This window comes from Gossypium hirsutum, chromosome A13 (genome assembly GCF_007990345.1).
Source record: "Gossypium hirsutum isolate 1008001.06 chromosome A13, Gossypium_hirsutum_v2.1, whole genome shotgun sequence".
NCBI lineage: Eukaryota > Viridiplantae > Streptophyta > Magnoliopsida > Malvales > Malvaceae > Gossypium > Gossypium hirsutum.
The window spans coordinates 84,712,853-84,784,941 of record NC_053436.1 but is presented as its reverse complement, the minus strand read 5'-3'; the positions used below and the strand labels follow the sequence as shown (position 1 = coordinate 84,784,941).

The following is a 72,089-nucleotide window of genomic DNA, read 5'->3' as shown; positions in this document are numbered from 1 at the left end:
TATTTTAAATCTTAAACTTACAATTTCATGTATTTTATGTATACTCTCACATGTAGATTATTCATGGCCGAATGAACATATACGTATTTTAACAAACTATCATTCAATTTCCAAGCCAAAATATCTTTATCATAACTAATACATATACGCTTATATGCATAAATTCATAAGTCAAAGGATAACAATCACATACATAATTATATCATATGGCCGAATACACAGACACATATATATAAGCAAAATATCTTTAATTTTAAAGCTAAATATCATTATGAGAACACATATACATATACTCATGAATCAAAATATGATATCATATACATATTCATAGCAAGGTTGAATATTCTTCACAAGGCACACATGTTCATATTAGTAACTTAGGTAATTTACATCGCATACATAATGGTCCACTTACCTTATTTTTCAAATAGGTAATCAACTAACTCATATCTGGTCGTTAAGCTCGTTTTACCCTTCGTTCACATCTTATCATTGCATGTTAAACCATTCAAAATTGGATAGGAAACTCGAATAATCACAAATATCGTACAATGCTAATGTCCCAGACGTGGTCTTACATGTAATCACATATCAATGCCACTGTCCCAGACAAGGTCTTACTCGCACACATATATCGGAGTCACATATCAATGCCAACGTATAAAATGTGGCCTTACTCGCACACATATATCGATGCCATGGTCTTACTCGCACATCACATATCGGAATCCTATGTCATGACATATGTATCCTAGCTATCCCTAAGGTTCATACAGGGCTTTCAGACGTCGTAACTCGGTCGAAACAAATTCATAAATATTTCTGCCAAACTTATTCACATTCGGCTAATACATAGATATATTTACATATTCCAATTCAACATATATAATTCATATTTAATTAAAATTAAGTACGTCTATTTGCTTATAAACTTACCACGGACGATGAAAAATGGAACAGGACGACTGGTCGACAACTTTAGTTTTCCCCCGATCCAAATCCAATTTCTTTGATTCTTAATCTAAACATATTTAAATTGAACTCATTCAAAATATTTCCATTCAATTTATTCCAAAAACGTATAAATGGGATAATTACCATTTTACCCCTAACATTTTACACTTTTTACAATTTAGCCCCTATTACACAAAACACAAAATATGCAAAATTTCAATATACCCATGTTTGGTCGAATGTTCCTAATATTCATACAAGTTCATATATTTCATTTATTTCACATTTTAGTCCCTCAAATTATTATTTTTCTAATTTAGTCCTAATTACTCAAAATCATAAAAAATTCCAATACAAAACATGTTAACCGCAAACATATCTTTTATATTTCATCATCAAATAACAAAAATCACAAGCTCTCATCAATGGCATAACTCAATGTAACACCCTATACCGGTAACCCACGTCGGGGTGGAGTACAAGGCATTACCTAACTTGATCTCATGCACACAACCAATCTTAAATTACCGATACTCGATCCAAATTAAAACATTTTTAATTTCTACTTTAATATTCTTATTATGGGCCTACGAGTCCCAAATCGATCGTTGATAACTATTCAAAACCATTCCAGGTCCTTAAACAAACCTTAAGAAATTGTCTTTAAAATAGGGCACACACCTGTGTGGAAGGGTAACACACCCGTGTGACCATTTCGACATGGTCGTGCTGATGGCCTGTGTGGCTCACACGACCTAAGCACTCTGGGACACGCCCATGCCCCACACCCATGTAGAATTAATTTCTAATTCACACTTACAGGGGTTTTTACACGGCCAGACACACGCCCATGTCAATGGCAGTGTCCCTCACACGACCACGACATGCCCATATCCTAGCCCGTGTACAAAAACATGGAGACTCTATTTATGACATTAGCAAGCTCAAGAAGTCACACGGCCAAGGCACACGCCCATGTGCTGGGCCCTGTCGTTCACACGGCTGAAACACACGGTCGTGTCTCTACCCATGTATTTATTACTATGCATACTGAATTGAATTTTTTACGTGTAAGGGACACATGGCCATACTACACGGCCATAGGGCAGACCATGTGTCACACACAGCCTAGACACACGCTCGTGTGTCTACCCGTGTGGATAATATAAAGCTATTTACCAAGCCTCATTGCCATATTTACATACCTAGATTCATACACGTCAACCAATACCAACACAAGCACAATTCATATAACCAATTCAACCATAATAGACATTCATTTAACCATGGTAATGCATAGTTTATAAATTCAAAATGAATATTAACTATCATTCAAAACATAATACAAATTGAAGGGTTTTCAACCCAAGCAAACACATTTGGCCAATTCTCAGAGACACAAAATAATAAAGTCTAGCTCTTATACATGCCATATTCAAAAATATAAATCCAACTATGCCGAATACTTCGGTTGATAGTGTGATCGATATCTCTGACTTCTGTGATCCTTGAGCTAGTTACGCAACACTATAAAGAAATGGAAAGAAAATGGAGTAAGCATAAAAACTTAGTAAGTTACATATATATACAACAACAATATATCAATAATCAACATGCTCATAATACCAAGGTAGGTAAAGACATAACTTACTCATTACCATCCATACAAGTCACATATTATACAATGAGCTCATATCTCATACATACCAATTAGGTACCTGTGCCACTCACAACATGGTTATACTTTCCTCATTAGTTTAGGAACATAACTTTCACCGTTGAACCAATCGAAATACTACCGGATATTCATCAAACCTCAAACATGGGTAAGGTGCCGATGCAATGTCCCAAACACGGTCTTACACTGGCCACATCTCAAGTCGATGTCATGTCCCAGACATGGTCTTACATTGACTATTATCTAGTAACCGATGCATATCCCAGACATGTCTTACACTGGCTTACGTATCAAGTCGATGCCATGTCCCAAACATGGTCTTACACTGACTATCATCTCGAGGCCGACGCATGTCCCAGACATATCTTACACTAGCACTTGTCTTAATGCCGACGCCATGTCCTAAACATGGTCACTTACACTGGCTCTCATAATGTGGCCGATGCATGTCCCAGACATGTCTTACACTATCCCACACACAAATGATCCCAAATGCCATGGCATTAATATCTGATGTACTTCTTAATGTTCTAACAGAAATTCTACTATCTCGAATGTCATTAAACATTCTCAATTCCACAGTCAAGCAATTCATACTATAACGATTCAAGCACATATGATAGCAATGTAGTTGTACTGTTTACATAAAACTTACCTCGGATTACCAAATGTGGCGACTAGTTAATTTAGTCGATTTGCTTGGCTTTCCCCCTGTCTAGGCTCGAATTCAGTATTTTTTGATCTATAATAGCAAAACGCACTCATTTAATCACTAAATAAATTTAAGCAATTAAAAATTGACATCTTTGGTGAAACAACCATTTTGCCCCTAGACTTTGGCAAAATGACCATATTACCCCTATGCTCGAAAATCGATCTTTATCAAATTTCTTCGCATCTTAAGCCTAGCTAAACTCTTTTCACTCTTATAGCAACCCCAAATTCTCTCTATTTCACACATTTATCATTCATTTTACAACTTGTGCAAAATAGTCCCTTTAGGTGTTTTCATGGTAACACATTTCACAAAAGTTGTCTATTACACAACTAAAACTCATATTCTTCCATAAAATTTTAGAAAACACCCTAAATGCTCTCATGGTAAAACCCTAAACCTTCAACATATTGCAAGATATACCCCTCATTTGAAAGTTGAAGCTTCAAGGGTCTCAAAAATACAAAAATCATCAACAAAGGATATGGAAATCACTTACTTGTGAGAGGAATAAGTTGTTAAAAATTTCAAGCTTCAAAACCCTTCTCCTGGCTGATATTTTCGATCAATAGGGAAGAATGGATGAAAAAAATGAAAACTAGGCATTTAGGGTATTATTTTATCTCATAAAATGTCATCACCTACCTAACACTTTGACCAATTGCCCTTCTTTGTCTCATGGCCGGCCAAGCTCTTTTAAAAGGGCCTAATTGCCCTTTTAAGACCCCCAATTTTTATTCTCTAGCTATTTGACACATCAAGCAATCAATTTAGGACATTTGCATTTTATACGATTTAGTCCTTTTTCACAATTGGGTTTACAAACGTTAAAATTAGCTCACCAAATTTTTCGTGCACTATTATGAACATGTTATGACTCCATTTTAATAATAAAATAATCTTTCTAACTTTGAATTTGTGGTCCTGAGACTACTATTTTGACTAGGTCCTCAATCAGGCTGTTACATTTCTCCCCCTTAGGGATTTTCGTCCTCGAAAATCTTACCAGTGAATAAGTTCGAGTACTGATCTCTCATAGTCTCCTCAGGTTCCCATGTCGCTTCCTCGACTCCATGTCCATCACAGAAAACTTTTACAAGTTCAATACTCTTATTTCTCAATTGTTTGACTTCTCGGGCTAAAATCTTGACCACCTCTTCACCATATGTCATGTCCGAATGAATCTCAACCTCTAACGGCGTAATCACATGCGAAGGGTCTGATCTATAATGACGTAGCATGGACACATGAAACACGTCGTGAATCTTTTCCAACTCTGGTGGTAAAGCCAATCGATAGGCAACCATCCTACTCTCTCGATAACCTTACAAGGCCCTATGAAGCGAGGACTCAACTTGCCTCTTCTACCAAATCTGAAGACTTTCCTCCACAGGGACACTTTTAAAAATACCTTATCACCGACTTGAAATTCAATTTCCTTTCGTTTCAAGTCCGCATAGGATTTCTGTCTATCCAAGGTGACTTTTAAACAGTCATGAATTACTTTAACTTTCTTTTCAGTCTCTTTGACTAAATCGACCCTGTGAATCTGCCTCTCTCTTAGCTCATTCCAATATAAGGGCGTTCGACACTATCACCCATACAAAGCCTCACAAGGTGCCATTTTCAAACTTGTCAAATAACTATTATTATAGGCAAATTCAACCAATAGTAGATACTTTTCCCGACTACCTTCGAACTCAAGGACGTAACACTATAACATGTCCTCTAATATCTGAATTACTCTCTCTGATTGACCGTCGGTTTTCGAATGAAAAGCTATGGTAAAACTCAAATTTGTTCCCAATGCCTCTTGTAACTTTTTCTAAAACCTCGAGGTAAATCTCGAGTCTATGTCTAAAATAACCGATATGGGCACCAGTGTAGTCTCACAATCTCAGAAACATCGAAGTCGGCTAATCTCTTAAGGGAGTAATCGGTATGCACAGGTATGAAGCGTGCTGACTTTGTTAGCCTATCCACAATAACACAAATAGCATCCTTTTTCTTCAGGGTCACTGGCAAACCCGTTACAAAATCCATAGTGATCCAATCCCACTTCTACTCAGGACCATGATAGGCTGAAATAGACCCAAAGGTACTTGGTGTTCAGCCTTCACTTGCTAACACACTAGGCACTTAGACACAAGCTCTGAAATGTTTGTTTTCATACCCGACCACCAATACATTTTCTTAAGGTCGGTTTACATTTTCACACTATTCAGGTGGATGGACAAACAACCACTATCTGCACTCTCAGAATCTTCTGAATAAGTTCATTGTCCTTGGGTACACAAACTCTATCTTTGAACATTATACAACCATCGGTACTAATATGAAAATCTGATTCAACTCCCGATTCACACTGAGTCTTCTTGGCTTGTAGTTTCTCATCACCTTTCTAAGCTTCACGGATCTCTTGAAGAAACGTCGATCTAGCTCCCAACTCTTCTAGAACCGAACCATCATTAGACAAAGCCATACAGACATTCATTGCTCTAAGTGAAAATAATGATCTTCTACTTAATGCATCGGCAACCACGTTCGCTTTTCCTAGATGGTAGTCGATAATCAACTCGTAATCCTTTATTAGCTCTAACCATCGTTGTTGTCTTAGATTCAACTCTTTTTGAGTCATCAAGTACTTAAGGCTCTTGTGATCAGTGAACATTCGACACTTCTTGCCACATAGATAGTGTCTCCAAATTTTCAAAGCGAATACGATGGCAGCCAACTCTAAATCATGCGTCGGGTAATTTTTCTCATGCGGCTTCAGTTGCCTTGAAACGTAAGCTATAACCTTACCTTCTTGCATCAGCACACACCCCAAACCATTCAAGGAGGTGTTGGTATATACCACAAACTCCTTGCCCGACTCTGGTTGTACTAACACTAGGGCTTCGGTCAACAAAGCCTTTAATTTCTCAAAACTCTGTTGGCACTTTTCTATCCATTCAAACATGACATTCTTTTACAGCAGCCTTGTTATCGGCATAGCTATCATAGAGAATCCATTTAAAACTGTCTATAGTATCCAACCAAACCCAAAAAGCTTCGAACTTCTGTCACATTCCTCGATGGTTTCCACTCCACAATAGCCGATATCTTGCTTGGGTCAACTCAGATCCCATCTCCTGACACAATGTGTCCTAGGAATCCGACCTCCTTAAGCCAAAATTCACTCTTACTGAACTTGGCATATAATTGCTTGTTTCTCAAAGATTGCAACACAACTCTCAGAAGCTCCGTGTGCTCGCTCTCCTCACGCGAATAAACCAATATGTCATCGATAAAGACTACGAAAAACTTATCTAGATATGGTCAGAAAATGCGGTTCATCAAATCCATAAACACCGTCGGGCCATTAGTCAAACCAAAGAGCATGACGAGGAACTCATAATGCCCATATCTTGTCTGAAACGCAATCTTCAGCACATCTAGCTCCTTTACTCTTAACTGGTAATATCCGAATCTCAAGTCAATCTAGGAAAATACAGTGACTCCCTTTAACTTATCAAACAGGTCACCAATCCTTGGCAAAGGATACTTGTTCTTCACTGTTACCTTATTGAGTTGTCTATAGTCGATACATAACCTCATCGACCCATTTTTCTTTTTCACGAAAAGTATCGAAGCACCCCACGAGGAAAAACTCAGTCTCGCAAAGCCCTTGTCTGTTAGCTCTTGCAACTATGCCTTTAACTCTTTTAACTCTACTGGAGCCATCCTATACAGAGCAATCGAGATGAGTGTCATACCAGGGACCAACTCAATTTCAAACTCTATTTCCCTCAGCAGAGGCAATCCGGGTAATTTTTCTGGAAACACGTTTGTAAACCCACAAACCACTGGTACCAATTCAATCTTCAACTTAGACACTTGAGTATTCAACACAAATGCCAGATAAGCCTCGTATCATTTCCTCAAATATTTCTCGGTAGTCAATGACGATATTACTATAGGCAGATTATCCGACTCATCTGGTCCGACTCAAAGAACATTCCTGTCTTCACATTTCAACTCAATTATCTTTTTCTCGCAGTCCACTATAACACTATCAACAATCAACCAATTCATCCCAAGGATTACATCAAACTTATTAAATGACAATAACATCAAGTTAGCCAAAAAACAATGACCACTAATTGTCAAAGGGCAATTTCTACATCTTTGGTCCACTAGTACATGTCTGCCTAAAGGATTTGACACTTTTATTACAAACTCAGTGGACTCTACTAGCATACTCATATGAGGTATCAATTCCATACAATATAAGAGTGGGTAGATCCTGGGTTAATTAAAGCAATAACAGATATTTCATAGATAAAAAAGGTACCCGTGATCACGTTGGGAGACTCTGTCTCTTCCCGAACTCGTATAGCATAAGTCCTTGCAGGTGCTATACCTTCGGACCTTATCGCAGCATCTCTTGGCATGCCTCTACTGCTAGCCCCACTTTTGAGGTTCTTCTAAGGCCTACCCCTCAAAGGAGTACTACTCACTTTCACATCTTGTTTTCTCCCTCTCTCATCCAATTCAGGACAATCACGGATGAAGTGTTCTAGTGATCCACACTTGAAATAGCCCCTTTCATTCCCTCGGCACTCACCAAAATGACACCTACCACATGGCGAGCATTCTAGCTTATTTGGCTGAGTGCTACCGATACTTACGACCGAAGTGGTCTAGGCTTTAGAAGTTTTGTTCTGCCGGTTCTTGTCCCTATTCGAATGCTCCATCGAAGCATTCGATCGGGTAGTGAACTCCCTCGATCTTTTGGATGAAGATTGATGTGATTTCCTCATCTATCTCTTCTTTGAATCTCGTGACTCAAAAGCCACTTTCCTCCTCTCTTTAATTAGCTCCTTGGCCTTACAGGCTCTTTCAACAAGTGCCACAAATTCCTATACCTCTAAGATGCCAACAAACACTCAGATATCTTCATTGAGGTTGTCCTCAAACCTCTTACACATGGTGGCTTCTATAGATACGTACTCCCGCACATACTTGCTAAGCCTCACAAACTCATGTTCATATCCGTCACTGACATTCAGCTTTACTTTAACTCTAAGAATTCATTTCTCTTTTGGTCTATAAATATTTGGCTAATATACTTTTTTCCTGAATTCCTCTTGGAAAAATTCCCACATGATTCTCTCTCTCGGCACGACGGACACGAGAGTGTTCCACCACTAATAAGCCGAATCCCGTAGAAGCGACACTGCACATTTCACACACTCTTCAGGTGTGCATGCTAGCTCATCAAATACCCTAATGGTATTTTCTAGCAAAACTCTGCTCTCTCTGGGTCATCATCTATGCTAGCCCAGAATTCCTCGATCCCTTATTTTCGGATCTTCTCTACTGGAGGCTTCTCTCTTTTAAATATGTCCGCACTTTGGGGAGCTACCGGGGCATACTGGGGAATCAGAGGAAGTGGGGGAGGTGGAGTGTTTGGATTTGTACGAACAAACCCCATGTACCAAGCATCCATCATACAGAGATAGGCTTCTCTAGCCCCTCCACCTAGGCCCATAGTTACGAGCTCACTCTCTATTGGCGCGATCCCTTTAGTAGGAGCCGGTGCATTACTTTTCACGTCATTCGTCGTGGCAATATCAGGATCCATTAACTATATAAAAACATAATTTATAATCATCAAAAATCATCACACTATCAATATACAGTTATGGCATGCATAGTTATACTCGTACTCTCACTAGGTTAGTCCTAGAATCGACTAAATCATAGCTCTGATACCACTAAATGTAACACCTTATACCCGTAACCCACGTCGGAGCGAAGTACAAGGCATTACCTAACTTGATCACATGCACACAACCAATCTCAAATTACCGAGACTCAATCCAAATTAAAACTTTTTCAATTTTTACTTGAATCTTCATATTATGAGCCTACGAGTCCCAAATCGATCGTTGATAACTATTCGAAACCATTCCGGGTCCTTAAACCAACCTTAAGAAATTTCATTTAAAATAGGGCACATGCCCGTGTGGAAGGGTAACATGCCTGTGTGACCATTTCGACATGGTCGTGCTGATGGCCCGTGTAGCTCACACGGCCTAAGCACTCTGGGAAATGCCCGTGTCCCACATCTGTATAGAAAAAAATTTCTAATTCACACCTACAAGGGTTTTCACATGGCCAGACACACACCCGTGTTAGTGGCCTGTGTCCGTCACACGGCCACAACACACCTGTGTCCTGCCAGTATACAGAAACATGGACATTCTGTTTCTGATGTCAGCATGCTCAAGATGTCACATGGCCAAGGTACATGCCCGTGTGCGGGGTCGTGTCCTTCACATGGCTGAGACACACGGTTGTGTCTCTGCCCGTGTATTTATTACCATGCATACTGACTTGAAACTTTTACGTGCAGGGGACACACGATCGGACTACATGTCCATAGGGTAGACCATGTGTCACACACGACTTAGACACACACCTTTGTGTCTACCCGTGCAGACAATATAAGGTTATTCACCAAGCCACATTGCCACATTTACATACCTAGATTCATACACATGTCAACCAATACCAACACAAGCATAATTCATATAACCAATTCAGCCACAATAGACATTTATTTAATCATGGTAATGCATCTTTTATAAATTCAAAATGAATATTAACTATCATTCAAAACTTAATACAAATTGATGGGTTTCCAACCCAAGCCAACACAATTGGCCAATTCTCAAAGACACAAAATAATAAAGCCTAAGTCTTATACATTTCATATTTAAAAATATAAATCCAACTATACCGATACTTCGGTTGATAGTGTGATCGATATCTCTAACTTCTGTAATTCTTGAGCTAGTTAGGCGGCACTATAAGGAAATGGAAAGAAAAGGGAGTAAGTATAAAAGCTTACTAAGTTGCACATAAGTAAATATACAACAACAATATATCAATAATCAGCATGCTCATAATACCAAGGTAGGCAACGACATAACTTACTCATTACCATCTATACAAGTCACATATTATACAATGAGCTCATATCTCATACATACCAATTAGGTACCTGTGCCACTCACAACATGGTTATACTTTCCTCATTAATTTAGGAACATAACTTTCACCGTTGAACGATTCAAAATACTATAGGATATTCATCAAACCTTAAACATAGGTAAGGTGCCGAAGCCATGTCCCAGACACGGTCTTACACTGGCTTACATCTCAAGTCGATGCCATGTCCCAGACATGGTCTTACACTGAATATCATCTCGTAGTCGATGCATGTCCCACTCATGTCTTATACTGGCTTACGTCTCAAGTCGATGCCATGTCCCAGACATGGTCTTACACTGACTATCATCTCGAGGCCGATATATGTCCTAGGCATGTCTTGCACTAGCACTCATCTCAATGCCAATGCCATGTCCTAGACATGGTCTTACACTAGCTCTCATAATGTGGCCGATGCATGTCTCAGGCATATCTTACACTAGCCCACACACAAATGATCCCAAATGTCATGGCATGAATATCCGATGTACTTCCTAAGGTTCTAACGGAGATTCTACTATCTTGAATGTTATTAAACATTCTCAATTTCACAATCAAGCAATTCATGCTATAATGATTCAAGCACATATGATAGCAATGTAGTTGTACTATTTACATACAACTTACCTCGGATTACCAAATGTGGCGACTAGTCAATTTAGTCGATTTGCTTGGCTTTCCCCCTATCTAGGCTCAAATTTGGTCTTTCTTGATCTATAATAGCAAAAAGCATTCATTTAATCACTAAATAAATTTAAGCAATTAATAATTTACATCTTTGGTAAAATGACCATTTTACCTCAAGACTTTGGCAAAATAACCATTTTATCCCTAGACTTTGGCAAAATGACTATTTTACCCCTATGATCGAAAATCCATCTTTATCGAATTTATTCACATCTTATGCCTGGCTAAACTCTTTTTACTCTTATAGCAACCCCAAATTCTCTCTATTTCACACATTTATCATTCATTTTACAGCTTGTGCAAAATAGTCCCTTTAGGTGTTTTCATGGTAACACATTTCACAAAAGTTGTCTATTACACACTAAAACTCATATTCTTCCATAAAATTTTAGAAAATGCCCTAAATGCTCTCATGGTAAAACCCTATACCTTCAACCATTTTGCAAGATATACCCCTCATTTGAAAGCTCATGCTTCAAGGGTCTCAAAAATACAAAAATAATCAACAAAGGACATGGAAATCACTTACTTGTAAGAGGAATCAGTTGTTAAAAATTTCAAGCATAAAAATCCTTCTCTTGGCTGATATTTTCAATTAATGCAGAAGAATGGATGAAAAAAATTGAAAGCTAGGCATTTAGGGTATTATTTTATCACATAACATGCCATCACCTACCTAACACTTTGACCAATTACCCTTCTTTGTCTTATGGCCGGCCAAGCTCTTTTAAGAGGGCCTAATTGCCCTTTTAAGACCCCCAATTTTTATTCTCTAGCTATTTGACACCTCTAGCTATCAGTTTAGGACTTTTGCATTTTATGCTATTTAGTCCTTTTTTGCAATTGGGTTTACAAACTTAAAATTAGCTCACCAAATTTTTCATGCACTATTATGAACATGCTATGACTCCATTTTAATAATAAAATAATCTCTTTGACTTTAAATTTGTGGTCCCGAGACCATTATTCTGACTAGGCCCTAAATCGAGTTGTTACACTCAAAATATTCATCAAAATAAAAAATTCAAGCATGGGTTTTGAAGATAACTTAGCAACGATCTCAAAAATGTAAAAATTATCAAAAACACGGCTAGTTACATACCTTAATCAAGATCAACCATGGCCGAAACTTAAGCTTCATTTTCGTTTCTTTATGTTTTCATATTCGGTCATAAGAAATAAATAATGAACATGGCTTTTAAATTATGTTATAATATAATATATAATAACATATTATTTAATTTACATATATAACCTTTACTAATTAATTTAAACCATTATAACACAAAGTGTAACGCCCCAAATCTTAAGTGATTGAAATTGTATGATATGTTGCATATTGGCTTGCTTGTTTTAATGGTTAAGTGCGTTGGGAGGTGTTTGAGAGGTCTTGGGATCAAGCCTAGGCATGAGCAAAATTTTTATTTTTTTTAAGGAATTAACTCTGTCTCTAGTCAGTAGGTTTCTTAAATTAATGTGGTTATTTCTTGGCATAAAGAGCCTGCTAGTTAAGAGGATAAGTGGTGTGTTGATAAGGCTAGGGGACACAGGTTCAAATCCATGTGGGGGTGGTAGAGTATTTTTATTTTGCTACAAGAGTGGGGGAGGTGTTCTAGGTTGGCCGAAACTCTGAGGAGTTTGAATGGGATTCAAATTGGTAAGGTGAGAAATTGTAGGAGGGATTTGGGGAATGGATCATGGGACGAGTGAGTAGTGGTGCCGAAATGGGATTCCTCTCAAACCATTCGGTTGCCTTGGGAGTCTCTAGCCTTTCGGTCATTCCCTACTTTCCGAATTCTTTGTGGTCTTTTGACAAATTTGTTTTACTGCTCCTTCTCCCTTCTGTTCTCTCAATTGTTCTGTTTTTGCTCTTGGATTAATCGACCAATTCTTTTCTCTGTCTTTCACATACTTTGGCCAAATATTGTAAGGCTTATTTCGGGTTGTATTTCTTCAAGTCTTTCTCTTCTTCCATTGTTCCTTTTTGAGTCTATTGTGTTGACAGAGTATTGTTTCTTTTCTTTCCTTGATTCTTCTTTTTCTATTGTGTTGGTCTAACCCTTATACTCCTTTTGTTTTCCTCTTGCTGAAATCAAATACCCCTTCTCAATTGTGTCGACTTTTAGGCTTGGGTCTTGGCAGAATATTGGTTAGTCTTCTTCTTAGTAAATTTTGATTTCTTTCTCTGTGAGCCAAATGTACCCTTCTCACTGATTTTTTTCCACCTTAATGATTATCATTTAACATTGTGGTTCTGCCGATTGTTGCTAGAGGCTCGATCTTAGTAGGCAAGGGGTTAGGCCGATCATTCTTTCCTAACAAGTGATCCTTTCACTCGTGGTAAGTGCTTTAAGTGCTAGATATATTTATGTTGGTTTATAGATTCTTATGAATCGTTTAACTGTTTCGTGTGAAGGTTAAAGCATTGGAGAGAATGTTGGTTTTGGAATTGAAGGAGTTTTGTGATTGTTCGATTGGTAAGTAGCAATAAATTGATTAAAGTATTTTCAATACTATGGTTTTGGATTAACCACAAATAAGGACTGGCGGTGGGATTGTTGTTAATCATAGGTGCTTTGATCTCGAAAGCGTTTCGGCTACAATCTCATAACAGGAGTGTGTAACACTACCATTAGATGTGAAACGGCAAAAGCCAAAAAGCTGAAAAGTGGGCTGTCGACACCATACGGACGTGTGGCCGCCCATGTGGTAGGTCGTGTAACAAACATGGTTGTGTGGTTGGTGAGATGAACATGAGCATTTTCACGGGCCAAAATGATATTGGGCCATTTTGGGCTGCACTGGCCATGTAGGCCCAATGGGCCTATGGGCCCCTCGTGGAAATATCACACAAAAGTGTGGTAAATATGGGGCCAAGCTATGTGGATCACACGGATAAGGCCATTTCTGGGTTATATGGGCCATACAAGCGTGGGCCCGCAATATGGGCTATGGGCCTATTATCACCGATTGACTGTTAAGGTTGCATGAGTCGCCCAATATGACCGTGGACCTACTATGGGGCCGGTAAGTGTACCTGGACCCTTATTTTTGTAAAAGACTGTTATACCCCTGTATGATGTATGACTGTTTGAGCATGCCATTTTTACTATATATACATTTATATTATGTTGCATTGCATGGGGTGGGGTATATGATTTTGGAGGAAGTGTACTAAAAGGTTATAAGCCTATTACTGGCAGCTCTACTGCAAATACTATTTTAGTGCCGCAACCGGTGCTACTTGGTGTATAGGGTTCGTACGAAGATGGTTTCTAAAGGCTGGATTGGGTAGGATTTTCTGTTTGCATACTGATACTGTTACTGAGATGGGCTTAGGCCTAGACTGCTATTGTTACTGAAATGAGCTAAGGCCTTAACTGAGACTGAAAGGACTTAGGCTCAAATTGTATTTACTTTTATTGACTGCTATTATGGGATTACACACTGAGTTTCGTAAATTCACCCATCTGTTAACTATGCAGGAAATCCCCAGACTTAGGTGGATATGTGTTACGGAGGACTCAGCGGTGGCCACTCGCCTTATTTACCTTTTATTAATTTAAATTTTGGTTTTATTCTGGGTTTTTCTTTATGTAATAAGGCCTTTAGGGTATTTATTTTTAATTTGGAATTTTATTTTTATTTTTTTCATTGGCTTTATATTTGCTAGCAGTAGGATAGCCACATGATTTCAAAAGTCAAACATTTTCAAAAACACCACGAAATCGCGACTGGTTTTAAAAGTTTCTGCGAATGAAAACTATTTTACAAAACTAATAACATTTTAATACAAGTAAACTTTAAGCATACGAATCCACATTATCAACAAACAAACACGGCCTTCAATTGGATTTTCACATTATACAAAGAGGCTAGCTAAAGTTTGGATTTTTGCTTTTAGAAAACCACTTTAATGTGATATCGCCAGATCCGGTCATAACATCGGGGCCAGGTTTGGGGTGTTACACAAAGTCTTTACCGTCCATTACTAGTTATTATGGGAAAATTTCCTCTTAAATACTTCAACTTACAAAGACAAACACAATTTAGCCCTTACACATTAAACCAATTAAATTTTATTTTATGCGATTAAGTCCTTTTATTTAACCGAACACTCCAACAACAAAATTAAATCACTAAAATTTCACAAATATTAATTCACACATAATAAACACAGAAAATATTTTTTTAAAATATTTTTCTGACTTGGATTCGTGGTCGCGAAACCACCGTTTCGACTAGGGTCTAAACTGGGCCATTACAAGTTTAGCCTATTCTCGGACTAACGTAGCAAGTACGAGTTTAGTTATACATGCCATTATATAATTTGTGATAGTGTGATATCTCCTGACCATTTTAAATGTGTTTTTCATTTAGTAATGTCATCCAACCAAGCTAGAGCTAAATCCGAGGAAGCTGGGAGTAATGCTCAAACTTTAGTTCAAAGAGCTACATCTAGTAGTAGTAGAAGGCCCGTATTTGAGGGCCGAGATAAGGAGGCAAAAGAAGCCTTTTTTCAAATGATGAATGAGTGGTTCATAGAATTTTTAAGAACAATTTCTGCTATACAATAACCTCCCCCTCGTGCTCCTCAACCGGTTCTAGAGATGCCACAGGGTGCCGAACCTTCTAGAATTAGTAAGCCTCCGGTAGATAAAATCAGTAAATATGGGGTAGAAAAATTAAGGCTACTGTCGAAGATGACCCAAAAAGGGATGAATTTTGGTTGGAAAATACTATCATGGTTTTAGATGAATTATCATGCATACTAGCTGAGTGCCTAAAATGTGTTGTATCACTGCTGAAAGATAGTTTATCAGTGGTGGAATACCTTGATTTCTGTTGTGCCAAGCGAAAATGTTACATAGGTGTTTTTCCAAACAGAATTCAAAAAGAAGTATATTTGCCAGAGATTTCTGGATCAGAAAAAAAAAATTAGAGCTCAAACAGGGAATATGACAGTATCTAAGTATGAATGAGAATTTGTTAGATTGAGCAAGTATGCCAAGGAATGTGTTCCAACTAAAGCTGATATGTGTAAACATTTTGAAGAAGGATTAAATAAGGACATCAAGATATTGATTGGAATTCTTGAATTAAGGGAATTTGTAGTATTGGTCGATCGAGCACACAAAGCTGAGGAATTAAGTAAAGAAAAGAAACAAGCAGAGAAAGAAGCCCAGAATTCTGGTAAAAGATTTATGGGCAAAACACAATCATCTGTCTCAAAGAAATCAAAGAAATACAATGATCATTTTACCACATCTGTAGGATATTCCAGAAAAGAATAAAGCTCTCAATGCTCTAATCCGAGATCTTCACCTCCATCTATAATAAGTGTTGGAAGTGTTGGTAACCCCAAACGGATATGTAAACATTATAATAAATTTCATTTTAGGGAGTGTCCTATGAGAAGTGGAGCTTGCTATAGATGTGGTTCTCTTGAATTATCTTAAAGATTGTTTAGAAATGATTGAAAAAGACATTGATCAGACTTCAAAGTCAAGTAACCCCGCCTTGAGAGGTAGGCCACCCCAACACCCTAGCAATGTTAGTGGTAGCCGAAGTGCTACGAAAGATTCAACAATTAAATTTGAAGCAAGAGCACCAGCAAAGACAAATGCTACACGTGCAAGAGAGGATGCCTTTGCACTAGACGTCATTACTAGTACATTTTCTCTTCTTGATACTGATATTACTGCTTTGATTGATCCTGGTTTAACACATTCATGCATATGCACAAATTTAGTGTCTGCTAAAAATTTAACTGTTAAGTTCACTGAATTTATGGTTAAAGTTTCAAACCCCCTAGGCCAGTTAGTTATAGTGGATAAAGTTTGTAAATAACTGTCCGTTGATGGTAAAAGGTTATTGTTTCTCAGCTAATTTGATGCTACTGCCTTTTGATGAATTTGATGTAATTTGGGGAATAGACTGGCCAACTCAACATGATGCGATGGTGAATTGTAAACAAAAATACATTGTGTTAAAATGTCAGAATGGTGAATTACTTCATGTTGAATCTAATAAACTGGATGGGTTATCTAATGTAATCTTAGCTATATTAGCACAAAAATATGTAAGAAAAGGGTATGATGCTTATCTTGCATATGTGTTGGACACTAAAGTATCCAAATCGAAGATTAAATTAGTGCCAGTTGTTTGTGAGTTTCCTGATGTGTTTCCAGAAGAATTACTTGGATTACCGCTAGACAGAAGTGGAATTTTCTATAGATCTTATTCCAGGAACAACTCCTATATCTATAACACCTTATCGAATGGCCCCAACAGAGTTAAAAGAATTGAAAGCACAGATGTAAGAATTGATAGATAGGGGCTTTGCTCAACCTAGTCATTCAACTTGGGGTGCACCGGTTTTTTTTGTAAAGAAGAAAGATGGACTGTTGAGGCTGTGTATTGAATACAGGTAGCTCAATAAAGGCATAATAAAGAAAAAGTATCTACTGCCTCGTATTGATGACTTGTTCGATCAGTTGAAAGGTGTCACTGTATTTTCGAAAATTAACCTCTATTCTAGTTACTATTAGTTACGAGTAAAAGACTCGGATGTACCGAATACAGATTTTAGACCTAAGTATGGACATTATGAGTTCTTTGTGATGCCGTTCGGTTTGACTAATGCACCTGCAATATTCATGGATTTAATGAACAAAATTTTCAGACCGTAACTAGACAGGTTTGTGGTTTTGTTTATTTATGATATTTTGGTATATTCCCAAGATGAAAATGAGCATGCTGATCACTTGAGAATTGTAGCTGAGTTAAAAGCTAGACCAATATTCCTGCAATAGATCTGTGAAGCTCAGAAGAGTGATGATAAATTACAAGCTAAACAAGTACAGTGTGAGTTGAATTTTGATCCAGAATTCAAGATTGGGTCCGATGGTTGTCTGTTATTCAAAGGCAGAATATGTGTACCGAGAAATTCAGAACTTGTATAGAAGATCTTTTGTATGAAGCTCACAATGGTACAATGTCTATTCACCCAGATAGTAATAAAATGAATAATAATTTGAAAAAGATATACTGGTGGTCGGGAATGAAACGGGATATTTCTGAATATGTATCTAAATGTTTTATATGCCAACAAGTAAAAGCTAAACATTAGGTGCCTTCAGGATTATTACAGCCAGTTCCTATACCAGAATGGAAATGGGAAAGAATTACCATGGACTTTGTATCAGGATTACCCCTATCTCTGAAAAAGAAAGATGTTATCTGGGTAATTGTTGACTGGTTGACTAAGTCTGCACATTTTATTCTGATACGTATGAATTTTTCCATGGATAGATTGACTGAATTATATATTTTCGAGATTGTCAGACTACATGGAGTGTCGGTCTCTATTATTTTAGAAAAAGATCCTCGATTTACATCTCAATTCTAGAATAAGTTGCAAGAAGCATTAGGTACTCAATTTCATTTTAGTACCATCTTTCATCCTCAGACTAATGGACAATCCGAAAGTGTTATACAGATTTTAGAAGATATGCTTAGGTGTTGTGTGTTAGAATTCGAAGGTAATTGGGAAAAGTATTTGCCTTTGGTTGAATTTGCATACAATAATAATTATCAGTCGAGCATTAAAATGGCACCGTATGAGGCTTTGTATGGTCGTAAATGTAGAACTCCACTATATTGGACAAAGCTTAGTGAGAAAAAGATACACGGAGTTAACTTAGTCCGTGAAACTGAAGAAAAGGTAAAGGTGATACAGGATAGCTTAAAAGCAAGATCTGATCTTCAAAAGTCTTATGCTGATCTTAAATGAAAAGAGATAGAATTTCAGGTCGATGATAAGGTGATCTTAAAAGTATCACCTTGAAAAAAAGTTCTTCGGTTTGGTCATAAAAGAAAATTAAGTCCACGGTTCATCGGACAGTATGAGATTACAGAAAGAATCGGACCTGTTGCATATCAATTGGCATTACCACCAGAGCTTAATAAAATTCATAATTTTTTCCATGTGTCTATGTTGCGATGGTATTGGTCAGACCCTTCACATATTATTTCACCAACAGAATCTAAAACTCAGCCTAATATGACTTACAGTGAGGAACTGATCAAAATTTTAGCACGTGAGATGAAAAAGTTAAGAAATAAAGGAAGCTCTAGTAAAAGTTATTTGCCAACAACATGGTATAGAAGAGGCTACCTGGGAACCGGGGGAAACAATGAAAAAATAATACCCGAACCTCTTTACTGGTAAGATTTTTTATGACAAAAATTCTTTAAGGGGGGAGTTGTAACAACTTAATTTCTGTAAAATCAGAACACTGGTTTCGGGACCACAAATCCGAGTTATAAAGAAAATTTATTTTAATATTATTTCATGGTTTTCATTATGATAGGAAAGACATATGAACATTTTGATAAGAAAATTTTATCGATTTCATGTTTAATTTTAGAAAGGATCAAATTGCATAAAATGCAAAAGTTGAATTTTAGTAGCTATAAGTATCAAATAGCTATGTAATTCAAAATTTGAGGTCCTTATATTGTAATTAGACCATTAAAGAAAAGTTAGTAGATATTTTTGGTTAATCATCCATGGAAAATTAGAAAAAAAAAAGGACTAAATTGGAAAGTGGAAAAATTAAAAGATGATAAATTAAATAAATGTTTAATATCATCATTTTATATCATCTTCATCCCCAAATACATGGAAGCCCTAGGAAAGAGAAAGCAAGCTTTCTTGGCTTAATTGGGTAAGTAATCTTGTCCCGCTTTTAGTAATTCTTATATTTTTTAGATCGGAATAACCTAATCTATCTATCTTGGGGATCAATTTGAAAAGATATTAAAGTATAATAAAATTTTCATGGATGAATATGCTAAAAATTTGAATTTTATGGTAGAAAATGAAAGGCCGTTGATAGATAAACAACTTTGTGAAGTGAATTTTCATGAAATTGTGATTTAGGGGCTAAATCTTAAATATGTAAAATTCATGGAAAATTTATGATTTTTATGAAATATATGTGTTGTAAATGTTATATGTAAAAATCAGCTAGGCTTGGAATAAGGATTAAATTGCATGAATTTTATTTTCCAAGCCTAGAGATAAAATTGTCATTTATAAAAAGTATAGGGGCAAAATGGTAATTTTACCTAGAAAGTGAATTGAGGTCAATTGAGTATGAAATGGATAAATTGATGCTAAATTCACTTATATGGATCCAAAAAGATCAAATAAAGAGTTAGATCGAGGAAAAGAAAAGGTGACAGATTAGTAGATATTTATAGACGAACAAGTGACAAGGTAAGGTCGTGTAACTAAAATGTATGTTTATATGTTTAAATTGAATGTTATGATTGTGAAATGTATGATTGTCATGAATAAACATAAATCACATATCCGAAAATGTCTAACAAGTGTTAAGTCACGTTTGAATAAAAGAAATTCAATGGATACAAGATTTTCCTATATTGATTATAGTCCTGCATTTGTTGCGAACATTATAGCTAAGACAAGCATCCTATGAAAAGCCTTCTCGAGCATTCCTATTACATGGTTCTTGCAAGCATCCTGATCGGTAGTTATCCTGCATGTGTTGCGCACTACCGCAGCTCTTTGTGAGCGTCCTGTTACACGATTCGCTCGGTTGTGATCCAACATTTATTGCAGACACAAACGCAGCTCTTCGTGAGCGTCCTGATATAGGCTCTTATAAGCTTCTTGGCATGGCTCGCTTGAACTCTCTATTATGCTATCCGGAGCTCCCTAATAATATCTCCTCGGAGTTACTTGTTAAGCTCAATGAGCTTCTTGTTCTAAACTCTTAGGATTTTTTTATTTAGCCCGAATAAGCATCATGTTACATGGCTCATCTGAGCATCCTGATATATGGCTCGAGAGTGTGCTTCCTGATTATGTGCCATTATGGGTACCCCTGAATATGAATTGACTGATTTTAGTTTTGTACACTTAAAGTGTACTACATGAGTGTATCCATCGACATTTCAAATAAATTCAACGGGCAAAGTTTTGTTATGGCTAATCTAAGCTTGAGATGATTTATCATAGAAATGTATATGTTATATAAAAATATGATACGAAAATTATATGTGTATGAAAGTATTATATGATGAACTCATCTTTATTACTTGAAAAGTATTTAGAAATTTATGACAAACTTGCTTCATTGAGTGTATGTGATTAGGCAATTGGTCAATTTTTTGGGATGCATATGATTTGCATGATTACTTAAATTGAACATGATTGGTAAGTTAAATTCCTATTATAAGAATTTACGAAGCATTTGAAATGCTAACTCGGTTTCTATTCTCTGTTTTATAGTGCTCGGAAGCACGTACAGGTTGGAATCGGTCAGAGTATCATCACACTATCCTCTAGCTTATTTTGGTATAAATAGGAATCTTACCTTGTTGTAGTGGCATGTATAGGCTAAAGATAATAAATGAGGCATGTAAATGTTTTAGTTGTAACTAGCCATTGGAATAGCTAGTGATAGTAAATTTAATGCATACTTATGCATAAGGTTTATTATATTTAGTATATGAACATGTATGGTTTAATATATTAGATGCAATTAAGTTTGGGTAAGTATAAAATTTTAATGTAAAAAATGATACTTGAAAGTAGGAGTACATGTGTCATGCATAAAACTTGATCATTAGATTGATTTATATGCCTTAAATTGGTTGGTGAATATATTAAAGTTTTGATGTAGGTGCAAGGTAAAAAGGGTGAGAAATAAGGCTTGGAAAATGGCATTATTCTATCCACATGGTCAGACACATAGGCGTGTGTCTCAATCGTGTGTGACACACGGCCTTGCACATGGGCGTATGCTTTAGCCTTGTGTCCTCTGCATCTTAAAATTAAAGAAACAAAATGCTCAGAATTGAGCACATGGGTAGAAACACGGGCGTCTGTCTCAGCCGTGTGAAAGACATGGCCCAACACACGAGCGTGTGTCTTGACCGTGTGTCTTGACCGTGTGAATCCTATACCTATTTTTGAAAATTAAATTGTTCACACGGCCTAGCACACAAGCGTGTAGTTGGCCGTGTGACCCAAGTCAGTAGCTACCTTAATTTGAACACCGGTTGAGACACGGCCATGCATCTCACATCAAATGCCCACACGGCCTAAGACATGGGTGTGTCATTGGCCATGTGGCTCACACAACCTGGTCACACGGGCATGTGTCCCCTGCACCTAAGAAAAATTTTGAGATTTCGCGAAAAATTTTTTGTGATCCCAGTTTAGTCCTGACTCGGTTCTAATAAGTATTTTGGGCCTCAATGACCCATGTGAGGGACATTATGATTGATTGTGATTGATTTTTGAAAATGAATAGTAAATGATATAAATTAACTGTAATTGAACTATAAACTTTAGTAATGCTCCATAACACTGTTCCGACGAATATGGTTAGGGGTGTTACAGTTAGCATGCCATAGAGTGTAGGAGTCCCTATCATTGGTGTAACGCCCCAAATTTTTTGGGAATTCTGAAAAAGTTTGTAAAATTAAAAATTTTGTGTTCTACTTGTTAAGTGTAGGTTTAATTGTGATAGTGGGCCTTTAGAAGGCCCAAGCTTAGGATAACCCGATAGTTTTAATTAATTTTAATTCCATTAGAGAAAGGGGTTCTGGTAAATTGGGCTTTGAGGAATTAATTGTGTAAAATAGATCACAAGGAAGCAAGTGGTGAAGTGGCATGTGACGCCACAGGGAAGGCTATAAGTAGCGCGTGGAAGCTAGGGAGGACCCAGGTTCAAGTCACAATGACAGCAAATCAAGGGATTAATTTTATGAACAGAAAAGGTAAGTAGTGAAACTAAAGTAAAAGTCTGTCAAGAGGAGTTTGAGTTGCTCAGGAGATTGAGTAAGGAGGGGATAAGGGAGAGGATTTAGGAGCTGATCAAGGAGGATGGTGTTGGCCAAATAGTGGACTCTTGAGGAGCAAGAGTTGGCCGGCCAAGGGTTTCTTTATGGGGTAAATTTCGGCTAGGTCAAAAGCTAGGTATAAATTCGGCATTTGGGAGTGTTGTGCCGTTTTTCTCTTTTCTGACCATTCTTCCTTCTTTTCCTTTCCTTTCTTTTCTTTTCTTTTCTTTTTTTTCTCCATCTATCTTCCTTCTTCTTTCCCCATAGCCGAATCCTTCTATTATTCTATTCATCTCCACGTTCTTATCATTGTTCTTAAGCCTTATATACAAGAGCCGAAATCCCGAAAGCTTGATTCTTTTTGTGCCGATTTCTTATAACCAAAACCACATCTCTTCTCTTCATCATTTGTGGCCGATTCACCAGCCCTCTAAAACCTCAAGTTTCAACGACAAGACCATAGCAAAACCCTCTCATTTTACCTTTCTAAACACAAGTTGCAAAAAGCCGAAAACCCCACATTAAAAGGGACTTGGCCGAATACTGAAGTCACTGAAAGATCGACTTTTGTTATCATCTGAGGGCTTAGATCTACATCGGGATCGAGTGGGAAACTCATTGGAATCAGTCAATAAGGAAACGGTGGTAAGTCTTCTCCAAAACTTAGTCTTCTTACATATTTTAGGAAAAGCCGAAATCCCTAAAAGTTAGGGAGGTTGTCGATTTGGACTTGTAACCCTGAGGGGTCGTAATAACTATTTTGTTTTGGTAATAGCGTGATTTAGAGGCGGTTGATCAAGGGCTTGGACAGGTGGAACGATCGGATCTTTGGAGTTAACCATCTTTCGGCAGGAAGGTAAGAGCAACAAGGGTTTTAGGCATGTTTGGCCGAATATGGTAGGGGACTATATACTCAATCTTATTTCGATATTTGGAGTAATATTAACTGATTCAATTGTAGGCAGTTCTTGTGTAGATCTCGTCGAGGAAATCCCAAAACAGGTGTGTAACTGACACCCTTTCATAGGCTAGATCGGCAAAAGCCGAAAAGCCGAAATGCCGAAATGCCGAAAGGCTAGTATTTTGGGCACTTGCGAGTGTGCGAATGCTCGTAAGACGTATGGGTAATTATTACTTGTAATCGAAAGTGATAAAACTGCAGTACGCGCGATTTCGTGCGTTTTGATATTTTGGGTTTAATGGGCCAAAACTGGGTCAATGGGCCAACGGGCCCAATTCGGTAAGAACACTCGGTAAGTGTTTCTGGCTAAACGTAATGGCTACGATATGCATGGAAACCTTAGAAATTTGTTAGATGTACTATTATACCCCTATGTATGCAAAATTACCATAATACCCCTATGTATGCAAAATGACCTTTATACCCCTAGGGTTAATTTTGCCTGAAAAGCATGATGAATTAAATTTGTATGATGTGTGCCATGAATGTATATCTGTTGCATGGGGACATGGGCTAAATTATGGAGGAAGCGTCCTGGTGGTTATGCCACAAATTATCTGTTCTGGTGGCCCTGCCACATATATCTGTTCTGGTGGCATTGCCACAAAATATCTGTATCTGGTGACTCTGTCACATTTTCTGTATCTGGAAGCCATGCTGCATATTTCTGTGGCGTGTAGCGGTTGGGTGGGTCGAGTAGTCTCCCCACATTGTGAAAGGATGGTATGGGGGTGCACATGGTTGGATATGGTTGGGTTTTTGCATAAGCATGATATATCTGTTCTGATCTGTTCTGGGCTTATGGGCTTTATTCTGAAATCTGTTCTGGGCTGAGGCCAGCTTGTTTTAATTCTGTGGTTTGAGCTGATATGGGCTATGGTTGGGTTAATTTTACACACTGAGTTTCCCCAAACTCATCCCCTATTTTCATCCATGCAGGTAATCCCCAACCATAGTGGGCTTGGAGCTGCGAGGGATTCGCAGTGGCCACTCGTTCTGCAATACGGATTTCTTCTGGTGATTTGGACTTCAATTTTCTTTACTTTGGTGATTTGGGTTTTGTTATGTAATAAGGCCGCTTATGATTATTTTTATTTGGGTTTTGATCTATAACTTATCACGATGATCTTAAATTATATTAACTATCAAATGGGCTAGATCTAGGGTTTGTTTTCAAAAACATTAAGTGATTTCAAAATAACACGATTACAAGTAAGACTTCCGCTAAGCAAACGTTTTCAAACTTAATCACTTTATTAAGATGGACTTAACCAAATGGTTTTCTCACAATTATACGAGATGTTAGAGTGTGGCAATGGCGGTGTGCATGTCTAGGATTGGATCCGAAGGGAGCTTGGTACTTAAGCAGTCCGACAGACTCACCTCCTCTTTTTCTGGTTTCCTACCTGGTGCACAGCTCTCATTCACTTTAACCTATATTAAAAGTATCTTTTACATCACCAACTAAGTTTTTCCAAACTAAGTAATACGGAATGTTTTGTACGCATCAATGTGGTGCACCGAATTCAGTCATAACGTCTAGGCCGGGTTTGGAGTGTTACATTTAGTGGTATCAGAGCCTAGGTTGCAACAACTCGGCTGTGGAATTAGTTTACAAAAACAAAGATTTTCAAAAAAAAAATTTGGACTCCTGAAGGTGGCATTCCGAATCTCCAGCCCAAGCTTGTAAGTATTCTGAATTTTTCTGATTATATTCTGAATTATCTGTCTGTACTGAAACTTTACTAGAATACTCTGGATAGGATGCTACTGAAATCCTGGAAAGCTTGCTAAAAGACTGAGACTGTAGCTAGACATCGATTCTGCGAAAACCAATTCTGAATTACTGTCTGAATCATAAAACATCTGTAATAAACATTAAAATGATATTAATGCATAAAATTCGTAATCAGATAATACGATATGAGTACGCGAGCAGCTCGAGGTAGAGGCCGTGGACGAGGCCGAGGAAGAGCTCGAGCGGGATCTTCGTCTTCAGGACATATGCCAGCGGCAGAAGCACCGGTACCTTCAGCAACGGAAGTGGAATCACATGATCATGGTACCGGGGATGCCGCCCTATCGCAGGCAATGCTTTGAGTTCTGGAAAGGGTTGCCGGGGCAAGTTTGGGCAATAGAATTCGAGGATCGATTTCTGAACGACTCTAGGCTAACGGAGCAGAGATCTTTAGGGGTGTATCTGGTGTAGCCCCGAATGTGGCAGAATATTGGTTGGAGGCCACGGAACGAATTATGGATGACTTGGATTGTTCTGTGGAGCAGAAGCTGAAGGGGGCCGTATCGTTGCTGCGAGATGAGACTTATCAGTGGTGGCTCACCGTGAGGGATGGAACCCCAGCTGATAGGGTTACTTGGGAGCTGTTTAAGACAGCCTTTAAAGGAAAGTACGTCAGGGGAAGTTATGTGGACGCCCGTAGGAAAGAATTCCTGAATCTGGTCCAAAGAGGCAAAACTGTTGCTGAGTACGAGGCTGAATATTTGAGGCTGAGTAGGTATGCTGTGGGAATAGTTGCTACGGAGTATGAGCGTAGCGTTCGCTTTGAGGATGGACTCAGAGATGACCTTAAGGTGCTGATTGCTCCGCAGAGGGAGCGCGACTTCACGGTTCTGGTGGAAAAAGCTAAGATTGCTGAGGAGGTAAAGCGTACTGAGAGGCAGAATCGTGAGAAAGATCGGAACCATTTCTGGAGGGATTCTGGACCTTCGGGTGGAGCAAACAAGAATGTCAAAAGGGCGAGAGTGGAGGAGCCAGTTCGAGCCGTTCCGATGAATGTGGTTAGACCGCCAATCTGTGGGGACTGTGGTAAGGTACACTTGGGTGAGTGTAGGAAACGTTCTGGTGCTTGTTTCCGATGCGGATCTATGGAGCACAGAGTTAAGGACTGTCCACAGAGAGCTGATCAGGCTCAGGTTGCTATACAGAGGGTTGTTCAACCCATGAGAGGTGGACCACAACCACCGAGAGGGCGTGGACAAGGTAGGGGCGAAAATGGGAATAGAAATGGTCGAGGTCGAGGGGCGCCTGGCAGGGGAGCCGGAAATGCTGAGGCTCGACAGCCAGCGTTGGTGTATGCAGCTCGTCGTCGAGAGGAGGGCGACGCACCTGATGTCATAACTGGTACGTTTTTAGTTTCTAATATGCCGTATACTGCCTTGGTGGATATTGGATCTACTCATTCTTATGTTGCGTGTGCCATATCTGGGTTTTTAGTAGTGCATTCTGAGAAGATAGTGAGTGGGGTATCTGTGCTAAGTCCCTTGTGTCACTCGGTTAGGGTAGACAAGCTGTATAAGGATGTACCCTTAGAAACTCAAGGTAGGATCTTTCCTGGTGATCTAATGGTGTTGCCGTTTGGAGAGTTTGATCTCATTCTGGGAATGGACTGGCTTGTTAAGCATAAGGCGACTCTGGACTATGCTGCTAAGTGAGTGGTGCTAAGGACCACGGAAGGGGATGAGGTTATAGTGATAGGTGAACGAAGGGACTATTTGTCTAATGTGATATCAGCATTGAGGGCTGAAAAGTAGATTCGGAAAGGTTGTGAGGCCTATTTGGCATTTGTAAGCCAAACAGATGTAGAGGGGCTGACAGTGGATAAGGTTAGGACTGTAAAAGAGTTTCAAGATGTCTTTCCGGAGGAGCTTCCGGGATTGCCTCCAAACCGAGAAGTCGAATTTGGAATCGACCTGTTGCCTGGGATAGCACCAGTGTCCATTGCACCATATAGGATGGCACCGAAGGAGTTAGTGGAGTTAAAGGCGCAAATTCAGGAATTGTTGGATAGGGGCTTTATTAGGCCAAGTGTGTCTCCATGGGGAGCACCGGTGCTATTTATGAAGAAGGATGGGACGATGCGCATGTGCATTGATTATCGCCAATTGAATAAACTGACGATTAAGAATAAGTACCCTCTGCCAAGGATTGACGATCTGTTCGACCAGCTTAAAGGAGCTTCTGTATTTTCCAAGATCGATCTTCGATCTGGATATCATCAGTTAAGGGTCAAGGAGGCAGATATTCATAAGACAGCATTCAGGACTCGTTATGGTCATTATGAGTTTCTAGTTATGCCATTTGGACTAACAAACGCTCCTGCAGCGTTTATGGATCTAATGAATCGTGTGTTCCAACCATTTCTGGATCAGTTCGTGGTTTTCTTTATTGACGATATTCTGGTATATTCTGAGACCGAAACAAAACATGATGAGCATCTCCGCACTGTGTTGCACGTGTTAAGGGAGAAGGAACTTTATGCGAAGTTCAGCAAGTGTGAGTTGTGGTTGAGGGAGGTAACCTTTTTGAGGCATGTGGTCTCTGCAGAGGGGATTAGAGTGGATCCTCGAAAGATTGAAGCAATTTTGGAATGGAAGCCACCTAGGTCGGTTTTAGAAATTCAAAGTTTCCTAGGGTTGGCAGGATACTACAGAAGGTTTGTGGAAGGTTTTTCTGTGATGGCAGCACCTTTCACAAAACTCATAAGGAAAGGAGTACCGTTTGTATGGACGGAGAAGCAGCAAGAAGCTTTTGAGAGGTTGAAGAAAGTTCTGACTGAAGCACCTGTGTTAATTCAACCAGAGTCTGGGAAAGATTTTACTGTGTACAGTGATGCATCATACGTAGGTTTGGGTTGTGTGTTGATGCAAGAGGGTAAGGTGGTTGCTTATGCGTCTCGACAACTTAAGCCTCACGAAGGGAACTATCCCACTCATGATTTGCAGTTAGCAGCAGTGATCTTTGCGCCTAAAATCTGGAGACATTACTTGTATGGAGAAAGGTGTATTATATACACAGATCATAAGAGTCTCAAGTATTTGCTGACTCAGAAGGAACTGAACCTTAGGCAAAGGAGATGGATCGAGTTGCTTAAGGATTATGATTGTTCAATCGAATATCACCCAGGCAGGGCTAATGTGGTAGCCGATGCTCTATGTCATAGAGCTGTATCTGATCTGAGAGCAATGTTTGCTCGTCTAAGTCTGTATGATGATGGAAGTCTGTTGGCTGAATTACAAGTAAGGCCAACCTGGGTGGATCAGATTAAGGAAAAGCAGTTGAAAGATGAGTCTTTGGTCCCTCGTTTTCAACAAGTTAAGGAAGGGGAAACTTCTGAGTTTGGGTTAAATGATGATGGGGTTCTGTGTTTTCGAGGTAGAATTTATGTTCCGAAGGACTCTGACTTGAGACAGTCAATTTTGAAGGAAGCTCATGGGGGACTTTGTGCCATGCATCCTGGAGGGAATAAGTTGTACCATGACTTACGAGAACTGTATTGGTGGCTTGGACTTAAGCGAGAGGTAACGGAATTTGTGGGGAAATGTCTGACATGCCAGCAAGTGAAAGCTGAGCATCAGTTACCTTCTGGATTATTGCAGCCAGTAAAAATACCATTTTGGAAGTGGGAGAGGGTAACCATGGACTTTGTGAGTGGACTACCCTTGACACCATCGAAGAAAGACTCGATATGGGTGATTGTGGATAGGTTGACCAAGTCGGCTCATTTTATACCTGTTCGCACAGACTTTTCTCTTCAAAAGTTAGCCAAGTTGTATGTGGCGGAGATTGTGCGACTGCATGGAGTTCCAGTTTCAATTATCTATTATCAGGATCCTAGATTCACATCTCGGTTTCGGCAAAAGCTACATGAGGCGTTGGGAACACGATTGAACTTTAGTACGGCTTTCCATCCCCAAACTGATGGTCAGTCGGAAAGAGTTATTCAGATTCTGGAAGACATGCTGAGGGGATGTGTTATTGATTTTCGAGGTAGTTGGGAGGATTACTTGCCTTTGGCAGAGTTTGCATACAACAATAGTTATCAGTCGAGTATTCGAATGGCACCTTATGAAGCTCTGTATGGGCGAAGGTGACGAACACCTAGTTGTTGGACTGAACTGGGGGAGCGACAAGTTCTTGGACCTGAGTTGGTGGCAGATACTGAGGATAAGGTCAAGTTAATTAGAGATCGGTTAAAGGAAGCGTCTGATAGGCAAAAGTCATATGCAGATCTGAAGTGTAAGGAGATTGAATACTCAGTGGGCGATATGGTCTTCTTGAAGGTTTCACCTTGGAAGAAGATACTAAGGTTTGGTAAGAAGGGCAAGTTGAGTCCGCGGTTCATTGGGCCTTATCGGATTTTGAAGCGAGTAGACCCAGTGGCTTATCAGTTGGAATTGCCTTCAGAGTTAGACAGGATTCACGATGTTTTTCACGTCTCCATGTTAAGGCGCTATCGTTCTGACCCTACTCATGTCGTGCCGGTTGCAGAAATTGAGGTACGAGCTGATTTGACCTTTGAGGAGGAGCCTGTACAAATATTGGATCGATACGTTAAGGTTCTGAGGAGGAAATCTGTACCATTAGTCAAAGTGCTTTGGCGTAACCATGGCAGAGAAGAAGCTACTTGGGAGCCAGAGGAGGCAATGCAACAACAATACCCTCATCTGTTCGGGTCAGGTAAATTTCGAGGACGAAATTTCTTTAAGGAGGGTAGAGTTGTAACGCCCCAAATTTTTTGGGAATTCTGAAAAGTTTGTAAAATTAAAAATTCTGTGTTCTACTTGTTAAGTGTAGGTTTAATTGTGATAGTGGGCCTCTAGAAGGCCCAAGCTTAGGATAACCCGATAGTTTTAATTAATTTTAATTCCATTAGAGAAATGGATTCTAGTAAATTGGGCTTTGAGGAATTAATTGTGTAAAATAGATCACAAGGAAGCAAGTGGTGAAGTGGTATGTGACGCCACAAGGAAGGTTATAAGTGGCATGTGGAAGCTAGGGAGGACCCAGGTTCAAGTCACAATGACAGCAAATTAAGGGATTAATTTTTATGAACAGAAAAGGTAAGTAGTGGAACTGAAGTAAAAGTCTGTCAGGAGGAGTTTGAGTTGCTCAGGAGATTGAGTAAGGAGGGGATAAGGGAGAGGATTTAGAAGTTGATCAAGGAGGATGGTGTTGGCCGAATAGTGGACTCTTGAGGAGCAAGAGTTGGCCGGCCAAGGGTTTCTTTAGGGGGTAAATTTCGACTAGGTCAAAGCTAGGTATAAATTCGGCATTTGGGAGTGTTGTGTCGTTTTTCTCTTTTCTGACCATTCTTCCTTCTTTTCCTTTCTTTTCTTTTCTTTTCTTTTTTTTCTCCATCTATCTTCCTTCTTCTTTCCCCATAGCCGAATCCTTCCATTATTCTATTCATCTCCACGTTCTTATCATTGTTCTTAAGCCTTATATACAAGAGCCGAAATCCCGAAAGCTTGATTCTTTTTGTGTCGATTTCTTATAACCAAAACCACATCTCTTCTCTTCATCATTTGTGGCCGATTCACCAGCCCTCTAAAACCTCAAGTTTTGACGACAAGACCATAGCAAAACCCTCTCGTTTTACCTTTCTAAACACAAGTTGCAAAAACCGAAAACCCCACATTAAAAGGGACTTGGCCGAATACTGAAGTCACTGAAAGATCGACTTTTGTTATCATCTGAGGGCTTAGATCTACATCGGGATCGAGTGGGAAACTCATTGGAATCAGTCACTAAGGAATCGGTGGTAAGTCTTCTCCAAAACTTAGTCTTCTTACATATTTTAGGAAAAGCCAAAATCCCTAAAAGTTAGGGAGGTTGTCGATTTGGACTTGTAACCCTGAGGGGTCGTAATAACTATTTTGTTTTGGTAATAGCGTGATTTAGAGGCGGTTGATCAAGGGCTTGGACAGGTGGAACGATCAGATCTTTGGAGTTAACCATCTTTCGGCAGTAAGGTAAGAGCAATAAGGGTTTTAGGCATGTTTGGCCGAATGTGGTAGGGGACTATATACTCAATCTTATTTCGATATTTGGAGTAATATTAAGTGATTCAATTGGAGGCAGTTCGTGTGTAGATCTTGTCGAGGAAATCCCAAAATAGGTGTGTAACTGACACCCTCTCATAGGCTAGATCGGCAAAAGCCGAAAAGCCAAAATGCCGAAAAGCCGGTATTTTGGGCACTTGCGAGTGTGCGAATGCTCGTAAGACGTATGGGTAATTATTACTGGTAATCAAAAGTGATAAAACTACAGTACGCGTGATTTCATGCGTTTTGACATTTTGGGTTTAATGGCCAAAACTGGGTCAATGGGCCAACGGGCCCAATTCGGTAAGAACACTCGGTAAGTGTTTCTGGCTAAACGTAATGGCTACGATATGCATGGAAACCTTAGAAATAGTTAGATGTACTATTATACCCCTATGTATGCAAAATTACCATAATACCCCTATGTATGCAAAATAACCTTTATACCCTAGGGTTAATTTTGTCTGAAAAGCATGATGAATTAAATTTGTATGATGTGTGCCATGAATGTATATCTGTTGCATGGGGACATGGGCTAAATTATGGAGGAAGCGTCCTGGTGGTTATGCCACAAATTATATGTTCTGGTGGCCCTGCCACATATATCTGTTCTGGTGGCATTGCCACAAAATATCTGTATCTGTTGACTCTGTCACATTTTCTATATCTGGAAGCCATGCTGCATATTTCTGTGGCATGTAGCAGTTGGGTGGGTCGAGTAGTCTCCCCACATGGTGAAAGGATGGTATGGGGGTGCACATGGTTGGATATGGTTGGGTTTCTGCATAAGCATGATATATCTGTTCTGATCTGTTCTGGGCCTATGGGCTTTATTCTGAAATCTGTTCTGGGCTGAGGCCAGCTTGTTTTAATTCTGTGGTTTGAGCTGATATGGGCTATGGTTGGGTTAATTTTACACACTGAGTTTCCCCAAACTCATCCCCTATTTTCATCCATGCAGGTAATCCCCAACCATAGTGGGCTTGGAGCTGCGAGGGATTCGAAGTGGCCACTCGTTCTGCAATACGGATTTCTTCTGGTGATTTGGACTTCAATTTTCTTTACTTTGGTGATTTGGGTTTTGTTATGGAATAAGGCCGCTTATGATTATTTTTATTTGGGTTTTGATCTATAACTTATCACGATGATCTTAAATTATATTAACTATCAAATGGGCTAGATCTAGGGTTTGTTTTCAAAAACATTAAGTGATTTCAAAATAACACGATTACAAGTAAGACTTCCGCTAAGCAAACATTTTCAAACTTAATCACTTTATTAAGATGGACTTAACCAAATGGTTTTCTCACAATTATACGAGATGTTAGAGTGTGGCAATGGCGGTGTGCATGTCTAGGATTGGATCCGAAGGGAGCTTGGTACTTAAGCAGTCCGACAGACTCACCTCCTCTTTTTCTGGTTTCCTACCTGGTGCACAGCTCTCATTCTCTTTAACCTATATTAAAAGTATCTTTTACATCACCAACTAAGTTTTTCCAAACTAAGTAATACGGAATGTTTTGTACGCATCAATGTGGCGCACCGAATCCGGTCATAACGTCTAGGCCGGGTTTGGGGTGTTACAATTGGTTATTGTTCATTGTGCAGACTGCATTGAACGGCGGAGAGTATTGTTATTATTGTGTTTTGTGCATTTGGTGTGATGGTTGTTTATTGATTACATTGTGTTCATCGTGCAACAGAGTTTTGTCAATGTTGATTCTTGTGCCATTTTCATCGTCCATTTGGTGTTCGGTTGGACACTCATGTATTCGAGTGTCTTTCCTCCTTGTGTGACATGGGCAAAATTATTAAATGAATTTGAACACTAAATCAAAATGCTATCGCTATTTACTGAATGCCTTGATAATGTTTCATTATTATTTTAAATGTTTTCTATGATTGATTAATAATTATAATGTCTTTGAAAATTTCTGTTTCGAATTATTGCATATATATGTGTGTCTCTGATTAGAATGTTTTTATTTTAATTACATGCATTTGTAGTTTAAAATGTATTGGATCACCACTGAGTTATAAAAAGCTCAATATTCGAGGGTTTTTAAATTTCCTGCGCATGTAAAAGATTGTTCATGAGTTTATATCTAACAACATTGTCCAAGAGTCTCTGCTATCCATTTTTCATAAAGATGTTTCTGCTTAGTTCTAGCCTTGGCATGTGTTCAGGACAGTCTGATTAGTGGGTCGCTTTTATACCAACTAATTGATTGAGTTGTGATAAATTATATTAACTTTTTAATTAAATATAAATTTTATTAAATGATTATTTATTTTTATTTTTATTTTTTATATTTTAATCTGTGTAACTAAATGATTAATTGAGTGAGTTGCTACAATGAACATTATGATGCTCCATATTCAGTCGTTCTTCCAAGCCAAATTTATGTTGTTACAAAAATCTTTTTATGCATGGTAGATAAAATCTCAAGAGTTAGCTACATATGTCCAACAAAGAAACATCAATACCCCATCTATTCATAAGTCTAAAAAACTTGGAAGTTCGGCTAATTCATATATGACAACTCTACCCATACTCAGAAGTTTTCCAAGGTTTACTCCATGAACCAACGTCTTATCATACTACAATTCTTGTGCACATCCAACTTATTATATATGTCAAATCACATAAGTCCTTTCAAAGCTCTACACAATTCAGTCGTAAGTTTCTTAACTCCAAACATATCTTTTAGTGCATCTGTCACCAAATGCATATTGAACACCACTTACCTTCAAGAGGGGTTTTCACATTGCCATCTCCATATAGCAACGAGTGGATCGAACTTTGTCAAAGACTAATCCGACAAATCTTCTAATTATACAATTTCTAATACATATCAAATCATATCAAATTTGTTATCAAATTTCTAAAAATTTAATCATAATATATAAAATTAATTCATGCATTACACAAATATACAAACTAATTTATAATGTAACTCAAAACTAAAAGTAACATAATAATATTAGAAATACATTACATATTAACTCCCTTACACACTATTTCATCACAACAACATGAACAAATACAGGAACACCTGAGCAAGTACACTTGATTATTCACCATTATACAACACAAATAACTCTTATTATTTATATATATATATATGATGATACATAAATCTCTAAACTCAAAATATATTATTTGCTATGGTTAGTGGATGCATCATATTAGTGGTCATTGTAGTAAAGTCAGTGTAGCTGATGTTCTCCTCTATCTGTAAAAGTAGGGTAAAAAAGGAAAAAAGTCAGCTATTGTTTGCATGATTTTTGTTTATATTTAATGTATTAATAGTACATAAATTAATATAACAAATTTAGATCAATCAATACGATTAATGATATCATTTCCATTAAAATATAAATGATTTCAATTTTAATGATATAATATCATTTAACTAACAACAGAAAACTTATTATAATCCTAAAAATGCTCTTGGCATTTTATCATTGCTATTTTTGTTCTTATTTACCGTTTCTTGAAGACATTTATTTGCAGCTTTCATGATCCCTTCCTTTAACCAAGAAAAGAAACACAGTTATTACACAAATATAACATATTCAATTAAATAATTTTAATATAAAAAGATATATAGACACACCAATGGTTTGGATTTGCTTTATACGTATAAAGATAGTTAAATCTTATATTTATTTTTATTAACTTTAAATCTTATATTTATTTTTATTAACTTCAACGTTCTAATTTACATCAATTTAATATACTTTCACTAATCTGTGATATTTTAATTTGACATCAATTTACAAGCACTGGTGAATAAATTATGTTGAATGTGTTCTGGTCAATATATAATGAGCATCAATTTACAAGCATTGGTGAATAAATTATGTCGAATGTGTTCTGGTCAATATATAATGAGTCGCTGTCACAAATAATTATCAAAATTTTAGTTATTCTAATAAATCTAAATTATTCTAAAAAAATTAATAAATTTAAACTAATATATATTATTGTTTAAGAATTTGAGTGAGTTGATGTCACCCATCAATTGAATCACAATTCAGCTGTAAAAGTACAAAAAAATTCATTTATTTTACAAATATTATTATAAAAGTATTTTTAACTTTTTATATTTGTATATAAAATTTAGAAAAAAAAACCTTACATAGTAATATTTGAACTTAAGATATTATTATTTATATTGTCCTAATTTTATCATTTCAACTGAATCATGTTTAATTTTTATATCAATTATTTTATAAATTTATTCCATAATTTTTTTTTCACTCACATGTTCAATGTACCATTTATTTAGTATAAAATTAAAAGTTTTTTGTAATTATTTAAAAGGAAATTATTTCTACTTCTTTTACCTGAAAAACGCCAACATTTTTAAATGCATTATTTCTTCAGGAACATATAATGGAAAAAAGTTTCATCATCTACAGATTGTGACTATATTAAAATAAGTAAACATCAATCCAATTAATTAAATTATTTTACGAACTTAATAATATAATTAAGCGTTATATCACATAATTGTATTTAAGTGAATGATTATTTTTAATAATTATTATTATGAAAAAAATATCAGCAGATAGTTTTTCTCGTAAGAGCTAAATTGAAAACATATCTTAATAGTTAATATTTTAAGAGTAAATTACAAAAAAAAATCTATTTTAAATTTCTATATTAGAATTAAATTGTAACTTTTTTATAATTTTACTCTAGAATTGGTATTAGTGACACCAAGTTTAGTCAGTAGGTATAGATATTAAAGATAACATATTTTATCTATAAAGCCACTTGCTAGTATTATAAAATGGATTTTTTTTATCCCATAATGGACATGCTTTAAGTATTTGTAAAAATAAATTTTATTTCGTTGCACTTCATGTTTTACAAAAAAATCAGCTAGAGTTTTAAGTTTTGTTTGTATGTAAACACTTATAAAACCAAAATGGATTAATGCGAACAGTCATACTAACCTTGTTCCTTAACATTTGGATTTCTTGAAACATAATGTCCATCTGCATTTCATGCAACAAATTAATATAAATATATATTAAAAATGAATATATGGTATGAAAAAATTGAATTAAATTATAATTAAAATGAACTATACCTTGGTAGATCGAATATGATTGATCCAAATTTCTAAATGCTTTTCAAGTACAAGCAATTCATTTAAGGACATATATTCACATCCCCCTCCAAACATGTACCTGGAAAAGATCAACTAATTTAGTAACATCACTGATATTTTGTTACCATTCTTAATAATTTGTCTTTTTAATTACTATTTAAACTATTTTTACCACATGAAGACACATGAGTTTACATGAATCATGTGTTCCCAATTCTTAAGTTTATGTGTCCTAGGTTTAAGATAAAAATTTCAGCTTCTTTAATCAAAATTTATTTTCTCAAGTTGGGCCATTTGTTATGTTGGTATTAGCTAGTTATAATCCCGCATCACCTCACATATATTATGTAAGAGTGCATTAAGCCTTCATTTGATTTCATCCCAACTTTAGTTTTTCTCTCACTTAATAATATGTTTTTAGTATATTTAAGAAAATTTTTTAATTAAGGTTTAGTTTGTAATTATTTTTTATAATGAAGTTATTATTTAATGTTGGTGTCTAAAAATGTAAGTAATTTGCTATACTTCATAAAGTTGATGTGTTCTCTCATTTATTTATTTTACTTGCATCTATTAGTCTTTTTATTGTATTTAATTTTCAATAGATATTATCGGGCTAATTCACTGCACTTGTATAGTTTCAATTTAGTATTAGTGTTCCTAATTCGGTAGCTATGTAGGATATTACTTGATGTCCGCAATAATTGGTATCAGAGCCTTGGTGAAGAAATGTTAATTTTCTTAGCATGTTGTGATTGTAGCGTTGTATGGTCATCCACGTTAGAAAAGAAATTTTCACTATTGGATATTATTCATGATTCTTTGGTTATTAGGTAGAAGTGTGATCGTGTGAAAGTGCATGTTAATGAAAGTTTTGGCTTGGAAAGACTTGATATTTAAGAGTGTCTTTATGACCCACATCACTTTCTTGGGAGCTTACCTGGTGCACTGTTCTTAAACTACACTCATTATTCTAGTATCAATAGCCTACTATTGAATATTGTTAATTGGTGTTGAAATGGCATTGAGGCCATCGTCAAGCTTGTCACCTGTACCAGTAAGGACAATAGTGTCAAATGCAAACTTTTCGATTGAGTTGTTTGATGGAACCAGTCATATTGACATGTGGCAAGGTGACGTACTAGACGGATTGTTTCAACAAGGCCTAGAAATCGCTATCAAAGAAGAAAAACTTGAAGAAACGGAGGAGAAACAATGGAATACTATCACTCAATTGGCATGTAGTATTAATTTGATCTTGTTTTTCTAGAGAGCAGAAGTATAACTTCAAGAATGAAACTTTTTTATATACATTGAGGAAAGCATTGAAGGAGAAATTCCTGAATAAAAATAGCCAAAATCATCTCCATATGAAGAAAGATTGTTTAGATTTGATTATCAATCAGACACCATTATGAATGTACACATCACGACTTTTAATCAACTAAAGACAGACTTACTGTGTTTGGATAAAACCTTCAAAGATGAAAATTTAGCTTTAATGTTGCCATCATTAGTTCTAGATGAATTTAAATATCTTAAAGCAACCTTACTTCATGTAAAGAATAAAATAACATTTAAAAAAGTAACTGGTGCTTTGTATAATTACGAGCTCAGGAAGAAAACTAGAAAAAAGTAAGAATAATGTAGTAGAGGCATTAGTAGCACATGATCATTTGAAAAGCCAAAAAAGAGAGGGAGATCAAAGTCGAAAGTCAGACTTGGAAATATGAATGTGTCATTTTGTCATGATAAATATCGTTGAGAGAAAGACTGTCCGAAGCTAAAAAAGAAGGATAAAAGTGCACTAGATGCATGTATTATAGACTAGATGCATGTATTATAGAGCGAGATACTAGTGACTTTAAACTATCATTGGTTGTTTCACCATTATCATTCTATTCAAACGAGTGGATATTGGACTCATGCTGCACCTATCATATGTCCCCTAATCAAGAATCATTTTTCAATTTACTGGAAGCAGATGGAGGAGTTTTTTTTTATACTGGTAATAAAAACATCTGCAAAACAATTGGGATAGATTCAATACGACTATAGAATCAAGATGGATTAACCAAGGTTTTAACAGATGTTTAATATGTACTTAGCTTGAAGAAAAATCTCATCTCTTTGGGAGCTTTGGAATATAAAGTCTCTATTATTACTATGAGAGATTGAATTTCGAAAGTTACATCTAGAGAACTTGTGGCAATGAAGGTATTAGGAAAAATAACTTGTATTACTTCCAAGGTAGTACAATTATTGGGGGAAGCAGTTGTAGCCTCTATTGATGACAATTTGGATTCAGCCAAGTTGTGATATATGCGGTTGGGACATGCTAGTGAGACATCCTTCCAAATTCTAGTACAATGAAGATTGTTGAAAGGTGCAAAGGCTTGCAAGTTAGAGCTTTGTGAGCATTGGGTTTTGCGGAAGCAAAAAGGAATGAAGTTTGGCACTGCTATCCTTGATACAAAAGGTATTTTTAATTATATCCATTCATATGTGTGAGGGCCTTCCAAGATAACTTTATTTGGAGGGAAATACTACTTTGTAAATTTTGTGGATGACTTTTACAGAAGAGTTTGGGTGTATACAATGAAAACTAGTGTTTGGGTGTATACAATGAAAACTAATGATGAAGTACTCAAAATTTTTCTTAAATGGAAAAATATGATTGAAAACCAAACTGGAAGGAAGATAAGGCAACTTAGGATGGACAATGAAGGGTAATATAAAAGTGATACATTCTTTGGCATTTTCCAGAAGTATAGTACTGTTTAACACTTCACAGTTAATGATACACCACAATAGAATGTTGTGGAAAAGTGTATGAATCAAATATTGTTGGAGAAAGTTTGACATATGTTGTTCAATACTTGGTTGGGCAAGCAATTTTGGGCTGAGGATGTGACATATATTGGCCATCTTATTAATCATTTTCCATAATCTATTATAGAAGGCAAAACACCTATGTAAGTATGGTCTGGAAAACTTATTACTAGTTATGATTCCTTATATGTGTTTGGATCTACTATGTGTTACCATGTCAATGAGTCAAAATTAGATCCAAGAGAAAATAAAGTTCTCTTTATGAAATCACCTTTGGAGTAAAGAGATTTTGACTTTGGTGTGTAGATAAGAAGAAAATAATTTATAGAAAAGTTGTTACTTTTAATGAGTTTGCCATGTTGAAAAAGGTAAAATATGGAGGCATAATGATTTTTTTAGCCCTCTCACTTTACAAAAAATATCATTTAGCCCTCTCTTTAAACTTTCACCTTTCTTAGCCCTTAAACTTGTTTTTTTGTCAAATCACCCAAAAATGAATAAAAAAGTTAACTTTTAACTCTACTAATGTGACACACACGTGGATGACATGTCAACATTTAATTTTTTAAAAAAATTAAAAAATTAAAAAATATTTTTAATAATTAAAATTATTTAAAAAGTATAAAAATTTTAAAAATAGTTTTTTAATTTTTAAAATTTTAATAAATAATCAAATGCTGACATGTTATCCGCGTGGCAATCCATGCAGTAAAGTTAACAAATGTTAACTTATTCATCCATTTTGGGGTGATTTGACAAAAAATACAAGTTCAAGGGCTAAAAGAGGTGAAAATTTAAATGGGGGCTAAAATGACTTTTTTTTTTGTAAAGTTGGAGGGCGAAATAAGTCGTTATGCCAAAAATAAATATGCTTAGATAAGTGGTACTCCACAGCAAGTGGAGTTTCAAGAGATGATGGTTAGCTTAGTTAATAAGTGTGATTCTCCAACCATAATAGAGGAATAAAAGAATGAAGAGGTTCTAACCTAAGAACCGCTAAATACACTAGAACCACCTGTAGCTACAAGGCCAAGGAGAGAAATTTGTAGAATTGCTTGTTTTGCTTATATTGTGGCCTTTGCACTCTAGTTGTAGAAAATGATATTTTTATCACTTATCATGAAGAACTACAAAGCTCTAAAAGTGACAAGTGGAAAAGAGTCGTGGATGAAGAAATACAATCTCCTCAGAAGAACAATACTTGAGAGCTGGCGCAATTACCAAAGGGTAGGAAAGTAATTGGGTGCAAGCGGATATATGCAAAGAAAAAAGGATTTCCTATCAGGAAAATGTTCACTACAAAACAAGATTGGTAGCTAAAGCCTAAGCTTAGAAGGAAGGAATTGCCTACACTAAAGTATTTTCCCTTGTTTTAAAACATTCCTCCATTAAAATTTTGTTGGCTTTGGTAGCACAGTTAAATTTGAAGCTAGCTCAACTTGTTGTAAGGACAACTTTCTTGCACTATGTTTTAGAGAAAGAAATTTATGACTCAATCAAAAGGATATAAGGTTGCTGGTGGAGAAAATTGAGTTTTTATATGTTAAACAAATTATTATATGGATTGAAGCACTCCTTTAGGACGTGATACAAATGATTTGATAGCTTTATGAGAAGACAAAAGTAAAATAAAAGCAAATATTACCATTGTGTGTATTTGCAAAAGCTACAAGATTGATCTTTCATTTATCTCTTATTGTATATTGATGATATGTTGATTGATTCAAAAATTCAAAGAGAAATAAATGAATTGAAGGCTCAATTGAAGCAAGAGTTTGAGATGAATGATCTAGGTAAAGCCAGGAAAATTCTTGGCATGGAGAAACGTAGAAATAGAAAGAGGGGAAAGCTTTGTTTGACTTGGAAACCATATCTGAACAAGGCACTACAATGTTTTATTTTGAATGAAAATACAAAACATGTAAGTACTCTACTTGTTTCTCAGTTGAAACTTACAATATGTTTGAATTGTATTAAAACTTGTGAAATGTAAGGAAAGAAAAGGAAAATAATATAATTTCCTTTGTTTAGATAGTTCCTTTTATTTGAGTAAGGAAAGTAAAGAGAGTTGAATTTCCCATGCTTTCCTTAGTTCTTAGTTTTTAATTACCTTAATTTGAGGGAAAAACTAAGGAAAGCAAAGTGAGGTTATTCTTAAAAAGTAAAATTACATTTTTTTATTCTATTAATTTTTATATGATTTATTTTACAAAAAGGATATAATTGGAAAATCATTATAATCAATCATTTCTTTATCTTTCCATAGTTTAACGAAACAAAAATTGTAAAAGTTCTTTTACTTTACTTTACTTTATTAATTTTATCTATCCAAATAAAATAAACATACATAATATCCTTTCTTTAACCTTCCTTTTCTTTTCCTTTATAATTATTTATCCAAACATAAGGTTTGTGCTCAATTGTCTCCTAAGAGCCTGATGTATCTAATGGTGTGTATTGAGCCAAACATTTCACATGTAATTGGAGTTGTGAGCAGGTATATATATAATCCTAGCAAAGGACATTGACAAGCTGTGAAATGGATTTAATGGTATCTTCTAAAAACCATAGATGCCGGTTTAATCTTTAAGCAAGATAACATGTTTGGTTAATGTTTAGTTAAATATGTTGATTCCAGTTATACTGGTGATTTGGATAAACATTGATCAACTACTTGATATCTATTTACTCTTGCTCAAGTTCTAGCAAGTTGAAAATCAATCTTATAATCTATAATAGCTTTATCAACTATGGAGGCAGACTACGGGCTAGTTTAGAATTGCTTTTGAGAAGTACTTTTAAAAAGTGTTGTGGAAAAGTGATTTTGAAAAGTACTTTTGAAAATTTTAGTTTAAAATTTAAGTATTTAGTATTGCTGTCAAAAAATACTTTTAATAAATAAAGTGTCTATTTTAGACATTGCTTTTAATAAATAAAATGTCTATTTTAAACATTATATTATAAAGTAATAAATATGCATTTAAATAATGTTCAAATTAGTTAATATTATGATATTTTAGTAAGAATATATAATTTATTTTTAATATTTTAATATATGAAATATAAATTTTAAATATTTTAAGCAATTAATATTAATTATTCATAACATTTAATTTGAATATATAAACTCTATTTTAAATAATAAAATATGACCAATAAAAATTTAAATATATAATATTATATATTTAAAATAAATTTTAATAATAAAATAATTACATACTCCATATAAATATTATATAAAAAGCATTATAAAGGTTAAAACTGTCATTTATTTTAAAAGGACTTTTGCCAAAAGCAAAAGCTAAAAAAAATTACTTTTACTTTTGAGCTTAAAAACACTTTTCAAAAATACTTCTAACTCCAAAAATTATATATTTAGTATTGCTTCTTACTTTAAAAATGCTTTTGATTTTAAAAATACTTTTGAGAATAATATTAAACAAAACCTACATGACGATTTCAAAAGTTAATAAAGAGATTGTTTGGCTGAGTTGTTGAAGGACTTAGCTTAATATGTTGTCGAAAGACTTAAAGAATTGTATTTTCAAAAGAATAAATAAGTTAAAAAAATAGACAAGATCTATTTTGTTTAAAAAGTGACATGAAAAGAAATGCTTAGAAAAATGGAAAAAGTCTTAAAGAAATGAGTACATTTTTAGTATTGAAATATTTTTTAAAATTTAAAATATATAAATAGCTAATTTTAATTTAATTTATAAAATTTTAACTTGAATTTGATGTAAATGTTAATCGGGTTGGTATAAAGTAATAACTAATAAATCATGAATTCTTAAATATTTTTCTCAGATTTTTCCTTTAAATAAAACCATGTATAATTGAATTTGTTGGCTTATGAAGAAATATATATAGGAAACTAGTTTTTTTTTTATGTCCCATACACATGTTAATTATATGTATTAATTAAACTATACTAAATTATTTTATAAGTTTTGTATAAATCTTTTATAAAATATGGTAAAGAAATTTATACATATTATTTCTCGAATAAAATAGCTTAGAATTAAATAGAATATTTTTTAATAGCTATGTGTAATTAAATGTGCAATTTTTTTATTTATATTATATATTTAATATGAATTCATATCATAGTATTAAAATATAAAATATATAATTTGTAATTAATTACTTAAAGTTTTTTTATTTAAATAATTTGTCCTTTATTTTTTCAACAATAGAGTCCATATTAATTTATATAAAAGATGGCAGTGTCTCAAATAATATGACTATTCATTTGTCACAAAAACAAATTTATGGCAGATAAAAAAATTTATTTAAATGTTGGTAATGCACGAATTAATTGTATTAATATTAAATTATATTGAATACTTTCATATTTTTTATTACAATTAATAGATTCATAAAAAAATTCATATTTTTAATAAAATTGTAAAAGAATAAAATTCGGTTAACAATTTAAAAGAAAAACTTATATATTTTTATAATTACTATTTTTTATTGTGAAAATATTATAGTATTTTTTGAATTTATTTATAATTAAAAATATTATTAAATATTTTATTCTAAACTATTTTTAAATATATAAATATTAGAATTATTAAGTATTTTTATTATAAAAATATTATTGTATTATTTGTGATTTATTAACATTAAAAATTTTAGTTATGATGAAGTGGAATTTAAGTACAGGGGTAACGCGTAAATTTAGTTATTCCTCTTCTTTATTGCGTTTATTAATAAAAGTTTGATTCTCAAAAAACATAAATAGATAGAGAGACCAAAAAACAAAATAACAAATTGTCCTGCCTGCTAAAAAATAATTGAAATTTTACCTGAGCCCTTTCTGAAGTATTTCTATCTCCTGCTTCAGCATCTCAATCTCCTTTTTTGCATCCTGCTTATGTTTCATAAAATTAAAATAAAGGAAAACTTTTTTAGGTGTGCATAACACTTTTTCCATAAAAAAATTTAAAAGGTAAGTGATTCTAGTATACAATTAAACTAGTTTTATATAACAATCTATTTTGTAAAGTTATATCTATCATTTCGATCTAAAAATATTATCTATAAATATATTAAAGTTGAAAGCTATTTTACATGAAACAAGTAATTCGATAATTTTAATTTACTTCAAATTTTATTTTCATGATCTATATTAATAAAATATGAAATATAACTATTGAATTATCAAAATATTTATCTTACTTAAAGTTATGAAAATCAATTTTACATTACTCTAACTACTTTAAAAAAAAAACATTAGTGTAACTAGATTCCTCTCCAATATTAAAAATATTTTTTAATTGATGCTAAATTAAAATGTCTATGCACAAGTACAGTAAAGACTACAAGTTTTAATGGGTTGGGTTGGATGGTTGGATCAGATTTATGCATGGTATTAACATAATTTATGTTTGTCTAAGTTAGATTCATGTGGCTTGAAATATGAGTTTCAAAATTTTTTAATTCCATTTATATTTATAAATGATAAACTCAAATATATTTTAGGCATGATTTTTTAAAACATTATGCTATTTTTAATTTAATATTGAATAATTTTTATTAAATTTACATATATTTTATTAATTTTTAAATATTTAGATTATAATATTATATATTATTTTAAATATAAATTTATTATGCGATGTAAAATCTATGATATATAAAAATTAAAATAAAATATTACGATATTGAAAGTTAAGTCGAAGAACTCAACCCCGCAAGGGTGGGAATTTGATAGCGGTCTATTCAAACAATTTTTCAATATTATCAATTGTGTACTAGAATTTAATTATCCACTTGACGTATCGCACTCATTTTCAATTATAAAATTCCAATGCAATAAAATTATTACCATCAGTTAATTTAATCTTTTACTAAATTTTTTTATATTAATATTTGTATATTAAAAATTATTAAAGTATGATACTATTATAATTTGTCATTAAATTACTAATAATTTAGATAAAATATATTATACTTAATTAATTTATTCATTACTTGACTTGATCTATAAAAAAACCCAATCATCTCTAAAAATCTATTTTTAGCCTGTATTTTTCTAACTAGATGATAGTTAAAAAATTATATAAATTTTTTGAAGATGGTAAGAGTTTTTTATGAGTCAAATCATGAATATATCAGTTGGATATGATATATTTTATCTAAATATAAAATTTATTGATATCATGATTTGAATAAATTTTTAATGTATAATTTTTTTTTGATTTTTCAATATATCTATTAGAATGAACTAAATAATTAATCCTTCACATTTTATAGGTCTATTAAGAGGTAAATACTTACCACGAATTAATGTATAAATTTTAATAGAGAATAAAATAAACTTCCCAACTCCTAAGACTTTTAACATTCACAATGATACTAGATTATTATTTTTGGGAAAATTTGCATACAATCAATTGGACTAATGACACCACTATTCCTAATCTCCACCCATCCTTGAAAGTTGTCAATATTAATATTATCCGGTCATCCAGATCACGAGAAAGCAATTATTTAAAGCATTTCTTAGTGGTTAAGAAATGTGAACTTTTTGGTCATGCTAATTAACCCACAATTCTAGCAATATATCCTAATGGTACGTTGAATAAGAAGAATCTGATTCAACACCCACTTTGCTGATAATTATGGTGATAATATAGTTTTCTTTTCTTTTTTTTTTAAATATATAACATAATTTGTGCCAGAGATCAGCAAATTTCAACACGATGATATCGAATATATATTATTCAGTTCTTTGAAGTTTTTTACACTCCTTGATTCGAAAACCTTTTATTATTCTTTAAAAGATATTAAAGTTTTTTTTATATTAATAGTTTTATAATTAATTTTAAATAAAATATTTTTCACTAATAAATAATCATTTAAGTCGAGAATGAATCAGCATAAAATGTAGAATCGTAATTCAAACTTGAATTAAAAGAAGTATCTCAATGGACAAATAACAAGTGGTGTTGAAACCTTTTAAATTACATGTGAAAAAAAATATAATATTATAAAGACCCATGTATTAAAAGAATCAAATTGCATTTTATCTCTTCTATTAAAAAATATTAAATTAGTCTCAATTTGTTAGATAAAAAAGTAAATTGATCTCTCTATTAAAAAGTTCGATCTATTTTTACTATTAAAAACTAGTCTATGTACATTAACATGAAGTACATGTGGCAGTCACATGGCACTTTTTAGTTATTCCTCTTTACACGTAAGTTTTTAACAATAAAATTAGATGAAATTTTAACAAAAAAGATTAATTTGCTCTTTGATTCCATGTATAAAAACTAATTTATTTACTTTTTAAGTAGAACGAGTAAAATATAATCTAAATTTTAGTATAAAGACCGACATAGTACTTTTACCAATTAGATGCTGAAGCTTGATGTTTTGAGTTACTGATATGCTATTTGATTGTAGTTGTATGCAACTTCGTAAAGAAATATTCTACATATATGATCGTAAATGTATGACTTACCATAGGTTCCACCATGGGTTCATCAGCCGGAGGTCCTCCAGTGTACTTGCCATACCTCTCAATAAGCTCTTGCATGGTCCTTAATTCCAAAAGAAAAGAAAAGATTAATTCAAACTCCAAGTAGAATATTAAATAAAATTTGAGTAATTATTATGTTAACCTATCTGACAAAAAAGATTATGTTTGTCCATCTACTTTATGCATGTATATTAGAGCAAGAAAAGAAGATGATGCAGGGAGAAGAGACCCTTTGGTGGCTAGTTCATAGAGCTTTCCATGAGCGGAGAAAATGACGACTCCAATTTCAGCATCGCACAGAACAGAGAGCTCCTTAGCCTTCTTAAGGAGGCCAGCTCGGCGCTTGCAGAAGGTAACCTGCCTGTGCACCGGATTCTCAATGCGCTTCATCTGAACTCTTCCACGACCCATCGGACGAAAACGATCACAATATCTCAACTACCTTCAACCTTTGATGTTTTGATCTTCTTCTAATCTGATCTGATCTCCTATATGCAGACAACCTCCCACTAGTTTGAACTAGCTTCGAGGTTGTTGCAATTCTACTTTGGACTTAGCCCTCTCCCCCAAGAACTCTCTAACAGTTGCTTCTCTTTGGTTTTACAACTTCAACCTTTATATTGTCCCCTTAGATTCTCCTCGCTCACTTTACCACTTTCAAATATAAATTTTAGTCGACACCCTTCCTTTTCACTCTTCACTAGTCTCTCTTTTATTTCCTATACCACTTAAATTCCTGCTAAGCTTTTCTTACACTATACATTTAAATCGAATATATTTTCTATTACCGTGTTATCATAAACATGACAAATACTATGGCAATCAATTACGGTAAACATTAATAATCAAAAGAATCAAAACTGCATAAATAGTGCAACTATTACTATAATTCTGGCCTCTGCTGCATGCATGGTGACAAAAATAGTCACAGTGATTTTTCATGGCAAACATTTTAAATTTTATTCAATATTTTTGTGGATGTAATCTACTATAAGTTTTCTTTAGATATCAATTCAAAACATGGGACACTGTATTTTGCTTGGATAATCAATTTTATTTATTTTAGTCACATTTTCCCTCTTTCATTTTTCTTGGTAGTGGGTAATATAGCTTGTAATTCAATATGATAATTGTAATTCAATATGATAATATAAACCATAAGGTGTGTTGTGGAGATTGTTCATGTTGGATCACCAATACGTCTCGTGGAAAAATTATTTCGGCGATCTTCAATCATGAATCCATGTACGAGGAATGAATCGAGATAAAATAGGGTTGAAGGTATACATTTTTTTAGTGAAAACGTTGAAAAGATGCTACTGATTCGATGCCGATTCCAAGCCAAATGAAAACGTCCTGGCCTCTACATAGTCCACCCCGTAAAAAACGAGCAACCACTTTCTCTTGAACCTTTTAGAGAGAATTAAAAATGGTTGCTAGACCTTTTAAATTATTAAGTTGGTAATCTTAATAATATTAAAAAGCAAAACCATGATTATTCCTTTACTAATAGAGAAGGCAAATGGAAAGTTAGAAAAATGAATTATATTCTTTCCAATAGAATATTAATTTCCACATCTTTTATATTTGACCGAAATTAATTAATATAACTCTCTATATAAATACAATTAATATTTTGGATGAATAAAATCTATATATTAATTATTTTCTTTCCAAAAGAATAATAATTTTCATGTATTTTATATTTTGACCGAAATTAATTAATATAACTATTTATATTAATAAATTCAGTAAAATATATACAATTAATATTTTGTATGAATCAAATTTATATATTAATTATATTCTTTTCAAAAGAATATTAATTTTCATGTCCCTTATATTTTGACCGAAATTAATTAATAGAACTGTTTATATTAATAAATTTGATAAAATATATACAATTAATATTTTGTATGAAAAAATCATATATTAATTATATTCTTTCTAAAAGAATATTAATTTCCATGTCTTTTATATTTTGACCGAAATTAATTAATATAACTATTTATATTAATAAATTTAGTAAAATATATACAATTAATATTTCGTATGAATCAAATTCATATATTAATTATATTCTTTCCAAAAGAATATTAATTTTCATGTCTTTTATATTTTGACTGAAATTAATTAATATAACTATTTATATTAATAAATTTGGTAAAAAATATACAATTAATATTTTGTATGAATCAAATTCATATATTAATTATATTCTTTCCAAAAGAATATTAATTTCCATTTTTTTTATATTTTGACCAAAATTAATTAATATAACTATTTATATTAATAAATTTGGTAAAAAATATACAATTAATATTTTGTATGAATCAAATTCATATATTAATTATATTCTTTCCAAAAGAATATTAATTTCCATGTCTTTTATTTTTGACCGAAATTAATTAATATAATTTTTTATATTAATAATTTCGATAAAATATATACAATTAATATTTTGTATAAATCAAATTCATATATTAACTTTATATATGTTCTCTATTTGTGTATAACAAGTTTGTACATATAATGTGTTTAATATTTAACTATCAAATTAAATTAATTCAACAATTAATTTAATTTATGTGACATCTAAATACTATAGGGTGTGACTCTGTAGGCTGTAGGCTCTTTTAACGCTGATAGTAATACTAGAACATTTCTAACATTACAAGCAATGAGTGGCATCTAGCAATGAGTGGCATCTAGTAATGCATCATTGCCACCCAATTTAAAGGAAGTTGTGATTCAACATAATCTTTCTATGATAATCTTTTCTTGTATTATCCTGTTATCCTTAATATCTAGATTGGACACAAGGCATGGAATAGCCGCACTTGTATAATCCAATATCATATTTCTTGATGTTCTGAGCAGACTACAAAAAACAAATAAGTGTGATATCTCATATCAACTTATTCGAGCATGGTTATGTATTTCTAGTCTCACTCTATCAAGAGGCCTAAGATATTGCTCTCATTATGTAGGAGGGATAAATCCTATATTGATCAACCATATCCCACTACATGGATTCTAGTATATCCAACATCAGTCTTTATAGTACCTGTTACGGTAGATATTTTGATTGTATCAAAATATACAACTCACTATGTTGGGACAATGGTGATCTCAAATTTGAGGATCATATACATAGTTATCACTATGAGTAATATTATGACTATTACATAATAATCCAAGAAACATACTCATAGTGGGTCAGTCCAATATGTTGCTCTCTAACATATACTCATGTCTTGATTTTGAAATCCCTATGTCAATGACAACTCTGTCATATATAAACTATACATTAGTCTCAATGCATTATTTTTGTCCAAACCCATAATAATACTTGACTAAGGACATTTTTAGAATAATCATATTTTCTTAGGACTTTATTACAATTTAGTTTATTTATATACAAGAAAAAAGAAACTAAAATAATAATGGTAATGCCTTATATTATTCAATAAGGTAAAATGAGTATGTGATTACAATCATCTCATGATTAGTCTTTGGGCATACTCTAATAGCTCACCTCATCCCTTAATCATGAAGTTGGGGGTTCAATCTTTGCCTATGGGAATTAAGCACATTTCATGGCTAGTTGTTTACTTTTTTGGAGAGCACCCGAGACGAAAGGATTAGTCACTACTATCGACGGTGGACACCCTGGTCTTTACAAAAAAAAAATGCTAACATAGCAACGTTTAAATCCTAGGCATTAAATAAATCAATATTCATATTGGTTCCTTGGTGTTAGCCATTGACGAGGTTACTAAGTTAGTCAAAGAATGGAAGGAAATGCACTTCGATAACTATTGGGGATCAACCTGATTAAGTAACAAACAAGTAAAAATAGTGGAAGAAATTGAGAATTTGAACACAAAAATTTAACATGGAAAAACTCCTCCAAAGAGGATAAAAACCACGAGTAAAGATAATTTTACTATAGTGGAAAAAGAACAAAGAGTACAAAAGATGCAGATAAAAACTAAACCCTAAAACAAAGAACCCTCAAACCGTAAATACAATATTATCCTAAAGTGTTATAAGTTCTAATATTTAATGGGTGTTTTTCCCAAGGTTGTAAAAGAACCTATTTATAAGCTAAATTCTTAGATCAAATAATAATAAAATAATCTAGACTAATTGGAGTTCGATTGAAACAAAAAATTAGAGTTTAACTGGAAGATTATCTTTCAAATTTGACTGAAATACGTGGCATACTCAACAAATCTGCACATTGACTCGTATTTCCACAACACCATCTTTGTCAAAGCCCGCTAAAGGCCTATCTTGAACTATGCAGGGAATTAACTGAGTTAAATCTGTGATTAGAAGCTGAAAGACTTCTAGCGTTTGACTTGTGCATTGCCAAACCAAAACTAACTCGGGTCTTATTTTTACGAATATAGTGCCATAACTTTTCAAAACCTTTATCCAAGAGAGAATCTCTCTTCAAGGAAATGGTCATTCCTTTTTCCCACCTATGACCAAGTTGTCTCTGCTCCAAATGAGTTGACTTTGACTCTGTAACGAATAAGGGACATTCGGTTTCACTGGTCACAGTAGAACCTTCTAGAATATAAAGATTGCCGGTCCTTTTACCTTTAACAAAATGTGAGCCCCACGAGACACCTTAATGTCGCTTGACTCAATGTTGATTATGCAACCTTTCGAGTTTAAAATACTCAAGGAGAGGAGATTCTTTTATAAATCAAGTACATACCTGAGATCTGAGAGTGTCCTAATCGTTTCATTGTGCATCCTAATTCTAACATTACCAATACTGATTACCTTATTGGATGAATCATTTCTCATGCATAGATCTCCACCTTCAATTAAACTGTATGTAGAGAAAAATTCTCTGTTGGGACACATGTGTAAAGAACATCCCGAATCTAGAAACCACTCGGATGTAAGCTCGAAGTTATCCCTCATTGACACTAACAAGAAATCATCATCACTTTCATCTACCAAATTAGAAGCAGTTACATTTACCTTGTTACTCTCAGCAACCCTTTTATTTCCTAGTTTATAACAATCTACTTTGACGTGACCTAACTTATTACAATAGCAACACCTTTTGTCTCACTTCTTTAATGCTACCGAAATGAAAGCTTGCCTATCTACCTTGCTATTTGAACCAAATTTATTATCAAGTTTGTCTTTACTCAACAAGTGACCCTTCACATCCTCGAGCGAGAGTTTGTCTCTGCCATTAATTAGGGTCTCCCTAAACGACTTGTATGAAAAGGGTAAAGAGCACAATAATAGCATAGTCTAATCTTCATCGTCAATATTTACATTAACATTCTTTAAATCTATCAAAAGAGTAATAAATTGACTAATGTGATCTCTAAGAAGCTTACAGTTGTTCTTAAGAAATGTAAATAGACGTTGTTCAACACTAATTGGTTAGCTAGAGACGTAGTCATATAAAGAGTTCCTAACCGTTTCCACAAGGTAGATAAGATTTTCTCTATTAATAACTCTTGCAATACCCTAATCACGAGACACAACTAGATTGCAGACAGGCATTTTCATCAAGCTCTTTATATTCTGTCTGATCTAAATTCTCAGGTTTTTTTTCTGGTAAGGACCTTTTTCAAACCAGTCTGAACTAGAATTACCATCATCCAAACTTGCCACGATTGAAATTTGGGACACCCTTGAACTTCTCAATGTTAAACCTTGTTGCTGCCAACTCTGAATAGGTTGATCTATGAAAATTGAACTAGTTCTGATACCTCTTGGTAGGGATGAACCTGATTAAGCAACAAACATGTAAAAATAGTAGAAGAAATTGAGAATTTGAACACACAAATTTAACATAGAAAAACCCCTCCAAAAAGGATAAAAAACCATGGACAAATATAATTTTACTATAATGACAAAAGAACGAAGAGTACAAAAGATGGAGATAAAAACTAAACCCTAAAACTCAAAAATAAAAAACCCTTAAAATGTAGATACAAAATTCTCCAAAAGTGTTTTGAGTCCTAGTATTTAATGGGTGTTCTTTTCACGGTTGTAAAAGAGCCTATTTATAGGCTAAATTCATAGGTCAAATAATAATAAAATAATCTAGACTAATCAGAGTCCAATTGAAACAAATAAACAGAGCTTAACTGGGAGATTATCTTTCAAATTTGACTGAAATACAAGGCATACTAAAAAATAACATCTTTAGAAAGAAGCATACCCTCTTTTGAAGACTGAATGGTAACCAAACTTCCCCAAACTATCAATTCTCTTCATTTTTTTAGAACAATTAGAGGTGAATTCATCTGAGGATTATCAACGAGTACTTGCCTACGAGGAATTACTTTTTTTTCAAAATAATAAGTGGATTGGATCATTAAGGAAGAGTGTAATACTAAATTATTCCATTTGTCAACCATTATCGGAAGAAATATGAATTGAGTGACAAGTTTTTTGATTAATGATCAATGGGTTTCGAATTAATCCATAGTACACCGATATTGTAACACACAAACCCAATCCAACAATAAGATCCGAAAAATGTGTATCACTACTTTAAAATAGTTAGACTTAAAATCTCTTCAGCAGAAGTTTCGAATAATTATTACAAGTTTATAGTTATAATACATATTTTAATTGTTATTCTATTAAAGTAAAAGAAACATTATCAGTTTCCAATAATATTGTAACACCCCGAACCCGAAACCGACACCGGAGTCGAACACGAGGTGTTAACTGACTTTAACCCCTTATAAAATTTATTTTCCAGACACTGCCCAATCTGTGTACTAGTCGTTTTAAAAATCATATCTTGAGTTTCGTAACTCAAAAATCAGTTTCGTGATTTTTCCCAGAAACTAGACTCATGTACCCATCTATGTATTTTTTTCTAGAATTTTTGGTCGGGCCAATTTGTACAGTTTATTAGTCAAAGTCTCCCATATTGCAGGGGTCGACTACACTGACCTTTGCCCATTACGACTTGGATATCTCCCTGCACGGGGCTTCAATACTGATGCCGTTTGTTTCTATGAAAACTAGACTCAGAGAGGAATCTGTACATATATGGTACGACCCCTAATTATCTCTGGTTAATTTATAATGAATTTCCAAAGTCGGAGCAGGGAATCCAGAAACCGTTCTGGCCCTGTCCCACAAAAATCTGATTATCTCTTAATATACTGCCCATATGATCTTTTCGTTACTTCCTCATGAAAACAGACTCATCGAGCTTTCGATTACATAATTTATTCATCAATTAATTCCACTCCTACTTTTTTTAGTGATTTTTCAATCTCATGACACTGCTGCTGCCAGCATCTGTTACGAAAGTAACTAGGTCCATTTCATGCCTACCCTTGATCCAACTCAATCGAACATTCGTGCCATCTTCGCATGGCTTAAAGTTTACATGCCAAAGTTCAAACACAACGTAATAGCTTATACATGCCAAAATGTTCTTCTAAGCCAACTAAGAAGAAAGTACCAAAACTTGCTATCCGGTGTGATGACTTCGATGACGGCCTGACCCCGCAAAAATAGATGAGTCCAAGCAACCTATAATGGGTGACAAGGAAACACCGAGTGAGTTTATAACTCAGTAAGTCATAAGCAATGCACTACCATCCATCAATAACATTATCAAAAGAGGAAACAAAATGGAACGAGACAATTACTCCATCCATACCGAACCATACCATAGTTCCTCCAACCTATCGATTCAGTTTCATATCAATTCATGCATTCACATTCCATATACTCATCAATAGGACATTGAAGCATTTTCATAAATCAATTTATTTTCGTTACAATCAAACGACTAAACGGCCTTTCACCCATCCTACGATAAATTTTATGCACGTGACTTCAAGTATATTTGTCACATAGGTTCAAACTTACCGAGCTCAACACCAAGTATAAGCATAGCACCTATTAGCCATGTACTCAAGACACTTACCCGATCCGCTGTCCGCGATCGACTCAATAGTGTCGCACACATAGTGTCCATAATGATTCACGAATGTATATTGAGTCCGCACACTCAGTGCTATATAATCAACTCGCACACTTAGTGCTACGTAATCAAATCGCACACTTAGTGCTACATAGTCAAACTCGCACACTTAGTGCCGCATGGTCAATTCGCACACTTAGTGCATCATATTCATTTCGCACACTTAGTGCAACATAGTCAAATCGCACACTTAGTGCTGTACAATTTAATCCCGCGCACTTAGCGCCAATCTCATGGTCATAAATGGTTATACCCGCACGTTTAGTGCCGAGATCAACAACTCAGTACATCTTACCTCTTTTCTTTTCATTCAACAATTTCATCATCACATACGTACATGCATATATATATATGTATATTTATTCATTCCATTCAGCATCAATACATAAACATTATGACCATTTGAAATAATACCAACTACATGCTTAATGACTTACCTCGTGTTGGGTAAGACGGTTCCAACTCGGCTACTCGATGACCTTTTCTTTGCCTTTGCTCGATTCACCTCCTTTAACTCCTTGAGCTTAATCAATAATTTAACTAGTTTAACCACCTTGCCAAATATTTACAATCCAATTTCACATGTATATGTATGTTAGTATATTCGGCTAATAACCTCATGCAACTACCATATCATCAAAATCTAATCACACATGCACATGCATTAGGTAAGTTACCTTTGCTAATTTTAAACCCAACATCACACAAGCTCTCAAGTGATGGCCGAATGCTTCTTTTGTTACCCAACTAATCATTCGACAATTTCATCCCCTTTACCACCCTTTTATGCCTAATTATCTAAATCAAGATAAGATCATCAACATGCCTAACCATAGCCGAATGTGCAACATTAATCTATCACCTCTATCTCTTAAATACTATCAAGTTCATTTACTTCTAATTTCTTAAGTTCAACATCTTAATGCCCATTATACATAATCAAATTTAACATCATCTATATATTTACTCATATGGCCGAATATACATACCCCCATATAATATCATTTTCATTCCATTTAACACTTAATTTCTACCACATAAACACTTGGCCGATTTTGCTAGCACACAAGCCTATGACCGAATGTCCTTGACCTCTAGTCACCTAGATTTTTATTCTTTAAGCCTCATCCAACTCATGTTTTTCATTGACAACCTCCTTAACTTCAATTTATTCACATCTTTAATCATGCTACATTCGACCATTATTTAACAATAATTCATGCGTCCTTTTTATTAAACACTCAAAATCAACCATCTTCATACCTCATCACCAAAGACATCAAAATACCAACCAAGAATGTAACATTCATGGCCGAATATCATCTCCATCAATTAACAAAATTTGAACCATGGCTAGGTAGATTTTCACTTACAACTTAAAATATACATGAATCTCAAAGAATAATATCAAACATACCTTAGTCTAGCAAACCACCATAGCCGATTTTCTCAAGCTTTTCCCCTTCCTTTCTTTCCTCTATTCGGCCAAGGATGTTCAAGAATGAACACTTTTTTTTTTGTTTTCTTTCTTCAATTCACGGCAACAAGGGGGTATGGATGAGACCATGTTATTTTTTTTTTCATCACCATGCTCATTATTTTATTTTTCTTAACATACATCACTAGCATAACATGTTGGAGACATGTTTCCACCCATAGCATGGCCGGCCACTACATATTAGGGAGGGGGAATTTGACATGCAAGTCCCCTTTTTCTTCCACATGCACTAATAGGTCCTCATGCATTGACCTATCACATTTTAAAATTTTCTCATATAAGTCCTATTGACTAAATTCACATGCAATCGACTAAATCGAAGCTTGAAATTTTTACACATTCATGATTACATATTCTAGACAATAAACATCACATTCAAACCTTTCGGTGACTCGGTTTAGCGGTCCCGAAACCACTTCCCGACTAGGGTTAATTTTGGGCTGTCACAACTCTCCCTCACTTAAGAAATTTTCGTCCTCGAAAATCTTACCGGTAAATAGGTTTGGATATCGTTCTTTCATCGAGCTCTCGGGTTCCCAGGTTGCTTCCTCGATCCCGTGTTTGAGCCACAACACCTTAACCAACGGAACCCTTTTATTTCGCAACTCTTTCACTTCACGAGCTAGGATACGAATCGGTTCTTCTTCATAGCTCAAGTCAGATTGAATTTCAACTTCAGAGGGATTAATCACATGTGACGGATCGGATCTATAACGTCGAAGCATTGAAACATGGAAGACATCGTGCATCCTTTCAAGTTCAGGGGGCAAAATCAATCTATATGCAACCGGCCCCACTCGTTCGGAAATTTCGTACGGCCCAATGAATCTCGGGCTCAACTTGCCTTTACGGCCAAATCTGAGTACCTTCTTCCAAGGTGACACTTTAAGAAACACTTTATCTCCCACCTGATATTCAATGTCCTTTCGTTTTAAATCCGCATACGATTTTTGACGATCTGTGGCTACCTTCAGACTTTCGCGGATTACCTTTACTTTTTGTTGTAAGCGAATTCAATCAAAGGTAAATACCGTTCCCATGAACTACTGAACTCGAGGATGCAACATCTCAACATATCCTCAAGTATCTGAATTATCCGCTCGGATTGACCATCGGTTTGGGGGTGAAAAGCGGTGCTAAAATGCAGCTTGGTACCCAAAGCTTCTTGCAATTTCTTCCAAAATCGCGAGGTGAATCTCGGATCTCTATCTGACACGATAGAAATAGGTACTCCATGTAATCTCACAATCTGAGAAACATACAATTCGGCTAGTTTATCCAATGAAAAATCCGTACGCACGGGGATAAAGTGAGCCGACTTAGTCAGCCTATCAACAACAACCCAAATCGCATCCTTCTTACTTGCGGACAATGGCAGTCCGGACACAAAGTCCATTGTGACTCGGTCCCATTTCCACTCGGGTATCATGATCGGCTGAAGTAACCCTGAAGGCACTTGATGTTCCGCTTTCACTTGTTGGCATATTAAACATCTCGAAACAAAGTCGGAGATGTCTCGTTTCATACCACGCCACCAAAACCGACGTTTCAAGTCGTTGTACATTTTCGTGCTCCCCGGGTGAATTGACATTCGGCTACAATGGGCTTCGTTCAGAATCATCGGAATGAGTTCCGAATTCCTTGGAACACACAAACGACTTCTAAACCTCAAACAACCATCATCATCAATCTGAAACTCCGATTCCTTGTTCGGAACACACTCAGCTCGTTTTGCAACCAATTCCTCATCGACTTTCTGAGCTTCACGAATTTGATGAGTCAATAATGGTTTGGCTTTTAATTCAGCTACTAACACATTGTCAGGTAGAACAGACAAGTGTACATTCATCGCTCGCAAAGCAAACAGTGATTTCCGGCTTAAGGCGTCCGCAACCACATTAGCCTTTCCCGGGTGGTAATCAATGACAAGCTCGTAATCTTTCAACAACTCAAGCCAATGTCTTTGTCGCAGATTCAAGTCTCGTTGAGTCATCAAATATTTGAGACTTTTGTGATCCGAAAACACATGGCACTTCTCACCAAACAAATAATGTCGCCATATTTTCAATGCAAACACAATGGCGGCTAGTTCGAGATCATGGGTCGGATAATTTCTCTCGTGTGGCTTCAATTGTCTCGACGCATAGGCCACAACTCGACCTTCTTGCATCAATACGCAACCCAACCCAAGTAGGGATGCGTCACTATAAATGACAAACTCTTTACCCGATTCGGGTTGCACCAAAATTGGAGCTTCAGTCAAATGAGTTTTCAGTTGATCAAAGCTTTTCTGACATTTCTCCGTCCATTCGAACTTAACATCCTTTTGAAGTAGCTTCGTCATTGGTGTGGCTATCATCGAGAAACCTTTGACAAATCATCGGTAATAACCGGCGAGCCCTAAAAAGCTCTGGACTTCGGTAACATTTCTCAGAGGCTTCCAGTTAAGTATGGCTGAAATTTTGCTCGGGTCAACTCGAATACCCGATGCGGATACCACATGACCCAAGAAGCTAACCTCTCTTAACCAGAACTCACACTTACTGAACTTAGCATATAACTGCTTATCTCGCAAAATTTGCAACACTAGCCTCAGATGCTCAGCATGTTCGGTCTCATCTCTTGAATAGACCAAGATGTCATCAATAAACACAACTACGAACCGATCCAAATACGGCCTGAAGATCCGATTCATCAAATCCATAAAAACCGCAGGGGCATTAGTGAGCCCGAACGGCATCACTAAGAACTCGTAGTGACCGTACCTCGTTCTGAAAGCAGTTTTGGGTACGTCCGAATCTCGAATCCGCAACTGATAATAACCCGATCTCAAATCTATCTTTGAAAACACCGATGCTCCCTTTAATTGATCGAACAGATCATCAATACGCGGTAACGGATACTTATTCTTTATCGTCACTTTATTCAGTTGACGATAGTCAATGCACAACCTCATGGTTCCGTCCTTCTTTTTCACGAACAATACTGGTGCACCCCAAGGTGAGAAACTCGGTCGAGCGAAACCTCTATCCGTCAACTCTTGCAATTGAGCTTTCAATTCTTTTAACTCGGTTAGTGCCATACGATATGGAGCTATCGAAATTGGCGTAGTTCCAGGTACAAGCTCAATACCAAACTCTATCTCCCGAACAGGTGGCAAACCTGGTAATTCTTCAGGAAAAACATCCGGGTATTCACAAACCACCGGCACAGATTCGGGTTTCTTTCCTAACTCTTTGTCATCAAGTACATACGCAAGGTATGCTTCGCACCCTTTTCTTACATATTTCTGGGCCAACATTGCCGATATCACAGCTGGCAATCCCCTTAAGTCCGTAGACTCAATTCGAATTATCTCGTTATTTGCGCACCTCAAATCAATGGTCTTGCTTTTGCAATTCACAACCGCATCATGCGCGGTCAACCAATCCAAACCAAGAATAACGTCAAATTCGTCAAACGGCAAAAGCATCAAATCGGCCGGAAGACAGGATTCTCGGATTTTTAGAGGGCATCTCTTACACACTTTATCAACAAGTACGCATTGACCCAAAGGGTTTGACACTCGAATTACGAACTCAGTAGACTCAACAGGTAGAGTCTTACTGGATGCTAAGGTTTCACATACATATGAATGAGTAGAGCCAGGGTCAATCAATGCAATCACATTAGTATCAAAGAGAGTGAAGGTACCAGTGATGACGTCAGGGGAGGATGCCTCCTCTCGTGCGCGAATGGCATATGCTCTAGCAGGAGTGCGGTTCTCGGCTCGAACAGCCATATCAGAGGCCCCTCTCTGACTACCACCCCTACCTCCTAAAATTCTCGGTGGTCTATCTCTAGTTGTCACTCTACTAGGTCTTGCACCTTGAATCTTATTCTTCTCATCAAGCTCTGTGCAATCTCTAATGAAGTGGTCCTTCGAACCGCATCCGTAACAGGCCCTGTTAATAGACTTACCCCAACATTCACCTATGTGTCGTCTTCCATATTGGGGACATTCAGGTTTCTCTAGACGATTATTGCCCACACTAGCTACCGAAGTAGCTCGGGAGTCCGTCGATGGTCTTGCTCTGATGGAAATTCCCGCAGTCGTCCTCGACTTATTAGTGTCCTCCCTGAACTTCTTTACGGCTGAGAACGGAGCTTTACCCGTCGATCTTTTACGGTAGTCTCTAGCTTCAAATTCAGCCTTCTTCTTCTCCTTTCCAAGTTCTTCCGCCTTGCAGGCTCGTTCGACTAGTGTTACGAATTCTTTTATTTCCAAAATACCCATTAGTAGCTTTAAATCCTCATTCAATCCTTCCTCGAATCTTTTGCACATAGCAACCTCATCAGCTACACACTCCCGGGCATACCTACTGAGTCTTACGAATTCATGTTCGTATTCAGATACAGTCATACGGCCTTGCTTGAGTTCCAAGAACTCCTTACGCTTCTGATCAATGAACCGTTGGCTAATAAATTTCTTTCGAAATTCCGTTTGAAAGAAGTCCCAAGTTACTCGCTCGTTCGGGACTATGGAAATCAAGGTCCTCCACCAATAGTAGGCTGAGTCTCGGAACAAAGATACAACACATTTTAGACATTCGTCGGGTGTGCATGACAATTCATCGAACACCCGAATGGTGTTATCAAGCCAGAACTCGGCCCTTTCGGCATCATCAGTTACTATGGCCTTGAACTCCTCGGCCCCACGCTTCCTAATCAAGTCTACAGGTGGCTTACTCAGCCTCACAGGATCAGCGACTGATGGCATTACAGGCTCTTGGGGTGGATTATTCAAATTTGGGAATTGTTGGACAGCCGGGTTGGTTCGGGCATATTGCGCGACCCACTCATTCATCATGGTAAAGAAGGCTTGTTTAGCCCCCTCACCTTGATTATTCGCAGATGACTGAGGTTCAACAGGCGGCGTCCCTTGTGCAGGAGCAGCCGCTACGCTCTCAACGTCATCCGCTAGGGTTCTTTCTTCACCGGGGTCCATTTACTAATCAAAACAAAAACATTTCAACCGTCGGAAGTCATCACACATTTAAACATTAACATTCGGCATGTATAGCTAGACTCATACGCGCTATGGTAGTCCTAGAACCGACTAAACCATAGCTCTGATACCAATCAATGTAACACCCCGAACCCGAAACCGACACCGGAGTCGAACACGAGGTGTTAACTGACTTTAACCCCTTATAAAATTTATTTTCCAGACACTGCCCAATCTGTGTACTAGTCGTTTTAAAAATCATATCTTGAGTTTCGTAACTCAAAAATCAGTTTCGTGATTTTTCCCAGAAACTAGACTCATGTGCCCATCTATGTATTTTTTTCTAGAATTTTTGGTCGGGCCAATTAGTACAGTTTATTAGTCAAATTCTCCCATATTGCAGGGGTCGACTACACTGACCTTTGCCCATTACGACTTGGATATCTCTCTGCACGGGGCTTCAATACTGATGCCGTTTGTTTCTATGAAAACTAGACTCAGAGAGGAATCTGTACATATATGGTACGACCCCTAATTATCTTTGGTTAATTTATAATGAATTTCCAAAGTCGGAGCAGGGAATCCAGAAACCGTTCTGGCCCTGTCCCACAAAAGTCTGATTATCTCTTAATATACTGCCCATATGATCTTTTCGTTACTTCCTCATGAAAACAGACTCATCGAGCTTCGATTACATAATTTATTCATCAATTAATTCCACTCCTACTTTTTTTAGTGATTTTTCAATCTCATGACACTGCTGCTGCCAGCATCTGTTACGAAAGTAACTAGGTCCATTTCATGCCTACCCTTGATCCAACTCAATCGAACATTCGTGCCATCTTCGCATGGCTTAAAGTTTACATGCCAAAGTTCAAACACAACGTAATAGCTTATACATGCCAAAATTTTCTTCTAAGCCAACTAAGAAGAAAGTACCAAAACTTGCTATCCGGTGTGATGACTTCGATGACGGCCTGACCCCGCAAAAATAGATGAGTCCAAGCAACCTATAATGGGTGACAAGGAAACACCGAGTGAGTTTATAACTCAGTAAGTCATAAGCAATGCACTACCATCCATCAATAACATTATCACAAGAGGAAACAAAATGGAACGAGACAATTACTCCATCCATACCGAACCATACCATAGTTCCTCCAACCTATCGATTCAGTTTCATATCAATTCATGCATTCACATTCCATATACTCATCAATAGGACATTGAAGCATTTTCATAAATCAATTTATTTTCGTTACAATCAAACGACTAAACGGCCTTTCACCCATCCTACGATAAATTTTATGCACGTGACTTCAAGTATATTTGTCACATAGGTTCAAACTTACCGAGCTCAACACCAAGTATAAGCATAGCACCTATTAGCCATGTACTCAAGACACTTACCCGATCCGCTGTCCGCGATCGACTCAATAGTGTCGCACACATAGTGTCCATAATGATTCACGAATGTATATTGAGTCCGCACACTCAGTGCTATATAATCAACTCGCACACTTAGTGCTACGTAATCAAATCGCACACTTAGTGCTACATAGTCAAACTCGCACACTTAGTGCCGCATGGTCGATTCGCACACTTAGTGCATCATATTCATTTCGCACACTTAGTGCAACATAGTCAAATCGCACACTTAGTGCTGTACAATTTAATCCCGCACACTTAGCGCCAATCTCATGGTCATAAATGGTTATACCCGCACGTTTCATCTTACCTCTTTTCTTTTCATTCAACAATTTCATCATCACATACGTACATGCATATATATATATGTATATTTATTCATTCCATTCAGCATCAATACATAAACATTATGACCATTTGAAATAATACCAACTACATGCTTAATGACTTACCTCGTGTTGGGTAAGACGGTTCCAACTCGGCTACTCGATGACCTTTTCTTTGCCTTTGCTCGATTCACCTCCTTTAACTCCTTGAGCTTAATCAATAATTTAACTAGTTTAACCACCTTGCCAAATATTTACAATCCAATTTCACATGTATATGTATGTTAGTATATTCGGCTAATAACCTCATGCAACTACCATATCATCAAAATCTAATCACACATGCACATGCATTAGGTAAGTTACCTTTGCTAATTTTAAACCCAACATCACACAAGCTCTCAAGTGATGGCCGAATGCTTCTTTTGTTACCCAACTAATCATTCAACAATTTCATCCCCTTTACCACCCTTTTATGCCTAATTATCTAAATCAAGATAAGATCATCAACATGCCTAACCATAGCCGAATGTGCAACATTAATCTATCACCTCTATCTCTTAAATACTATCAAGTTCATTTACTTCTAATTTCTTAAGTTCAACATCTTAATGCCCATTATACATAATCAAATTTAACATCATCTATATATTTACTCATATGGCCGAATATACATACCCCCATATAATATCATTTTCATTCCATTTAACACTTAATTTCTACCACATAAACACTTGGCCGATTTTGCTAGCACACAAGCCTATGACCGAATGTCCTTGACCTCTAGTCACCTAGATTTTTATTCTTTAAGCCTCATCCAACTCATGTTTTTCATTGACAACCTCCTTAACTTCAATTTATTCACATCTTTAATCATGCTACATTCGACCATTATTTAACAATAATTCATGCATCCTTTTTATTAAACACTCAAAATCAACCATCTTCATACCTCATCACCAAAGACATCAAAATACCAACCAAGAATGTAACATTCATGGCCGAATATCATCTCCATCAATTAACAAAATTTGAACCATGGCTAGGTAGATTTTCACTTACAACTTAAAATATACATGAATCTCAAAGAATAATATCAAACATACCTTAGTCTAGCAAACCACCATAGCCGATTTTCTCAAGCTTTTCCCCTTCCTTTCTTTCCTCTATTCGGCCAAGGATGTTCAAGAATGAACATTTTTTTTTTGTTTTCTTTCTTCAATTCACGGCAACAAGGGGGTATGGATGAGACCATGTTATTTTTTTTTTCATCACCATGCTCATTATTTTATTTTTCTTAACATACATCACTAGCATAACATGTTGGAGGCATGTTTCCACCCTAGCATGGCCGGCCACTACATATTAGGGAGGGGGAATTTGACATGCAAGTCCCCTTTTTCTTCCACATGCACTAATAGGTCCTCATGCATTGACCTATTACATTTTAAAATTTTCTCATATAAGTCCTATTGACTAAATTCACATGCAATCGACTAAATCGAAGCTTGAAATTTTTACACATTCATGATTACATATTCTAGACAATAAACATCACATTCAAACCTTTCGGTGACTCGGTTTAGCGGTCCCGAAACCACTTCCCGACTAGGGTTAATTTTGGGCTGTCACAAATATTCAAGGCATATGGCATACAAACTTAAATACGACAACTTTAGTAATTAAATACATTGGCTTAAACTCAAATATTAATCATTTATATAAGTTTCATCAAAACAAGTTCTTAATAAACAGAAGTTTTATATACACATCACTTTCAAAATATATCTAGGCGCCACCCCCTTAAAGAATGCATAATACGGACACAAAAGAAACATCTCACAATTTATACAGCTCTAGCGTAGTCCTTGATCAAACTTCCTTCAATCAACAAATCCTGAGAAAGAAAAAGAATAACAAAGTAAGTTCACATGAACTTAGTCAGTTCCAAAGAAAAATCATTTAATACATTACTTAGACTATTTTGGAGATCATATACATATCACACAGAATACGCCCACTGACGTATACAAAAAACAAACAGACTCAGTACACCAACTCATAACTTGGGCGTATACCGAACACCAACTTAACATAACTGATGGTCACTAAAATAATTATAATTACGACAAAGGCAAGCGCACCTATCGAACAATAGTATAGCTATCGTGAGTAGGGAATATCGTACCCACGAGGACTAAAAGTACTAGTAATTACTATTTTTTTCTATTATTTAGCCGATAAATTGAAGTGATTATTTTTAATTAAATTTACTAATCTAATTTAACTACAAACGCAACAGAGAATGAATTGGGAAAATAATCGAAAACAACCAATGAGAAAGACAATATCCAGGAAAGAATTCACTTAGACTTCACCTATTATTCTGAAACTGAATTAAACGATTTATTCACTTGTGTCTTGATCCGTAGAAATCCCTAATTATGTTAATATCTCTTTTAAGAGTAAGAACAACTGACTCTAGGTTGATTAATTGAAATCTCTTTCTAGTTAAAACCCCTATCGTCGCATTAACTCGATCTATGGATTCCCCAATTAGATTTGACTCTAATCTGGTAGATTTATGTCATCCTATTTCTAGGATTGTATACAACTCCACTCAATTATGTTAGATCTACTCTTAAATAGGGACTTTTGCTTCACTGAAATAAGCACATTAAACAGGAATTAATATCCTAAAAATATTAAAACACGAAATAAGCATACATAATTGAGAACAAGAATTAAGTATTTATCGCGTAAAAATAGAAATTAAATAATAAGATTCATCATAGGTTTCATCCTCCCTAGGTATCTACGGGATTTAGTTCATAGTCCTGAATAAAAACATCTAAAATTTAGGATAGCAACAAGACATAAAGAAACTCAATAAAACTTCGAAGGAAATTAAATGGAGACCTTCAATCTTGAAGGAGATTCGCTTCTGAGTTGATTCTGATGGTGTTCTTCGAGTTTTTCTTCAATGTTCTCTGAGTGCCCCCTTAGGTCTTCTTCTAGTTGGTATTTATAGACTTTAAAATGCTTAGAAAGCCTAAAAATTGAGTTTTTCTGCATATTTGGAAAGCAAAGTGTGATATCGACATGAGCTGGCACATGAGCGTGTGGCCAGCCCGTGTGGAAATGCCTAGGCTGTGTGGATCCTGGAAATAGCTCTATTTGTTTGAGTTTGGCCTTTTTTCACTCCTTTCGCTCCCAAATACTCTCCTAGGTATAGAAACATGCATTTAAAGGATTAGGAGCATCAAATTCACTAATTTACATAATTAAACATCCAAAAACACATTAAGAATGAAATTAAAATATGCTACTTTTACAGTTTATCAAATATCCTCACATTTAAGCGTTTGCTTGTCCTAAAAAAAATCCTTAACTCACATTAAAAATAATATTTCTCAACTTGTAATACCCATCAATAATGTCTCAAAATAATCCATAAAGAATCATGCATTGGCAATTCAATTAAAAGAGCACTAAAGTCTCAAACAATCCAAGCTAAAAATTTTAAACACAAAAACATAGGTGTTTCTCCTTATCTAAGTAATTACCTTTTATTCAAAATCAACAAGAATCGACATCCTCACTAAAGATTCACTCAAATCACTCAAAGTGTTTAAAGTTCATGAATAAGCACTCAATAGGTAAACATGACAAGTTATTACCACAAGCTTGCATGAAAATCAAATCTCTACCACTATAAAATGATATGATACACAAATCAAAAGGTCTTTAAGAGTTTGTAATGGGGCTTGGGTTAAGGGTGTGGAGAAAGGTCGAAAAGGATGGTTGAAATCGAGATCGAATTGATAAATTACCAAACTAGAAAAATAACAAATACTGAATTAAAAACAAATGCATAAATCAAGAAATATTTAAGAATAAGAAAATGAGCTTCTTCTCAAAATATGAATTTAACTGTTCAAGCTTATAGAACTATATAATAATCAAAATGTAAATAAATATATCTTTTTTTCAATTTTTTTACAATAAGAAATAGTTCAACAAATCAAACAAAAGGGCATAGTTAGACAATTAACCAAATCAAATCTCAACAAAAAAAGGGAGTTAATAAAAAGGGTAAAATTCTCAACAAACAAAAAATGAGTTATAGGTTAACATTAATGGGTAATTTAAGAAATAGTGTGTTAGGCTCAACAGGGTTCACTAAGGGTTAATTATGTAGGTAGGCTTTTTATGGGATAAGTGGGTTAAAACCTAAGTGCCTTTATCATCTTAGTGTATCAAATCAAAATGTGTGATCTCGACATGTATAATCGACGCAAGTTCCAGAATAACAAATCAAATTGACACACTCATAACCAATAATAAAATGAGCAAGAAAAATGAATGTTCTAAAGTCTCAAAATCTCACAAAAAATCATGGTTTTTGATGTCAATCTTGCAAATCTCAAACTTCAAGATAATACTTAAATTTAGAGAAACAACCTAAAAATTTTAGTTTTTGAAACATAGCCATATCATGTTTAATTATCTCATGCCTTCAAGTTTTAATCAACCAATACACAATTATCTAAAAATTAATCCAAAACACATCTATAAAAATCTTAAATCGATAAAAATTCATTCTAATAGAAGTATGAGAAAATTACTTAAACACAATACATAATTTAGGGATTTTCCAATAATTATATCAATAATCTCCCCACACTTAGGATTTACATTTTCCTCAATATAGAAACATAGATAATCATAGTATAAACATAATATCATAAGAGAGGGAGAAAACCGAAACTGCACTGAATATTGGATGAAATTGCTAGAATGGTGAAAATTGAAATTGTAGATAAATCTAGCTATAGTACATGATTCTGAGCAAACTAATAAGAAAATAAACACAAATAGTGAAGAAGATTAAGAGGTTACTAACTCGAGTAGAAACAACCATAAAAAATAAAAATATAGTTCAAAAGATAAAAAAGAAATAAGTCTAAGAAAATAACCATAAACATAAAAATAAAAATAAAAATAAAAATAAAAATAAATAAAAAAATAAACTTAATGGTCCTAATCATCAGAAGCATCAGTATCGTGAGTCGTTGACGCTGAGGAGGAGATATGGAGATGCTAATAGATCTACTGCAATGTCACATGAATACTGTCGAACCTTTGAAAGCAGTACTGCTCGAAGCGAGTGAACCGCTCGGAGAGGTTTGCCAAAGTAGCAGTAGAAGAAACAGGACGGTGACTTGAAGATGGAGGATGAGGTAGGTATTCGTGATGGAAAGGGACATAATCAGTGAAGTTCTCGGGTTCATTCTGAAAGTTAGAATGAAATAATCGGTACTGAGGAGGACCTACTCCATGAAGCCGCTTGATCATCCTCATATGGGTCATGCTCGATATTCTTTGTGGGGACATCTGGCCAGCGAGTGTAAGCATAGAAGACTACTTCGGTGTATTGAAGAGGCCAGAGTGTCGAGCTAGTCGAGTCACATAAGGGCTTAAACAGATAGGACCCTTCCTATTGCGGTCTGTCTTATGGCGAAAAGCGAGGGGGATGAAGTAGGCTAAATAAAAAATATGCTCGGTGGCTATGCTCTATAAAAAATATGCATCGGTGGTACTGACAACTCCAATACTCTCTCTCCTACCGGTCAAAGCATGAGCTAAAAGGGCATAATATACCATAAAGCCGGAGGGAGAGAAGTCGCCTTCGAGTGACTCACGTCATAAGGTGTCGTACTCATCGTAAGATCTACCCAACAACTAGATGGAAAGTAGTGGATGTGCCGATATAGGCAGAAGAAATTCTCGATACTCATAAACTCCTCAGTATATAGTCCCAAAGCAACACCAAACCTAGGGATACTCATATGGCGCACCAAGCCACTGAGTCTGAAAGTGATGGTGCCTAGCTCATCATGAGTCATCATCACATGCTGGAGAGTAAATGTCAAGCATAACTCCAAAGTCATCTTCATGTATGTGGGCTCGATGATAGAGAAGAACCGGTCCCATGGAGCTGTGGTAATAGAGGCACGCACATGCTCAACTAAGTGGACCTACTCCAAAGCGGCCCAATCAATACATCGGCTTAAGCTGAATGGTCGTAATCGAAGTAGCTGAAATAATTCCTCCTGGGGACTCGCTAAAAATCAGAGATAAGGGTGGTGGGCCTTGGCGAAGGCGCTCGAGGAGGAGGTCACGCTCAGTGTCTTCCGTTTTTTTGAAGCAGGAATAACGACCTTGGATTTATTGCGAGTGTTGGTCATGGTGTGCCTGAAACAAAATAATTCACTATCAGAAAATAAAATACGCATCACCAAATAAACAAGCAAATAGGCTAAAAAATAGTCGTGTAAATTAAAATACAACATTAAAAATGATAGAAAGACGTGCATCAAAATCTAAATCGCCTAAATAGAAAATTGGTTCTGAAAACACTATTTACTAGTAACAAGCATGCAAAAAGAATAATGAAAACAAAAATAAAAATAAGAAACGACCTAGAAAACTAAAAACCATAATAAAAATAATGAAATAGCAGTAATAAGGGAAATAAGTAACACATAAGAATAATAAAAAACATAAATAAATAAATAAATAAATAATTTGAATACTAAAACAAAGAATAATAGTAATAGAAATAATGAATGTGGAATTCAAAATAATAAACTAAAGATGAATCAGAATAATAGCTATATTAATAAACCAAAACAATTGCATGAAGAAGAACAAATGAATAATTTTAAAAAATGAATTAAAATTAATAATAAAGTCAGGAGACAAGTATAACTAGGAAAATAAAATAATATAACTAAGAATAGAAAATAATAGATAATAAACAATAAATAAAGAAAATAAAGAACTAATAAGAATAATAATAGAAAAATAACAAACAAATAAATAATAAATAAAATAGGGCAAACAGTGGTTGACTGACGGTGGGACAGTGGTGGTGACCGGGAAGCGACGATGGAGCAGTGGTGGTAGTTCGGACGAGGGAAAGAGTGCAACAGAGAGAAGAAATGAGGCCAGAGGCATGCGAAGGGGACGGCTATGGGGATTGGGGTGTGCGTGGGGAGGAAAGGAGAAAGGAGGGAGAAAGGGGCGGCTCTAGTGGTGGCTAGGGGTGTGGTTGAAGGGAGGTGAAGGGGGCGGGGTGGTTGATGCGAATTGAAACAGGGAGGGATGGGGGTGTGAGGAGGCGGTTAGGCTTGAGCATGGGAAGGGTGGATGAACGGCGGCGAATGTAACAGCCTGATTTTGGGCCTAGTTAGAACAGTGGTTTTAGAACCACTATTTCGAAGCCAGAGAAATTATTTTAATATTATTTTATGTGTGATGACATGAGTATAAAGGTGCATGAAAGATTTGGTGAATAACTTTTAGCGTTTGAGAGCTTAATTGCGAAAAAGGACTAAATCGCATAAAGGGTAAAAGTTTAATTTCACTTGATAGACATACCAAATAGCTAGATAGCCAAAAATTAAGGTCTTTAAAGGGAGCATGGCTAGCCATAGCGACAAAGAATTTGGCTAGTCAATGTTAGGTAAAAAATTGGTGACTTGTTTGACTAAAAAGAAATAAAATAAACAAAAGATGATATCACCCATTTCACCTCTTCTTCTTCACCGAAATTCTTAGCAAAATAAAGGTTTTGAAGCCTTGAAATTTTAGCCAAGCTAGCCTCTTGCAAATCAAGAGAAACGTGATTCAGGTCTTGATCAAGGGAAGAACAAAATTTACGAGGATTAGGCTCGTTCCCATCATTTTGTGCCGAGGTAAGTACATATGTAAATAATGTGTCATTGTAGCTTACTTTTAAATGTTTTATTTTTACCATGTATTATAATCTACTCGATACCATGAAAGTATAAATAATGCAAAATAAGAGTAACCTACATTATGAACAAGTGGGACAACATCAAGTTAGATACGAGATCCCGTCGAACCTCAAAAATAGTATAGGATGCAAAAGGTAAGTCATGAGAAATTGAGTGGTCTGAACTCATGATTTGAGTCTAAGTTCACGAGACAACTGAAATATGTAATGTGGGTCCGGGTACTGACTTGGTGAAAAGGCCCGTGAGTAGCTCAAATATGCAAGTATTACAAAGTACGAGGTAGCTTTGGCTACTTGTATAGTACTTAGGAGTAAACTATCCGTGTATTCATTGGTATTTCCAAGTGTTCAAAGGGGTAACTCGATGAATAGATTGGTGATACTTCCAATGAGGTATGTATACTAAACTCTCGAATGAAGACCTTAGTATGTGATGAGATGTAGTAAGTATGCATAAAAGAAGGAAGAGCAAGATAGTGAGGTTAAAATGATATATCATGTATGTATGATAAGCCATTGTTTGACGAATGTATTTTTAATTACACTTGATTGCATATATGTACTTACTAAGCTCCCATGCTTACCCTTTTTCCTTTCCATTTCCTTTAGTGCTGCCAGAGTAGTTCGAGGATCATCGCCTACGTCGGAGAAGCCAGTCACACTATCCTTGAAGCTCTTGGTATAACTAGTTTTATCATTTTGATTATGGCATGTATAGGAATCTTTGATTTTATTTTTGTGTCACATTGTTTTGGGGCCAAAAGTGTTGGCTTGTTTTAGCATTTGACCCATTTTGTATAAGCCATGAAATG

General features: G+C 35.4%; 1 protein-coding gene across 5 annotated transcripts; it reads right to left on the bottom strand.

Annotated features, from left to right (window-relative positions):
* Window positions 1-34,732: 34,732 nt before the first annotated feature.
* Window positions 34,733-47,878, bottom strand: LOC107952051 (agamous-like MADS-box protein AGL12). Of its 5 annotated transcripts, none has more exons than XM_016887289.2 (7): window positions 47,441-47,878; window positions 47,194-47,272; window positions 44,531-44,595; window positions 36,867-36,966; window positions 36,730-36,771; window positions 35,253-35,294; window positions 34,733-34,997 (listed from the first exon to the last, which is right to left on the bottom strand). In XM_016887289.2, the coding sequence occupies exons 1-7, from the start codon at window positions 47,620-47,622 to the stop codon at window positions 34,911-34,913; spliced, it is 597 nt and encodes a 198-aa protein (XP_016742778.1). In that variant the 5' UTR covers window positions 47,623-47,878; the 3' UTR covers window positions 34,733-34,910. The 5 variants fall into 5 exon arrangements, with proteins under 5 accessions (XP_016742778.1, XP_016742781.1, XP_016742779.1 ...); XM_016887292.2 differs by having other exon boundaries at window positions 35,253-35,290; XM_016887290.2 differs by having other exon boundaries at window positions 44,531-44,592.
* Between the last annotated feature and the right edge of the window lie 24,211 nt (window positions 47,879-72,089).

What these genes read in the sequence shown, in the direction of transcription:
- LOC107952051 (XM_016887289.2), bottom strand. Translation starts at nt 47,622, where the DNA reads ATGGGTCGTGGAAGAGTTCAGATGAAGCGCATTGAGAATCCGGTGCAC. An exon ending in ATACTTCAGAAAGGGCTCAG is followed by an intron (nt 36,967 to 44,530) that starts GTAAAATTTCAA and finishes GATCTTTTCCAG; the next exon opens with GTACATGTTTGGAGGGGGAT. An exon ending in TCCAAATGTTAAGGAACAAG is followed by an intron (nt 35,295 to 36,729) that starts GTTAGTATGACT and finishes TCTTGGTTAAAG; the next exon opens with GAAGGGATCATGAAAGCTGC.